The following is a 72,089-nucleotide window of genomic DNA, read 5'->3' as shown; positions in this document are numbered from 1 at the left end:
CAGTCAATGAGGGAGAAGATTAGTAGTCAGAAAATGGGAGATCTTATTTATGATTATGGTAAGGAAAGGTTTGGCGTCTTTGAGAAAAGGCAGAAACTAGAGGGTGAGGTAGTTAAATCTAGGCGCCAACAAGAGATAGATATACTTATCCAGGAGAGAAGACAGCTTAAGAGGCAGTGGAGGAAAGCTACAGAGGTTGATAAGGAAGGCATTGATTGCTTGCAGTCAGATGTGAGGGAGCGGTTCGCAGTTTTAAGAAGTGCAGAGAGCATTAGGAAAAATAGGAAAAAATGCTAGAATAGCATTCTATAAGGATCCATTTAGATTTGTGAAGTCATTGTTTAGTAAGGAGAAGAATGGTAGCCTTATGGTACCTAAGCAGAAGCTTGAGGAGTATTTGGAGGAGGTTCACAAAGATAGGGAAAGGTTTAGAGAGATGACAGTCCCAGCTGATATTCCACCTATTGGTGAAATAGAGAGCCAGGGTGATGATAGCCCACCAAGGTGGAAAGAAGTTCAAGAAGTAGTGAGACGTGCAATGGCCTCTTCAGCCCCGGGTCCTAATGGAGTCCCCTACCGGCTGTATAAGAGTGCTCCAGATGTGTTGCAGTTTCTATGGAAGCTGATGAAGGTAGTCTGGAAGAAGCAGGTTATTCCTAAGGCGTGGCGCAGAGCAGGGGGAATAAAAAGGGACTCGTTAGAGATAAGTCAGTTTAGACCTATCAGTCTACTTAATGTTGAAGGGAAGGTTTTCTTTAGTGTTGTGGCACAGAGGCTGTCTAGTTATAGAAAATAATAGGCTAATAGATACTTTGGTGCAAAAGGCTGGAATTCACGGCTTATCTGGGTGCTTAGAGCACACCAGCATGATCTGGCACCAAATCCAATCAGCTATGCGTGAGAAGAGAGACCTGCATGTAGTATTCTTGGACCTGGCTAATGCTTTCGGGTCATTGCCGCATATGTCTGTTATGGGAGGCCTTTGATTTCTTTAGAGTGCCAGGTAGTATAAAGACGTTAGTTAAAGCCTACTTCTTAGATATTCAACTCTGCTTTACCACAGCAGAGTACACTACAGCTTGGCAGCAGCTGGGGATAGGCATTATGGCAGGGTGTACACTTTCCCCATTAGCTTTTAGCATGGCAATGGAGATGATTATTAGGGCTTCAAAATGGGTAGTGGGTGGAGAAAGGCTGCAGGGAGGGCTGCGGCTGCCTCCAAATAGGGCATACATGGATGACATGACGACTATGACGTCAACCGCTCCATGTACTAGCAGATTGTTGGATAAGTTAAATAGTAATCTGCAGTGGGCTAGAATGAAAGTGAAGCCAAGTAAGTCCAGGAGTATTTCAATCAATAAAGGGGGGGTATGGTAAGAAGTTTGTTATAAATGATGAGGTGGTGCCTACAGTGTTAGATAAACCAGTCAATAAGTCTCAGTGATAAGGGCCAGTTTGAGGAGGTGAGGCAGGTAATGATTCAAGGTATTTCAAGTATAGACAAGTCAGGGCTCCCAGGAAAGTTAAAGTTGTGGTGTTTGCAGTTTGGATTGTTGCCTCGGTTGATGTGGCCACTGACAGTGTATGAGGTTTCCCTTTCAAAGGTAGAAAAGCTAGAAAGGATAATTAACTCATTCATTAGAAAAGGGCTTGGAGTCCCACACTGCCTAAGCAGTGTAGCCTTATATGGGAAAGGCATATTGGAATTGCCATTATCTAGCCTGACAGAGGAGTTCAAGTGTGCTAAGGTTAGACTGGAAATTACTCTGACTCAGTCAAAGGATCCAGTGGTTAGGAGTGTAGCGCCCACAGTTAACACATTCACTGCCAGCCGTTTTTTCAATACTGTAGGTAGGTTCTGCCAAGTTTTTTTTTTAGGATTCTGGCTCATCTTTCAAGAGCCGAGGATTCTTTTCTGCTAAGATTTTGTGAACACAAATTATCTCAAAAGAACTAATAGAATGTGTGCTTTCTCTGTCTAAAAGAGTTAGTTTGTAGAGTTAGTAGTTATGTAGGCATTAGCAGTAGAATACAGCATGGTTTCAGCGTCTGAAAATTTATTCTGAGATAAATGGCTTTTTGTGAAATTCGATAGAACAGTCACTTTAACCATTTATTTTTGGCGTAAGACGTCAGACATCTAAACAATAGTTTTGAACAGTAATTTCCTCCATAGCAGCAGGAAACCCCCCTCTCCTTCAAACTCCTCCCTCCATGGGTGTGTCTCTGGTGGCTTTGCAGCGTTTGTCACAAGCGAGGCTCTGCCTGTCTGTGCTGCCTGGCTGCTGGCGGCTGCTCTTTGGGCGAGTCTGCATGAGTCGTTTCGGTTGTGAGCTCAGCTGCAATGAAGCTGCGTGCGATTGTGGGCTTTCTGCCGGTGTTTCAAAGTGTGTTGCACGCATAATCTATTATGCAAATTTGCAATCCCCCACCACCAGCTTCCAGCGCGATAATGCGCGAAAGCGAAAGGGTTTTCGCCAATCCATTTTACAGTATGATAATGGTTTCCTCGCGCGTTCCCCTGCAGTTTTGGCTCGCCTTTTTCTAGTCTGGAGAGCACTGTCGCCACTTAGTGGGTCGGTGGAATGGGTTGTACACGTTCGGTGGCTCCAATATTTTTATAGGAGACGTGGGGGGCGTTGATCCACGTCCCACTGTCCCCTCAATCTGTTTTTTTTTTTACGTATCAACTCGTCATTGGCAGTCAACCGTTGGATTTTTTTTGACGTATCAACTCGTCATTGGCAGTGAACGTGTTAAAACAGGGAGGAAGTGGAACCCAAATGAGGCAGTACAGCAAGCTCTTAGACACAGGGATATCATAGGCCAGGTGCAGCACGGGCGTGGAAGCTTAGGGTTGTGCATAGGGAAACCTGTGTGGAACAAGGCATCAGTAATAGAAAAGAGGAAGATGGTAGTTGAAGAAGTACATAGGCAAGAGGAGGCAGTAAGATGCACTAAGGCAGTGTTGCAGGCAAAGCAAGGACAGTGCACTGGGAGAGTGTAGAGAAGAGACAGTTGAAGTGGAGAGAGTTGTGGAGCATGGAGGCCAGCAGAATTAGATTTATTCTAGGGGCTACTTATGATGTGCTGCCATCTCCCCAGACCTTAAATCAGTGGTTGGGCGAGGATGGTGCCTGCCCGTTGTGTTCTAGTGTATGTACACAGCGCATGTCACAGCGCATGCGTGAATGAGGACGTCTGTGTTTGCTCCGGCCAAAAAGCTCTGGTAGTTTTTACCTAATTTTAAGTTGAATCTCTGTCCTATACTTTTAGTCTATGACTGGTCTACCTGTCTACTTTAACATGGTGAAAGCGTTTTAACGATCAGATTTGTGGATCCTAAGTTTTAACCGTTTTAAAGTCTTCCAAGTCTCTACTGCCCACCATTTCACCGCTGCTTGCCTATAGCCTGCTAGCTGCTAACCTCACAACAAAATATCATCGATCCAGGATACCTCGACCATCTATCTTACCGGAGGCTATTCAAACGCGCAGCAGGCCCTTTCTTTGGGCCTGTGCCAGTAAGTCTCTCACCAGACCAGACCTCCTGTGTACCTACTTTCCGCTGTGGCCTCCCATTAGTGGAGGCCTCGCGGGTAAGTGCCGCTCTGTGGATGCTACCTGCCTGCTCTAACAACATCAACAACAACAACGATACCTGTCACATTGCCCTGTCACCCGCCACAGTGTGTCTTTCCTCCACAGTAAAATCACCACCAAACCTCCACAAATCATGCCACCTACCTCACCATCCAGCTGCGACAGCTGCCATCGCCTGTCCCAGAGGGTAGCGACGCTCGAGGGGAGAATCTCCATCCTGCAGCACATCGGGAACGAAGAAAAGATCATGGACTCCCTCCACGCCGGGTGCTCTGCTTTCCCCTCCGCTGTTGCTTCAGCTGACGCCTCAACAGACTCTGAGATCTTCATCGGCCGCAACACTGCTGCCCTGAACCGTCACAATCTTGACTCCACCGCCTCATCCCTGGATGCTACCAAGCGCTGGATACACCTTGGTGCCAAGCCCAGAAATCCAATACAGTCCATCCAGTCCCAGCCCCTTCCACTCCTCATGGAGAATAGATTCCTCACGTCACCACAACCCCCCCCCCTGCCCCGTGCAAGTCCACTTCACCCCCCGCCCTGCCACCCCCCTTTCTCCTGAGATGGCCGGTTCGAGTACCGTCACCTCATCTCTCACGGTCAACCGTAGCCCCCAGCCCTCCCCACCCCCTCCATCAGTCTGGCCGTCCGTCCACAGCCCCCTCTCACCTCAGGCTGCTGAGAGAGGCTGCGGCAAGATCTAAATCGGGCACCTCCTCCCGTCATCAGCCCGCAGCCAGTCCTCTCCTTATGCCCACCAGTAAGCCACAGCCATCTCTTTGTCCTCTCTTCACCCCGACCTCGTTAATCATCGGCGACTCCATCACCCGTAACATCCGTTTTTTCAACGCAGCCACTCATTGCGTTCCCGGTGCTACTGTCCATACCATCCTCAACATACTCCCAAATCTACTAAATTCTCTGCCGTCGTCCATTATCCGTATTATTGTCCACGTTGGGTCCAACAATACCTCCCGCGATCAGTCCGAGCAGACCAAGCAAGATTTCAATCACCTCCTCACATTGCTTAAGTCCTGCGGTAAATCTGTGTTCATCTCTGGCCCCACCCCCACCTTCCTCCATGGTATAGCCCGTTCCAGAAAAATCCTCAGTCTCCACACCTGGCTGCAATAATCTCAACATCCACTTCATCGACAACCTCAACCGTTCTGGGACCGCCCCTTTTTCTTCACATCAGATGGAATTCACCCAAACAAACTAGGATCTAATGCCCTCACTGCCAACATACGCCACCCCCGGGATGACTAACTACTCCACAGCCACCTTCCCTCCCCCCCCCGCTACCCCCCCTGATCTACAGTCAACAACTATCTCAACCTGATCTAAGCAAATCTCCCCTATCCTGCTCCCCTCTCCCCATTATTGCACTGTTTATCTCAACTCCGCTTTTTTCTAAAGAAGGCATCAATAACAATAACCTCATATCCATTCCAGTTAGCTCCTCCCCCTCCCCCCCTCCACTCTGTAACAACCTTTTTAACATTGATGGAGGTCTCTGGAACTGCCAGTCTGCTGTCAATAAACCGGAAATCATATCTGCCCACGCCCTTTCTCTGTCACTTCACTTTCTTGCACTCACCGAAACCTGGATCACCCCCGAAAATACTGCCACTCCTGCTGCCCTCTCATCTGCATTCTCCTTCTCCCATACCCGCAGACCCTCCAGACGCGGGGGTGGCACAGGCATTCTCATCTGCTCCAACTGGTCTTACCCTGTCTCACCTCTTTCCCACCTTTCTATTTCCTCCTTCGAATCCCACTCCGTCACTATTACCCTTCCCACCAAACTTATCATTATCGTCATCTACCGCCCACCCGGACACCTCGGCACATTCCTCGAAGATCTTCACACCCTTCTCTCTCTCTTTCCCGAAGACACCCGGCTCACCCTCATGGGAGATTTTAACATCCCCCCACTCAACTCTTCTCTCTACCCCCTTTCTCAACTTCTTTTCATCTTTAGATATGTCACTATCTACCTCCCATCCCACCCATAAAGCCGGTAACCTCCTTGATCTCATCTTCACCCGTTCCTGCTGCACCTCCAACCTCTCAGTCACCCCCTCTCCACGTTTCCGATCTCCCCTCCCACCTCTCACCCTCCCCCTTCTCTCCCCATTTCCTCCCGGCGCAACCTCAAATCTCTCTCACCCTCATCTCTATCCTCCGCTACCCTCTCCATCCTCCCCTCCACTGATCAATTATCTCTCCTATCCCCCGTTGAAGCCTCCCTCACCCTCATATCCTCTCTCTCCTTTGCCCATGACTCCCTCTGTCCACTCTCCACTAAACCTGCCCGCCCCTCTCCCCCTGCACCCTGGCTCACTGAACCCCTCCGCACCCACCGCTCCCGACTCCGCACCTCAGAAAGGACATGGAAAAAATCTTGCAACCCCAATGACCTCGCCGCTTATCGCCTCTCCCTCTCCAACTTCACCTCCTCCGTTTCTTCTGCCAAATCCTCCTTCTATATTTCCTCTATTCAATCCTCTGCTTCTAATCCCCGCAAACTATTTCAGACCTTCACATCCCTCCTCAATCCGCCTCCTCCGCCCCCTCCCTCCTCCCTTTCTGCCAACGATTTCTCCTCCTTCTTCATCAATAAGGTCGCTGCCATTAGCTCATCATTTCCCCCACCAACCCTCATCACCCCCTCTCTCACCTCCTCCTCATATTCACAACCTCCTGCCTCTATGTCGTTCTTCTCTCCCCTCTCCTCTGATGATCTCCTTAAAATCATTCTCTCAGCCCGTGCCACCTCCTGCCCCCTAGATCCTATCCCCTCATCCCACCTTCAGTCCATCTCCCCTGACATTGCTCCCTATCTCACCTCTCTCATCAACTCCTCCCTCTCCTCTGGTATTTTTCCCTCGGCCCTAAAAACAGCCATAATCAAACCACTCCTCAAGAAACCGTCCCTCGACCCCTCCGCCATCAACAACTACCGCCCCGTCTCACTCCTCTCCTTAATCTCCAAATCACTTGAATGCACAGTATCTGGTCAATTATCTTCTTATCTCTCCCTTCACAATCTCTCCGACCCCCTGCAATATGGCTCCAAACCTGCACACTCCACTGAAACAGCTCTTCTCTCTGTCACCTCCGCCCTTCACTCTGCCAAAGCTTCATCTCTTTCCTCCGTCCTCATTCTTCTTGATCTGTCCGCCGCTTTTGATACCATCAACCACCAAATTCTACTGTCCACCCTATCCGACCTTGGCATCAGCGGCTCTGCACTTTCCTGGTTCTCCTCTTGCCTGTATCTAACCGCTCTTTCCAGGTCCTCTGGAGAGGACCTGAGTGCAGGGTCTCTTTCGGACCCCTGCACTCTCACCAAGGGTGTTTCCCCAGGGTTCTGTCTTAGGTCCTTTCCTCTTTCTTCTCTACATGAAATCTTTGGGTCACGTAATTTCCTCTCACGGGTTCTCCTATCACTCCTACGCAGACGACACACAGCTCTATCTCTCCTTCCCCTCCTCGGACTCCCATATCTCTTCCCGTAGCTCTGCCTGCCTCAAAGATATTAGCAACTGGATGTCTTCTCACCATCTCAAACTCAACCCCGACAAAACCGAACTGCTCTTCTTCCCCTGCAATGACTCCCCCCTATCCGATCTGTCCCTATCCATTGACAACACCACCGTCCTCCCCTCTCAATCAGCCAAAAATCTTGGAATCACCATTGATAACCAACTATCCTTCTCTGCCCACATCACAGCGATGGCATGTTCCTGTAGATTCTCCCTCTTTAACATCCGAAAGATCCGCCCTTTTTTAACCACAGAAGCAACCCAAATTTTAGTACAGGCCATGGTTTTATCTCGTCTTGACTATTGTAATGTTATTTTAGCCGGTCTCCCCTCCTCTGCCATCCAACCCCTTCAACTCATCCAGAATTCTGCTGCCCGCCTTGTTTCTAACCAACCTAAATTATCCCATGTCACCCCTCTCCTCCACGACCTCCACTGGCTCCCCATCCTGTCACGCATCAAACCCTTGTCCTCACATACAGAGCTGTCCACTCAACTGCCCCCCAATACCTTCAATGCTTGGTCACATTCCAACCCTCCCACCGCTCCCTCCGCCCCTCCACTAGCGCATGCCGTCTCGCCCCCCCTTGCCTTGCAGGCTCAAGGGCGGCTCTCAAGCTCGCCTTTTTTCCTGTCTCGCCCCCAAATGGTGTAACAAGCTCCCCCCCATGGTCAGGACATCAGAATCTCTCCCCATCTTCCGCAATCGGCTAAAAACTCATCTCTTCTCTCTTCATTTTACCTCCCCCTAACCATACTTCTTCATCTCCCTTATATGCTGCCCACGGACATGTTTTTATCGCAAACTGTCAACTTTTTTTTTTATCTTTTTCATTATTTCTGCTTTCCACTATGTATGTTACATGATCTATGCTTGTTTTTTCTGTACGTCGCTTTGGAGAAAGGCGTCTGCCAAATGAAATAAAGTAAAGTAAAGTAAAGTAAAGTAAAGTAAAGTAAATGTACACTGATGCATATACTGTCAGGGTGTAAGGTCAGTCTCTCCCAGGGGCGATACACCTGGCGTCACAACCAGGTGTTGAAATGTTTGGCAGCTGCAGTTGAGGAAAAGCGGCTAGAAGTAAATTATCTAGTTGCTAGCAAAGAGACTAGACAGATCAAATGTGTACATGAGGGAGAAAAGATTAGACCAATTAAGGTCAGGCACAAGTTAGGGCAGCTAAGTGTAGGTGGAGCCTGGGAAATAAGGGTTGACTTGAATGAACAACTAGTCATCCCAGCATATATAGTTAGCACCTGGCTACGTCCGGACTTGTTACTGTGGTCTTAGGGAGAGAAGATAGTTTATTTTATCAAACTCACAGTCCCCTGGGAAGATCGAGTTGAGGAGGCGTATGAGCGCAAGAAAGTGCTGAAATGGCAGCAGAGGCAGAGCAGCGAGGTTGGAGGGCTCGAGTGCGGCCTGTAGAGGTGGGCTGTCGTGGTTTTGTGGCAAAGTCCGTTATTGCCCTACTAACTGAGTTGGGCATTCGGGGACGGAGCCTGAAGCTTGCGGTTAGCAACATGTCTCAGGCAGCAGAACGAGCAAGTGAATGGCTGTGGCTAAGGAGGAAACATGCTAGCTGGGGAGCTCGCTAAGGTAAGATTGATTGTTTGTTGTTGGTCATGATTGACGGTCCGCATCAACAGGGCTGAATCATTGACAGTGGTGGTGTAGTTAAGAATGTCATACCGAACCGACCTGGATAGCTAGGCTTAGATAGTGAGGTAATATGCAGTTGTGCGGTGGTAGCATGGAGGGGGGTGTTTCCAGGATGCTGGATTACACCGTTAAGCCTTCTTGAGGTGTCGTGGGCCTAACTTAACGAAACATCGGTGAAGGAAGGTGCCCACTTGAAAACCCCAATGACATACTGCTGCTGCTGTTGGCTAGGGTGGGTAACTGGTGATTTGTGTCCTGTTTATTAGTTTGTTAGCCTGTTAGCTTGTTTTATTCTGGATTGGGCTTCTAAATGTGTTTTTCCTCGGATTTTGGCACAAGGGATAGTAACATCTTGTCCTGTGTATTAATTAATACAATTGTATTTTTGTAATCAATTCTTTGTAATAAAATGTATATTTTTGTTAAAGCCTGACTTTGGCATGTTGTGTGTGTGTGTGTGTGTGTGTGTGTGCCTTTGTAGGATCAAAGAACAAGTAATTTATTAAAGGGTCATTGCCCAATGTGGGCTCTGTTCGCGACATATGTTTTTGTTTTATTGTGCATTCTTTTATTTACATATTTTGTTATTGAATGTATGTAGCATTATGTCTTTGTTAGGCATCACTGCTTATTGTCTCATGCTGCTATACCTTCAATAAAAAAAAATATTACAAAAAAAAAGAAATAACGAACTATATTGTGATGCTGTTCTCAAATACAGCTCCAGTAGTCTACATTGTCCATGTTGTACCTGACGTGAGGCGGAAGTTAAACTCACATCTGATTGTTTAGAAGAAGCTGTAGTGATGCAAGAGAGACAATGGGCCCTACTCTCCCACAGGCGTTAGGTGCAAAAACTGGCGTTAAACGCAAAAAAACGTGCCTTGCGCCTGCCTCGGGAAGATAGCAACATGGCTTTAGGCCCCGAAATGCGCTTTACGCCAAACAGGCGTGGCGCAGTGCCAGAATAGGCCAGAACGGGCGTTTCGGCCTTAAATACCGGCCTAACGATATCTTCCGCGCTGGCGTTAATTTAGCGCTTAGCGCTTTTCAAAACCAGGCCTATTCAGTGCGCCGGTTGCGCGGAGCTCTCCTCTGCCCTCTCACTCTCTGTCCCCCCTCTCTCTGTGTCACTCCCTCTCTCTTGCTCATCAGACAGGCACAATGACTGATGGAAAAAAAGTTTGCCGGTTCTATTATTGTGCGTAATTGCGCGGACTCTCCTCTGCCATCTCACTCTGTCCCCCCTCTCTCTCTCTCACTCCCTCACGCATCAGACAGCAGACAGGCACAAAGCCACACATGTGAAATCTCCCAGCATGCATTGGGCTAATACATTTCGATAATAAATAGCATCCAAATGAGCCTAAATAGATAGAAAGGTAGATATAAATCATGTGTAATGTTAACACAACATGCAATTGTAGAACATTTCAATATTGGACAAAATGAAGTTGCGAAATCAAAACACAACCCTATGTGAAACATATATGTCATCCTGGGGCTATCCCTCGCAGATTTAACGTGATTTAGATAAGTGACAGCGTAACGCGGTTCTACTGTCATGTCCTATACTGTGATGTCCGCTCCAATAAATTGGCCCTATACTTATATATACAATAAAAACACATTTCTGCAATGACTTTACATAATGTAGGCTACATTTATGTGCATCATTCTACCTGTGCAGCAGGGGAGAGAAAACGATATCATTCTGGACAAACTTTCACCAATCTAATCTCATCATGACATAGGGATAGGCTATTTTTTTCAAGCCAATGCGTTTAGAACATTCTTTTCACTTTGATCTTGCTATAGTGTAGCATATTTACATGCTTGCTGTAGCAAAGCTTGTGTGCTTGCTGGGGGCGAAGCCTTTGGGCTTGCCTCGTGAAGTGTGCTGGATCTTAGATGAGGGCTCACGGGCTGTGATCGGTCAGAATCACAGGGATGGAGATAGGGACCGAGATGTCAGTCCTTGGACGCGGTTGAATTACCACTGGTGACCTGTCTGGGTGTAAGGCAGTCGGTCACCAGGGCCTGGCTGGTTGTAAGATAGCCAGGATTCAGCTCGAGTTCGGAATTGGTTGTGATAATGGTTGACATTATGAAGGAGTAGTAGGGAGTAAGAATACCTGAAGAAGTATGGAAGGAATCTCTAGCAATCAAGCATAGCGTCACAGAACACTTTGTTTATATCCACGCTTTTGGTGTATGACATCACGTCATTGGTGATGTCACAATGTTCGAGGAAGCTATGACATCATCAGTGTTATGTCTGACATCGCCGATGACCTCACAGGTGAACTCTATGCTATGACATCATTGTCATCGTTGATGATGTCATTGTCATTACGTCGTTGGCATGCCGGTTGGTGGGCATCGACTGCCCCAAGAACAGGCCTGACGGTGGGCCATTATGGGCCCTTTTCTACAGCCGCTCCCAGATTCCTGTGGGGAATCTGTATTGGCCCTCTAGTCCCACCTGGTATAGGCAGGGCTTGGTTGATTATTCTGGGAGTGAGGGGGGCTGTGGTCCGCCTGGCCACCGGCCGGGTGTAGGCACGGGTCTGCACGCCGTTGTCTAGTCCTGTACATCACAAGAGCCAAGACTTGGTGACTGTCCTCGTTGGCCAGGATGTGTGTGGGAGCTGGGGGTCTACCCAGCAACTGCTGTAGTGAGCTGTAGTGGCCTCTGGGGGCTTGAGTTTCCAGTTGAGGAAACTCAGCGGCGTGAGGTCAGCGAGGGAGTGAGGCGCCTCTGGTGGCTTGAGTTTCCAGTTGAGGAAACTCAGCGGCGTAAGGTCGGCGAGGAAGCAGTTTGTCTGCCCTCGTTGGAGGGGGGCCTCTGCCCCTAGTGCCTCGTTGGCCGCCCCGTGGAGCGCCGGTGTGGCATAGGTCTGCTCTGGGCGAATTGCCGGCGAGACGATGAGGGAGACGGCCGCCCCGTGAAGCATCTGGGGCTCCTGCCTCGCCGTCCTCAAAGGCATGTCCACTTGCTCGGACTTCTTGGCCTCCCTAGAGGCCTTGGCTGGAGTTGCCTCCATGAGCCCGGGCAGGGCCAGGAGGTGAATTCTGGGAATAGGTAGTTGAGATGGCTGGTCCCGTCCTCTGGGGGGGTCCCAGCTGTCGTGTCCAGCTATCTTGTGGGAATGATTGACGCCGTCCGGCTGGCTGTGCCCTGTGCTGTTGGTCTCAGTGTTCGCCATGCCTCCCTGAGTCTGGTGTATCCCGGTGGCGGGCTTGGCCGCCCCGTTGCACTCTATGGTATGCTCAGGATCGGAAACCTTTGTCGGTGGACGTGTCCTAGGTGGGAGTGTTGGTGGTATTGGCACTGGAACAGTGGGTTCCGTTGTTTGGGTCGTTGGCTCTGGAGCAGTTATCTGCTCTCTAGCTTGGAGGGCCTCGGCCTGGAACCTAGCATAGACCTGCGCCATTACGGCTTCCATCCTTAGGATCTCATCATGTAATGTTGCTTGCTGTGCCTTCCTCCTAGCGCTAGCATGGCCAGAGGCCGGTAGGGCTCTGAACTTGATCAATAGGAGCTCCATAAGGTTCTCTGCAGCTTCATCTGCCTTAACCTGTTAATCCCTAAGCCTATTTTTCAGCTCACCTGCCGAAAATGACATGCCCGAACTGAATGGAGTATATCTCCACAACTACAGGGTATTTTCTGAAAATTATTTTTTTCAAAAGCTAGCCAACACCTGTGAGATTGCTGTAGAAGTGTCAGAATCAATTACAAAAGTACTGTCTCAGAGTAAAATCAGTTGGAACATGGCAAAAAATTAAAAATTCAAGCTCCGCCTAAAAAAAACAACACTATTTTGGATGAAAAGCACCTGAAAATCATGGGTTGGTAGCCAAATTATTCTATGGAGCAGTAGACTAATATCTTATGAGTGCTTGTATCAAAGGAAATCCTTAGAAAGTGAACCAGAGCAATTTTACAGATGATTTACTACATGTAGGCCCAGGCGGACCTGATCTGGGCACATTTTGGGCATCATGGTGCCATTTGAGTTTTCTATGGTAGAAGACTGAAATATCTTTTTTTTCTCCTATTTACATATCACTATAGGTACTCAGTTAATATGCGTTATGGTTTGGATAACCCTCAAGCCTTATATCTGTATTTTTACTCTGTGAAATGCATCAAAAGGGCTTCTTCAATTTGCCTGCAAAGCCTGGGGCGATACGCAGAGGGATATCTCGGGACCCCATTGGCCTATTTCGATGATTGACACCTCTATGGAAGCGTCAGAGCCAATAGAATCGACGTGAACTGAAATAATTTACGTCAGGCAGTTTTTTCAGGAAATGCTGTCGACTGAACCCAAAGCTCGTCTATTCTGTGAAAATGACCACTCCATGTAAAATCCTCCATATGGCTTTGTAAACACGATGACTGTAAAAAAACAACGCTTTAAGATGATGAAGAGGCATTAGGAGTAGCAATTAGTAGCGTTTTTATGAAGTCAAACACAACTTTTGATTGGAAAACGGCAAAGGTAAGACATAACTTGTAGTTTTATCTGTAAAACGTTAAACACTTTTTTGCTGTTCTTTGACAGCCTACTGAGTGAGTTTTCATCTCTCAGAGACGAGCTATACCTCTTTGGAAAGAGGAGACTCCGAGCTTTCGAAAGCCGCCTCGTTTGGAGAGAAAATATTCACTCACAAAAACAAATCACCACATAAACGCAGGCATGCACTGTTTTCTTGTTTTTGCTACATGGTGATATTGTTGCTTGGGGTTGGAATTATTTTTCGTTTGAATACAAATGCTTGTCAGAGTTTTGTAGCCACGTTTCTTCCCGACATTTTGGTGTGCTGTACGTCTCCCTGCCTGCTTCCTAAGCTGCTATAGAGAGTCATTTGTGAGAGATGACAAGGGCTCAGCCCGCCGGCGGGCCCGCTAGGGGGAAGAGGTTAAACTCAACCCTTATCTGGGCTAGATCTGCCCTGTGCTGGGCTTCCTGACCACGGAGTCGGTGGTGGCTGCGGATGAGTTCCTGCCCCGGTTGGATCGTCTGGTGGGAGTGTAGGGGGGGACCCCTGAGTACTACTCCCGCTGGATACTCTGCTGTATCCAGATTCGATCTGGTGGGGAAGGGATTGCTCCTCTGGTCGGCGAGGTGCCGTGACCAGAGCGAGCTCACCTGACTCCTGCTCCATCTCTGAGCGTAGCAAGTCCTCTGATCTGCTCGAAGGACCAAATTGTAGCGAAGCTTGTGGGTCAGAGGACTTGTGGATCCGGCTCTGAGGACCAAATTGTAGCAAAGCTTGTGTGCTTGCTGGGGGCGAAGCCTTTGGGCTTGCCTCGTGAAGTGTGCTGGATCTTAGATGAGGGCTCACGGGCAGTGATGGGTCAGAATCACAGGGATGGAGATAGGGACCGAGATGTCGGTCCTCGGACGCGGTTGAATTACCACTGGTGACCTGTCTGGGTGTAAGGCATGATAGAAAACATCATTTCAAATTGAGAAATATAATGTTTCTTCCTTGGAGGTCACAGTGAGGGGAGGACTTCCTCTCTGCAAGGAAAGGCCATGAAGAGGTTAATGTTCCGCCAGGATCCGCCAGGATGTCAGATAATGGGTTCAACAGATGGTTTGGTTCTGGTTATCAGTAAGACTCCTTTTAAACTGTTATCTAAGGATGGTCTGTTAACCTTTAATGGATATATGGTCTCTGCTCAGTCAATTTGGGGACAAGTCTGGAAAAGATTACAGGTTTATGGTGTTTTTCTAAGACAAATGGCTATGAGAACATTAACAAAAGTGGGGGACATTCCACAAGGACGAGTTGCCTGCAGCAGGCAGAAGCTATGTGGAAAGGAAATCAACATTATGCATTTAACAATCTAAATGAATGATGGTTTTCTCTCATGTTTGACTGTTGTTGCTTATTATTCAATCTTCTTGTTGCTTTTTGATATTACGTTCATAGTATTCACTTAATTGCAAGTATTTATCATTTAACTTGTATTAGAATACTATTCAGTTTACTTATAGAATAGTACTCATTTTTTCTATTACTTTTTATATTGTATGTGGATTGATGCATATTGTGACTATATATCTTACAGATTGACTGGGTGGATTTGATATTTTATGAAATAAAGTTGGGATTATAAACTCGATGCCCACAGAGAAGGAGAGGACTAAATCTCATTGGGCCAAGGCTTTGGTCTCGGGGAATGAACACATTAAAATTGTGATTATGAATTAACCAAATACATGTATGATTAAAAACTTCTTTTCAGGTCAGTTGAAAGGATTTCTTAGTTATTTTTCTTTTCATTTTAATTTTAAATCCAGCTATTTAATAAACTGCTATGCTTGACTGCTTGCTTATAAAAATTAAGAAACCATTTGGATTGCATCCGTGGATTTCTGATCCAAATTGGGTTTTACCTAGACGGGCCTAAATGGGGTGAGATTAGCTCATGACAGCGTTTTTACTTAACCTCTATGGTTGAGAGATTTCCGTCTGCTCACCGATTCTGTGACAATTGGATCTTTATTGCAATGTTGTAAGCTTTTGCTATGTATAACGCTGTGTATGGAATTTAAATGTATCAAAGCTGGTAAATATTAGTAAATGTATTGACAGTTGTTTTATTATCAAGGAAAGTTATTAGATGACTATTAGTGCATGCGTACTCCTGCTAAAATGCCATGACATATGAGGGTCCCAGAGGAAGAAAAAACACGCCAACCAGGGAGAGGGGGACGGCTAAGGAAGGCACGCCTACCAAGATCCTCCCAGCAGGGAAGTGGTTAAAACCTGACTGAGAGGAGAACACAGTGTGCTTTTTCCATCTTTTGATCTCTGCTCTCTACAACTGGTTCTGGTTGTGGCCCACGGGAGAAAGAAGTTTGAAACTGGACCCAGAAATTTCTGTTTGTTGGTATGCATATTGTTTATTGTTTACTTGATTCTGCTCTGTATACTGCAATTATTTCTATATAAAAGAACATTTAATTATCAGAAAATCATTTTGTCATTCTGGTTTTGTCATAAGTTGAAATCAATTGGACACGTGGGAAAAGTATTAACAACCTTTAAATCACCTTCTGATTGGAGGCCAGGTGCTGTCCTTGGGGACAGGGGCCGGACTGGAATCCAACTTTTCCCAAAACAGGCAGTCGGTCACCAGGGCCTGGCTGGTTGTAAGATAGCCAGGATTCAGCTCGAGTTCGGAATTGGTTGTGCTAATGGTTGACATTATGGAGTAGTAGGGAGTAAGAATACCTGAAGAAGTATGGAAGGAATCTCTAGGAATCAAGCATAGCGTCACAGAACACTTTGTTTATATCCCCGCTTTTTGGTGTATGACATCACGTCATTGGTGATGTCACAACGTTCGAGGGAGCTATGACATCATCTGTGTTATGTCTGACATCGCTGATGACCTCACAGGTGAACTCTATGCTATGACATCATTGTCATCGTTGATTATGTCATCGTCATTACGTCGTTGGCACGCCGGTTGGTGGGCATCGACTGCCCCAAGAACAGGCCTGACGGTGGGCCATTATGGGCCCTTTTCTACACTTGCAGTATTTAGGCTTTGAGCTAGAGGTCTTCGGGTATGCCCGACCCCCCGAATACCCGAGGTTCCGACCCGGACCCGGCCGGCTCTGGGTCCATTCAAAAGAAGTGCCAAACCGCTTGACCAAACCCTTAGAAAAGTCATAGCACACCTGTCCTCAATAAGCCGCATGTTTTGAGTTCGGGCATGTCTATGTGGCGCAGAAATTGTGGGGGTTATTACGCGCCAAAAAAGTGGCTGGGCAATGGGTCGTGGCTGGGCAAGTCTCAAGGCTTTAAGGTATTATGACATCACAATTGCTCGAGTGACATCAGTGATGGCATCACAATTGCTTGACTGACTGATGACATCACAAATACAACCTAATTGCCAAAGGTAATTAAGGTAATTAGGCTATACACGGGGCCAGAATTCAACGTTTTGAAGCACTGTGGGCTCAATTTTTGACCAATCGAAAATCTGGTTTGATACTTTTGTGTAGAACAGTCTAACGATGCAGATACTGAAGTTTGGTGTCGTTTGAAGAAAAAATGTGGGAGGAGTAGGGTTTAATTCGTTTTTGCAGTTTTTGCAGTTTTGCGGTCTTTAGACTTCATAATTGGCCATAGGTTGCATTGTACAAAAGCTTCCCCTCATTTAGGCGCACATTTTGGTGAAAGTTGCAAAGCCGTAGCACATATGCCTGATTTTTTATGAATTTTTTACGTTTTAAACTTTAGACGGTCGCTGTAGTGCCACCGTTAGGACTATTGGCCCCAAATTTGTGTCAAAGACGTTTGGCATGGGACTGGACCTTTGTGCAAAGTTTGGTTAGTTTTCATCCATGGGAAGTCAAACTTCCCGGGAGGAAGAAGAATAATAATAATTATAGCTGCTGCGCAGCAATGGGTCGTGGCCGGGCAAGTCTCAAGGCTTTGATGATAGACCATACGGTTCAGAAGTTATGGACCAGAATGTAAAGAGGGCTGTTATAGCTCCACCATCTGCTCAATTTGTGTAATTCTTTCGTGTAGAATAAAAGGCCCCTCTGTGCACCTCCCTACCAAGTTTCGTAGCTGTAGCTGTTATGGTTTCTGAATTACAGCTAATTTACTGCAAGATTTTTTGAAACCCCATGCAAGTCAATGGGGAAAAAAAATATTATGACATCACAATTGCTCGAGTGACATCAGTGATGGCATCACAATTGCTTGACTGACTGATGACATCACAAATACAACCTAATTGCCAAATGTAACAAGATTTTTCAAAACCCCATGCAAGTCAATGGGGGAAAAAAATATTATGACATCACAATTGCTCGAGTGACATTAGTGATGGCATCACAATTGCTTGACTGACTGATGACATCACAAATACAACCTAATTGCCAAAGGTAATTAAGGTAATTAGGCTATACACGGGGCCAGAATTCAACGTTTTGATGCACTGTGGGCTCAATTTTTGACCAATCGAAAATCTGGTTTGATACTTTTGTGTAGAACAGTCTAACGATGCAGATACTGAAGTTTGGTGTCGTTTGAAGAAAAAATGTGGGAGGAGTAGGGTTTCATCGTTTTTGCAGTTTTTGCAGTTTTGCGGTCTTTAAACTTCATAATTGGCCATAGGTTGCATTGTACAAAAGTTTCCCCTCATTTAGGCGCACATTTCGGTGAAAGTTGCAAAGCCGTAGCACGTATGCCTGATTTTTTATGAATTTTTTAAGTTTTAAACTTTAGACGGTCGCTGTCGTGCCACCGTTAGGACTATTCGCCCCAAATTTGTGTCAAAGACGTTTGGCATGGGACTGGACCTTTGTGCAAAGTTTGGTTAGTTTTCATCCATGGGAAGTCGAACTTCCCGGGAGGATGAAGAATACAGGCAAATACAAGAAGTGGCCTGGCGCTTCGCTGGCCCGGCCACTAATTATAGCTGCTGCGCAGCAATGGGTCGTGGCCGGGCAAGTCTCAAGGCTTTGAGCTAGAGGTCTTCGGGTATGCCCGACCCCCCGAATACCCGAGGTTCCGACCCGGACCCGGCCGGGTCTGGGTCCATTCAAAAGAAGTGCCAAACCGCTTGACCAAACCCTTAGAAAAGTCATAGCACACCTGTCCTCAATAAGCCGCATGTTTTGAGTTCGGGCATGTCTAGAGGCGCAGAAATTGTGGGGGTTATTACGCGCCAAAAAAGTGGCTGCTGCGCAGCAATGGGTCGTGGCTGGGCAAGTCTCAAGGCTTTAAGGTATTATGACATCACAATTGCTCGAGTGACATCTGTGATGGCATCACAATTGCTTGGCTGACTGATGACATCACAAATACAACCTAATTGGCAAAGGTAATTAAGGTAATTAGGCTATACACGGGGCCAGAATTCAACGTTTTGATGCACTGTGGGCTCAATTTTTGACCGATCGAAAATCTGGTTTGATACTTTTGTGTAGAACAGTCTAACGATGCAGATACTGAAGATTGGTGTCGTTTGAAGAAAAAATGTGGGAGGAGTAGGGTTTAATTCGTTTTTGCAGTTTTTGCAGTTTTGCGGTCTTTAGACTTCATAATTGGCCATAGGTTGCATTGTACAAAAGCTTCCCCTCATTTAGGCGCACATTTCGGTGAAAGTTGCAAAGCCGTATGCCTGATTTTTTATGAATTTTTTAAGTTGTCAACTTTAGACGGTCGCTGTCGTGCCACCGTTAGGACTATTGGCCCCAAATTTGTGTCAAAGATGTTTGGCATGGGACTGGACCTTTGTGCAAAGTTTGGTTAGTTTTCATCCATGGGAAGTCAAACTTCCCGGGAGGAAGAAAAAAATAATAATTATTATAGCTGCTGCGCAGCAATGGGTCGTGGCCGGGCAAGTCTCAAGGCTTTGAGCCTTGAGCCTTGAGCCTTGAAATCAGCTCAGAAGTGTCAAGTGTCAATACAAGAAGGAAGGTTGGCCATAATGACAATTAATCAGCACTTCCTGCCGCCCTTCAAAATAAAACAATTTAGAAGGTACAGGTACGGAATGCTGCTATAGCGCCCCCTAAAGGCGAAATGACACAATATTTATCCTATAGGCTCAGAGTACATCCTTCCACACCTGGACCAAGGTTGGTTAGGATCGCACGTTGTGTTCTAGAGTTATGGTGATTCTTGTGAAATTGGCCCCACCCACAGTCGGGTTTGGAAGTCGATTATATCGCAACGTGTGCTTTTTTCAAATACCACGAAACAGTGTTGTGCAGGACACTCATCACATGATGTGTGTTTTGGTTTGGTGAAGACTGGACAAAATTTCAAGGGGGAATCGCAAAAAAACTGTTTTGGACCAAATTCAAAATTGTGGAAAATCTAGTCAGACGGAAATGGGCGTGGCCTAGATGAGTAGATGCGGAAGGACCCAAGGAATCCAGGGAAAAAAGAAGTTTGATGATAGACCATACGGTTCAGAAGTTATGGACCAGAATGTAAAGAGGGCTGTTATAGCTCCACCATCTGCTCAATTTGTGTAATTCTTTCGTGTAGAATAAAAGGCCCCTCTGTGCACCTCCCTACCAAGTTTCGTAGCTGTAGCTGTTATGGTTTCTGAATTACAGCTAATTTACTGCAAGATTTTTCGAAACCCCATGCAAGTCAATGGGGAAAAAAATATTATGACATCACAATTGCTCGAGTGACATTAGTGATGGCATCACAATTGCTTGACTGACTGATGACATCACAAATACAACCTAATTGCCAAAGGTAATTAAGGTAATTAGGCTATACACAGGGCCAGAATTCAACGTTTTGATGCACTGTGGGCTCAATTTTTGACCGATCGAAAATCTGGTTTGATACTTTTGTGTAGAACAGTCTAACGATGCAGATACTGAAGTTTGGTGTCGTTTGAAGAAAAAATGTGGGAGGAGTAGGGTTTAATTCGTTTTTGCAGTTTTTGCAGTTTTGCGGTCTTTAGACTTCATAATTGGCCATAGGTTGCATTGTACAAAAGTTTCCCCTCATTTAGGCGCACATTTCGGTGAAAGTTGCAAAGCCGTAGCACGTATGCCTGATTTTTTATGAATTTTTTAAGTTTTAAACTTTAGACGGTCACTGTCGTGCCACCGTTAGGACTATTGGCCCCAAATTTGTGTCAAAGACGTTTGGCATGGGACTGGACCTGTGTGCAAAGTTTGGTTAGTTTTCATCCATGGGAAGTCAAACTTCCCGGGAGGATGAAGAATAATGGCAAATACAAGAAGTGGCCTGGCCGCTTCGCTGGCCCGGCCACTAATTATAGCTGCTGCGCAGCAATGGGTCGTGGCCGGGCAGGTCTCAAGGCTTTGAGCCTTGAGCCTTGAGCCTTGAAATCAGCTCAGAAGTGTCAAGTGTCAATACAAGAAGGAAGGTTGGCCATCATGACAATGAATCAGCACTTCCTGCCGCCCTTCAAAATAAAACAATTTAGAAGGTACAGGTACTGAATGCTGCTATAGCGCCCCCTAAAGGCGAAATTACACAATATTTATCCTATAGGCTCAGAGTACATCCTTCCACACCTGGACCAAGGTTGGTTAGGATCGCACGTTGTGTTCTAGAGTTATGGTGATTCTTGTGAAATTGGCCCCACCCACAGAAGTTTGGAAGTCGATTATATTGCAACGGTGTGCTTTTTTCAAATACCACAAAACAGTGTTGTGCAGGACACTCATCACATGATGTGTGCTTTGGTTTGTTGAAGACTGGACAAAATTTCAAGGGGGAATCGCAAAAAAACAGTTTTGGACCAAATTCAAAATGGCGGAAAATCTAGTCAGACGGAAATGGGCGTGGCCTAGATGAGTAGATGCGGAAGGACCCAAGGAATCCAGGGAAAAAAGAAGTTTGATGATAGACCATACGGTTCAGAAGTTATGGACCAGAATGTAAAGAGGGCTGTTATAGCTCCACCATCTGCTCAATTTGTGTAATTATTTCGTGTAGAATAAAAGGCCCCTCTGTGCACCTCCCTACCAAGTTTCGTAGCTGTAGCTGTTATGGTTTCTGAATTACAGCTAATTTACTGCAAGATTTTTCGAAACCCCATGCAAGTCAATGGGGAAAAAAAATATTATGACATCACAATTGCTCGAGTGACATTAGTGATGGCATCACAATTGCTTGACTGACAACAACATCACAAATACAACCTAATTGCCAACGGTAATTAAGGTAATTAAGCTATACACAGGGCCAGAATTCAACGTTTTGATGCACTGTGGGCTCAATTTTTGACCGATCGAAAATCTGGTTTGATACTTTTGTGTAGAACAGTCTAACGATGCAGATACTGAAGTTTGGTGTCGTTTGAAGAAAAAATGTGGGAGGAGTAGGGTTTAATTCGTTTTTGCAGTTTTTGCAGTTTTGCAGTCTTTAAACTTCATAATTGGCAATAGGTTGCATTGTACAAAAGTTTCCCCTCATTTAGGCGCACATTTCGGTGAAAGTTGCAAAGCCGTAGCACGTATGCCTGATTTTTTATGAATTTTTTAAGTTTTAAACTTTAGACGGTCGCTGTCGTGCCACCGTTAGGACTATTGGCCCCAAATTTGTGTCAAAGACGTTTGGCATGGGACTGGACCTTTGTGCAAAGTTTGGTTAGTTTTCATCCATGGGAAGTCAAACTTCCCGGGAGGAAGAAAAAAAAAATAATAATACAGGCAAATACAATAAGTGGCCCTGCCGCTTCGCTGGCCCGGCAGAGACTTCCCTCCTTCAACGAGTGCAGCACGACTGCTTCCTGGCCGACCTCACACAATTCCTTTTATAATGTGAAATCTGTACAGATTCAAGTGTGCGGAAATTCCTTTTATAATGTGAAATCTGTACAGATTCAAGTGTGCGGAAATTCCTTTTATATTTGTAACTCTAGTTATTTTTCCAGCACCTTGGCCGATACTTGGCTGGGTTGAGCGGTGGCCCTCCCTCAGATTTTCGACCTCACACAGTTGAAATCAAACAGGCCAGTACTGAGAGGTAGCCCGCTCCTCACTCTAATTCCAGAATATGACCATCCACAAATCCTTCTCATCAATTCCTTGCTCTTGGGTCTGTTGTTGTAATACGTGTAATGGTTTACTCATTTTCACTGGGTTTGTACCTGTTGGGATGAATTGTACTTTTCTTGAGCAATTTCAAAGTGGCATGCCAGTCAATCTGTAGACAGCTTCTTGAGAAGATATTTCTCTGTTGTGGATATAAACTGCAACAAGTTGTTTCAAAGCTTGTCTCGTATTGTTGATTTCATGTTCCCTAGCTTCTTTTTGCGCACGTTCCAGTAGCAGTCCCATTTCTCTCTCAGTCTTTGAAATGTACGATATAATATATACCACACATGAATAAGCGTCTACCACAAACTGGATATCCAAGTTTCCATTCCAGGTCTGTAGGAGGTGTTCATTATATTGGTTTATCCACCGAGCATCTGGATCTCTTTTGTGAACAATGCTGGTTTCCTCCTTCAACGAGTGCAGCACGACTGCTTCCTGGCCGACCTCACACAGTAGAAACCAAACAGGCCAGTACTGAGAGGTAGCCCCCTCCTCACTCTAATCCCAGAATACGACGAGAAGACCGAGCTCATCCGTGTGGGAGGTCACCTACGCCACACGAACCAGCTTGACCCGGAGGCCGTCCACCCAATCGTGCTCGATGCTAAGCACCCAGTCACCAAGCTGATCATAAAGGCATTCGACGAAGAGCTGCATCACCCCGGCCGCGAGCGAGTTTTTGCTGAGATATGTCGGAGATATTGCATCCCTCCGGGCGTGGAGGCTGTTCACTGGTTCCTGACGGGCTGCGCCGAATGTTAGAGGTCCATAGAATATCCTCAGCATGATCAGTCATCCTCCAAGACACCTCGTTCCCACTTACCGCTCTCGGTTCAATTCCTATCTGTCCGATCTGTCTCAAAGCCGTCAATGGATGTGTTGTTATCAGAGAAGTCCTTTACGAGTTCTGTTTCTTGACGTCATGGAAGTGTTCCCTCAGTTAGCGTAGTGACAGTTTATCTACTTAGATAGAATTATTGAAATTGCACTGTGAAAACTATAATATGTTGGTATTACACATACATCAACATCTACCACTCCTTTCATGTAAACATGGTCAATTAGAGTGCCTTCTATAGTAGTAGGTTTTGAACCATATTGTTTATATCCATATTTATTCATCATCTCCAGAATTGATGATGTAGTAAGAATATTGTCATTGAAATCTCCCATGATGATTTTACCATCTTTCTCCTTATCCAAATTTTTGATCAGACGGTTTAGATTTTGTTTAAATGTGCGTATCCCGTATGTGCTTGGTCTGTACAAAGTAACAATGATCAACTCATGATCGGGCACCCTGATAGCTAAACATTCAATGTTGCATAATGGATGATCCACTTCTGTTTTCAGATTTCCTCTGCAGTATGCACCCACACCACCTCTCGCTTCTTGTTTTAACTGTGAAAACATATTGTCACTGTTGTCGTAACTGCTGAATCTTGATCGATGCTTGAATACAAAACCAGGGATGTGTACTGGATCAGTTGTTTCACTTTCCTTCAACCATGTTTCTGTGAGAAGAATAATGTTTGCATTAATTAATCGATCATCAGCAATCAGATCTTTCATATGTGCTTTTAAATTTTGAATGTTATGCACAACCATTTTGAAAGACTGATGTATTGGTGTTGGATTAACTTCAATTTCAAGGAACTGTTGCATCTTGGTTATTGCATCCTGAGTTTTATCATTGCAATAAATTGCAGACTCCTTGAAATCTTGAATGATTAGTCCGTCGATGGAACTTACTCTGCTTAAAGCAACATAAGCTTGTCCTGGTGCAAATATCCTTTTTAGAGAAATTACTGCACTGTCCAATGTTAAACCTTGCATTTTATGCACAGTACAAGCATACGCCAAACGAAGGGGAAATTGTCTTCTTTTTCCTCCTCTGTTGTTGACTAGATCTTCCTCTGGCAGTATTGCGGTTGCATTTGCTGGTATACTTGACATCTGAATCATCTTTGATCTTTGTATCCGTCCAATTTTCCCGTTATCGAATATAATGTAAATTGCTTTTGGAAAGCATTCATTAGGATCCTTGTCAATGTGGGACACAATTCCAAAAGCTCCATTTGTCAAACCATCTGAGACGCAGATATTCTTCACCAACATCACACGAGCACCTGTGCCAAGATCAAGAGTTTTCTTTAAACATGTGTCGAATACAGTGTGGTGGTGGTCCTTTTTCTTTTCCAATCTTGCGGTTTTAGGATTTCTTTCAAAATCTTCTGCTCGAATCTCCATTATATCATTGCAGAACTTATTCTGCATTTCTACATTATATTGATCCACTTCTTTATTTGTTGGAAAAATATGCATAATGTCATTTTTTTCTTCTCCTGTTTCACGTTGCTGCAACATTCGTAGATCCGCTTCTAGCAGTGTTTCGCTCTTCTTTCGCTTCCTTAGTCTGTTCAATAATTCAGCAAATGGTACATCTTTTTGTCGGACAATTTCCTGAAATTGTGAAATTGTCCACCCATATATTGAACAGATCATGTGAACAATCGTAAAGTGGTCGACTTCTGCAAGGAGGAAGTTGGTTGAAGTCACCTACAGCAATGATTGATACATTTCCAAATAATGAATAATCTCCAGTTTGTTTGATTTGTCTGAGGCGTCCATGAATGTAAGACATAAGTATATTGTCAACCATTGAAATCTCATCAATGATCAATATTCTTAGGTTACTTAATCTCGCTCTCAGTGTGTTGATTTGTTCTTCACAAAGTTCTACGTAAGGTAGTCGACTATGCGGATGGATACGGAAAGTGTTGTGGATCGTTGTAGCTCCGATGTTATAAGCTGCTACACCAGTTGGGGCTGTTAGAAGAACAGTGACATCATCTGGATTCGTTGAAATCGCCTCCAAAATATATGTAGATTCATATTGGATTGCTTTTATCAGATGACTTTTCCCAGTCCCTGCTGAGCCTGTTATGAAAACACGCAAAGGATCTGGATTGTCTCCATTTCTTGTCGAAATACACCACTGTCTTATTTGGTAAAATATTCTCTTTTGCAGAGTATTCAGTGACATTAACAGCTTAAATGTCTCTTTTCTTGGTATCTCACATTTGTATTTTTCAATAACAACTGCTACATCACGATTGGTCATCAGATCAGGAACCATCTCAACATTGCCCTCCTCAACTTGGTTTTGGCGTTGGTTTTTCAGGATCTCTTGGCATTCCAAACGGGCACCTTCAGATTCCGGGCATATCTGTCCCCACACATCTTCCAATTCGCCAACTTGTTCAATCATGTCCTTAAGTTCATCCAGTTTATCCGATTCCTTTTTGAAGAGACATCTGTTTTCGTTAACTATTGACTTTACTAAATGTATCTTCTTATTATAATATCTATGTCCATCGTTGCAGTAGTTTTCATAAGACTCATAAGGTGGGGGTTTTAAATCGGATTCAATCCGATGTGTTAAGAAAAGCTGTAAAATACTTTGATAGTACTTTTCAGGGTCTTTAGTTGGAGACCATCTCACATACCTAACAACTGCTGGTCCGGTCATAGTTCTTCTTCTGACATAGCCAAAGTCCTCGTTCAGTTTTACAATGTTAGGATCATTGTTGGCTTTGGATGGAGTGACTTCAGATTTTGACAGCATTCTATATTCAGAACTGAAACTTGCAAGACATATGTTTTCAAAGTCTTCAGTGTTTGGTCTATTTCGATATCTGTCTGATAAGCTGACCATCCACAAATCCTTCTCATCAATTCCTTGCTCTTGGGTCTGTTGTAATACGTGTAATGGTTTATTCATTTTCACTGGGTTTGTACCTGTTGGGATGAATTGTACTTTTCTTGAGCATTTTCGAAGTGGCATGCCAGTCAATCTGTAGACAGCTTCTTGAGAACATATTTCTCTGTTGTGGATATAAACTGCACCAAGTTGTTTCAAAGCTTGTCTCGTATCGTTGTTTTCATGATTCCTAGCTTCTTTTTGCGCACGTTCCAGTAGCAGTCCCATTTCTCTCTCAGTCTTTGAAATGTACGATATAATATATACCACACATGAATAAGCGTCTACCACAAACTGGATATCCAAGTTTCCATTCCAGGTCTGTAGGAGGTGTTCATTGTATTGGTTTATCCACAGAGCATCTGGATCTCTTTTGTGAACAATGCTGGTTTTGCCACTCAGTCTGGCATGAGCTTGTTCCAAACATGCTTGAGATAGTCCATCCGTTCAAATAATTCCTCAGTTGTAAGAGAGTCAATATATTCTTCAGATAAAGCCAGTTTGAGTTTTGTCAATATATCCACAGCTTCTTCAGTTGACATTTCCCAGTCAGTCTCATTTGAAGCATCAGTGGAGTCCTTATCTTTCGCTTCATTCTTTCTACAGATAAATGTTCGGCAAGAGGGTTCTCTTGGGAAGTTGAATCGACATGTTGTATGCTTCTTCCTGCATGATTTCGAATGCTTCTTACTGTGTTTTTGAACACGTGTAACCTTCTCTTCCAAGTCTGCATTGTTTGATGGTATTTTGGTGGTGATATATTGATCAAGAAATCGTATTACATCGATGTCTTCATCTCTGTCAATCTGTGGAGCATTATGTATCCAAAATAGGCAATGAACATGAGGAGCCCCTCTTTGTTGAAACTCGATACGATAAAAGTAGTCCTTCACCTTACCAATTGGGTTTGCATCAGATAAAATTAATTTGTTTAAAAAGGTTTGAAAACGTTGATCAAAGAGTCTTGCTACCATTACTGGATTGCTTTTTATTAACTCATTCTTTTCCGGCCACTCCATTTCATCCACATTTTTCTTTATGCCTTCTTGTATCAAAATTGTTTCCAGGATTTCATTCCATCTCATTTCAGCGCAGGAAAAGGAACAGAACCAAGTTGGTAGGCCTAATTGTCTCAGCATCGCCATTATATATTTTTGTACCGATTGCCAGAAAGGAGGCGTTCCACGAATACGTTTCAAAAATTTGTATCCCTCGTCAAATTTTAATATCTTTTGAAGGGATTCTTGATTTTTCAATGTCCTTGCAGTGACATTGTTACTACTGTTGGAAGGGGCCTTTCTCAAAGCTATTGAAACCTGTGATAGAACTTGTTCAACTTCACAACTGTCCAAACCATAGAATAGAAATTCAATGTTTTTAGCAAACCTTCCATCAGCGTTTAACAGTCTGTGTTTGAAATAATTGGCAAGTGTAATTTTTACTGGCCTTTCCTCCAAGAAAGTTGGACCTCCAGTTGGATATAAACACGGAAAGCATTTTGCTTCATTCGCCAGATCCCTCAGCAACTGAACTGGTTTGTTTTCTTCAGCGGGTGCAAGGCAAAACACATTGTCAAAGTGATGATCCAAAATCTCTTGACCAATGTTAACCGGTTGCAAACATGTATCCAGAAAAACTCCTTGTTGTTCGTCAGTGTAAGTCAAATTCTCCACCACTTCATCCATTTCATTGTCATCATTGTCCAATACATCTGTTTCGGTTGGCTCCTCCTCAGCTTTAGTCTCATCTTCCACTTCTTCGATCTTCTCGAGGGGGTTGATCCATTGGTCATTGACTATTATATGTGTATACCATTTGTTGTTTTTAATTAAATAGTCTAAAGCAACTTTTACATGTTCTGTGTTCACAAACTGATATTGGTAATATCCTTTGTATGATAGTTTCTTTTTAAGCTTTATCTTAATAATTAAATTGCTTTGTTCTGCTCTGGGTAGAATGTTTGTGACATCATTAATGTTAGATGGTACACAAACCACAGGGCCATGCATGCCATTCTGTCCTCCTTTGGGCAAAGGAATCAGTTTCACGAATGGGATATGCAAACCTACTAAGTGTTGTTCAAGAGGATTCAAGCGCTTTAACACCACTGGAATTGGTTTTAGATCAAGACCATTTACCACACTTTCTTCGGGCATTTTACTCTTCTGTAGCTTTCCATGGCAAGTATGACAAATCCACAGTTTGTCTCTCTGACAGCAGCAAGTGTAGCATTGATCACTACAATCTTTCGTTGGTGTGTGCAAGTATGTAGTTGTGATACATTTGGATGCTACAGCAGCCATTTCAGTTGTCTGCCTATATGACTCCACTTTACATTAAACAACTTGGTTTTTGAACAAGAGTTTGTGACATACACAGCATACATAGGCAAGCCTGTTGTTGGCCATTATATCACTGAAGTTTTCAATTGCACGAAGAATATCCTTATTTTCAGCTTGCTTTGCGGCATACTTCTGCTTGCTGTACTGTTGAACAGATTGTTTGTGACCTATATCCGTGGCATACTTCTGCTTGCTGTACTGTTGAAGAGATTGTTTGTGACCTATATCCGTGGCATACTTCTGCTTGCTGTACTGTTGAAGAGATTGTTTGTGACCTATATCCATGGCATACTTTTGCTTGCTGTACTGTTGAACAGATTGTTTGTGACCTATATCCGTGGCATACTTCTGCTTGCTGTACTGTTGAAGAGATTGTTTGTGACCTATATCCATGGCATACTTTTGCTTGCTGTACTGTTGAAGAGATTGTTTGTGACCTATATCTGTGGCATACTTCTGTTTGCTTCTTTCAATTTTCTCTTCTTGGCATTGAGGGTTAGTCTTGTAAATGACTTTCATCTTTCCAAGTTTTTCCTTGCGGTGGTCCGGATTACTATATCTTTTTCTCATTTGGGTGAGTTTCTGTTCCCGGTGGTCAGTATTGGCACTGTACCTTTTCCTCTGTTTCGCAAGTTTTTTCACATAATCAAGGTCCACTTCAATCTGCCTTTTCGTCTTCTCAGATGGGTTGACTTGGCGCAACCGCGTTTTGTACTGAAGATCATCATCCGCTTCTTTGCAAATTTGTGTACAAGTTGCTGAATTACTTTTATGCTTTACGCAAGTAACAACTTCATAATGGTTTTGATTACAATGGTTCAAATATATTGCACCACAGTTGGAAGGTACACGTTTACCTTGTTGTTCACATCTATACTTAATCCATCGGCCTTGACTGTAAGTATAGATGACGATATTCAATAAGTCTGCTGTAACTATAATCTCTACTTCCGTAGCCCATGATCCACCATGCTCCATGCAAGAACTAACCAGATAATCATCCACTGACAAGTATTCGGTTCGTAAATATGATTTAAATTTGGAACTGTTTTGCTTCAAGTGATGTACGACTGCTTTTCTGATTGGATTATCTCGATTCTCCTGTCCAGAAATAGAAAAAGAGATGGCTCTAAAAAAGCAGTTTCCATCGCCTTCTATAGACTTTGTTTCACATGGTCTACCCATAGGACTGTATGGATTTCTATCTTCAAGGAGTATTTCATCTTTTATCTTGAATTTTGCACAGCTTTCATTTCGCTGCTGTCTGGTGATAGGAAGGAATACTAAGTCGACTTCTTTAAGACTAACAAAGGTCAGATCGTCAGAGGTTTCTTTCAGTGGTCTGATACCCTTCAGGATTTCAGCTGCATATAACATCACTTCTTCTGTCAGGCTTTGTTCCATAACCATTTCTTTGGCGTTCTCTTCATTGTGGTCAGCTTGCGTCAGATGAACATTCTGAAGTAGTGTCCTAGAACAAGTTGTTTGGTTGTTGATATACTGTTTTGGATTTGAACCCTCAGAGTCATCTATCTTTTGCACCTCCACTCTAATAACCTCAAATTGTTCTTCCTTTGGTATCCCAAGTGATCGTGCAAGAGCTTGAATATGTGTAAGAACATTACCAATGTCTCCGTGATACACAACAACAGCTTTCCCGTTAGGATCTGTTAGACCACTCTGGTTGCATGCATGAGAATCAAATGTAGCAAAGGAATTACCTCTCTTAATGACTGCAAACGTGGTACTCCTCATTGTAACAAAACACGCAATGCAATCTATGAAGATTGACTGTAATGCCTCACGCAAAGGTTTTACAGATTCAATTTCATTAGAATAGTGCGATACACCAATTTGTCCAGTTATGCCATCAAACACATTGCATGAAAATGTGTTATGCTCCAGCTTATAGAGTCCAGGTAGTTCATTTGGAAGCATGTATCCCTCTGGCTGATGTATGTTGCCTTGTTCACGCATATTCAAGTAGAGCTGATTTCCATTTTCTAAAATAAGGTCAATGTCATCAGTGTTCAATGTGAATATGCTTTTCATGCTATTCTTCACAATTGCATTGAAACTGTTGGCAACACATTGAATACCAGCATATATGCCAAATCTTTAATCAGCCTGGTGACAAGAACCTTGTACAGAAGTCCTATCCATGCGACATAATCTTGCAGGGATTTCACCAACATTATGTCTTGATCGATCAGGGGAATTGTTGATATGGATTTGTTCAGCAATTGCAGTGTTAGCACCAGCTTTTTCTGATTTCCTTGCAGCATGGAGCTTCTTGATCATCTGATGGCATTTTTTGTTGCGAGGCATCTCACCAGAATTCCCTTATTGCTGTTGTAGAATGGATGAAGTACTGCGGCGTTGATGTTAGATGGAGAAGGAGGCTGAGCGATTGATAGTCATCTGGGGAATTTGTATTTCTTGGGGGCTACGCTGCAGGTTTGACGGATGCTTACTGGAGCTCTTTAATGGGACCTGGGACCTTACACAGAAAGATACACTGTTCCCACTTATATAGCGTCAACAGGAAGCATTTGTGACATCACTTATGACATGACATCACAATAGCTCGAGTGACATCAGTGATGGCATCACAATTGCTTGACTGACTGATGACATCATAAATACAACCCAATTGCCATAGTGTGGAAGTCGATGCAAAGGAGCTGAACAAACGTGAGTGTGAGTCTTCCTTGAGCTTACTTCCAACTTTATTTTACAACAAATACAAAACACTGCATGCTTCCGGCATATATATTTCCTCCCCCCAGACCCCCAATTCTGGTGTGAGAGACTACCTTAAAGTGACACTACACAGGCCCCCCTCGAACACCCAGAATAAACACCCACACAGCAACGTACCCTGTACACCCCCAAACAGTGCCAAACCCACATGTGATGTCACTTATGACATGACATCACAATAGCTCCCCAGGGACTCTTAGCGGCTGGCCCAACACGAGCTCGGCCGAAGAGGACTGCAGATCCTCCTTAGGGGCCGAGCGCAGGCCTAACATAACCCACAGCAAATGGTCGATCCAATTCCTGCCTGTGAAAGCGGCCCGGAAAGCAGCCTTCATGGTGCGGTGAAAGCGCTCACACAGCCCATTGGCCTGCGGGTTGTATGCCATGGTGCGATGGAGTTTCACTCCCAGACCTTCGGCCACGGCGTTCCACAGCTCAGAAGTGAACTGAGAACCCCTGTCGAAAGTCAGGTCCTATGGTGTATCGAAACGGGCAACCCAGGTGGAGACGAACATCCAAGCCACCTCAGCAGACGTAGTAGAGAACAGGGGCACAGCCTCCGGCTACCTGGTGGTTCTGTCCACCATAGTAAGGAGGTGAGTGAACCCATGGGAGGGGGGTAGCGGACCCACATTGACATGGTGGAATCGCCTCTCCGGGATGAGAAACGGCTCCAGCGGGGCCTTAGTGTGCCGGTGTACTTTGGCACGCTGACACGCCACACAAGAGGCCGCCCACCCCTTGACGTCCTTCCTGAGGCCCGGCCAGACGAACTTCGCCCCCACCAGCTTAACTGACGCCTTCACCCCCGGGTGTGAAAGGGTATGAATGGCATCATAAATGCGACGGCGCGAGCCAATGGGGACCATCGGTCGGGGCTTGCCCGTGGAGACATCACAGATTTGCTTGGCCTTACCGTCCTGGAATGCTACATCCTCCAGTCTGAGTCCTATCGCAGCAGTCCTGAATGCTTGGATATCTAAGTCCGTAACCTGGTCAGCTGTCATGGCCGCGTAGTCAACGCCAAGGTGCACAGTGTTGACATGTGCCCGGGAGAGGCAGTCAGCCACCAGGTTGTCTTTGCCAGCCACATGCTGAATGTCTGTAGTGAACTCTGAAATGGCAGAGAGCTGCCGCTGCTGCCACCCTGACCATGGTTCCGTAGTCTTGGCCATGGCAAAGGTCAAAGGCTAGTGATGCACGAAAGCGGTGAAGTGACGGCCCTCCAGTAGGAACCTGAAGTGACGCGTGGCGAGGAAAAGCGCCAGGAGCTCCCTGTCGAACGTACTGTATTTCCTCTCGTTGTCGTGAAGCGTCTTGCTGAAGAAGGCGAAAGGCTGCCAAGCGCCGGCCACCCACTGTTCACACACCAACCCCACTGCATAATCTGAGGCATCGGTCGTGAAGGCTATCGGAGCAACCGGGTATGGGTGTGACAGCATGGTAGCATCAGTGAGGGCAGCCTTGGCGTCCTTAAATGACAAGACAAACGTCTTTCTCTGGTCTGCATCCCCTTGACAATTGTGTGTATTGAGCCGTACTGTATTGTACCCAATCTGCAATCTGTTAAATAAAGTTTTCATTCATTCATTTATTCAAATGCCTTGGCGTCCACCTCCTGATTCCCCTTCTTACCCCCTAAGTGCCTCGTACAGGGGGTGCATCAGGAAAGCTGCCCCGGCTATGAACCGGTTGTAAAAGTTCACCATGCCGAGGAACTCCTGTAAGGGCTTGACGGTGCAGGGGCGTGGAAAAGCAGTGATTGCCTCCACCTTAGTGGGCAGAGGAACAGCTCCCTGCGGAGAGATGTGATGGCCCAGGAAATCAATGTCTGACCGACCGAACTGAGATTTGGCCGGGTTAATGATCAGCCCATGCTTGTTAAACCGCTCAGCGGTCAGAGGTGCAACCAATGCTCCTCAGCAGATGTACTGGCCACCAGGATGTCATCCGAATACATAAACAGGAATGACAAACCTCGCAGCACAGAATCCATCAAGCGCTTGAAGGTCCCTTTAAGTCCAAATGCTCAGGAACTCGAAAAGCCCAAACGGGGTGATAACGGCGGTCTTGGGCACGTCCTGTGGATGGACTGGTACCTAGTGGTAGCCATGCACCAAATCCACCTTGGAGAACATGGCGGTCCCGGCCAGGTCATATTTGCACATGTTTTTTATGAACGTTGTAACTGCTTTTGCCTGTTTTATTGCATGTTTGTGCATTGGTATTTTGTGCATTGGTATTTGTCTGTTTTAATGTTGTAACTTTATTTATTTCATGCTGTTATCTTGGGCAGGTTTCCTTTCAAAAAGAGGTCTTTGTATCTCAATGGGACCGACCTGATTAACACATTGAGTGCCAGCGACGCCATATGGCGTCAAGAGAAATTTACCGTAGGCTGCCAGCGACGCCAAATGGCGTCAATAACTCCAAATTGTTTTTTTGACGGGGGGTGTCGATCTAAGCCTCTTACATCGCCTCTAACCTATTTTACAGAACCCTTAGGTGGCGACAGCGCTCTCCAGATGAGAGAACGTGGAGTAAAACACACAGAAGAAGTCGTTGGGGAAAAGGAAATTGCATCGCATCCGTCCGTATGCAGCTGCTTCATTGAAGCATAACGTTAGCTGTGCCTCCAGCAGCCAGTCTGCTGTCACAATTGAGCACCTCCGTGTCCGCTGCTACAGCCCATCCGCATGTGGAGTTGTTATTATTCTCAACTGGAAGCATGGGAGCTGGTGACAAATACACGCGGCTGTAAAAAAGCTGGATGTAGCAGACTTTTCAGTGCAGAGCACACGCAGAGCAAACGCACTCACAGCAGAGCCCAGAGAGACACTCCTCCCACAACGGGGGAGGAGGAGGGGGGGGGGGGGGGCACGCAGGGCACTACAGCATACAACAGACCCAGGCAGCTGCAGCAGGCTCGATGCACAGAGAGCAAACAAGCTAGAATAGGCTATCTGATGCCCACCAGCAGTAAATCAAGACCAGCAAGAAGGTGTAGGGTCTGCGCACGCAGGGGCCAGCGCTGCTGGTTGCAGCTAAAAAATATTTGGCCAAACAAAATTCCTTTGTTTTCACTCTTTTATTGAAGGAAATTATTTTTGACGTGTCATTACATCAGAAAATATTAGCAATGAGTCAATGATGTGCTTGAAATGCTTACTTTCACAAAAGGCTGAATATCTCAGGTTTCTAGAAAAAAATTGCTGTTTTTGGTAAAATCAAGCTATCTTCTCCGGCTCATAACTAAAGAACGGAAAATGGGATCAATAAACTTTTTTTTGCAGGTGATAGAAGAGAGTCTTATCGTTATTTGTGCGTGTTCAGTGTTTACATGACTTTATGACTGTTTTAAAATGCATTGGAGCCTATGTGGCACTTTATAGCAACCTTTTGGCAAACCCCGTGGCACTGAATGTGTTAAATAAAGGTTAAATAAAAATAAAATGAAAATTGACAAGATGGTGACGCTATAACAGCCCTCTTTATTTAGTTCATAACTTTTGAACCGTAGGGTCTATAATCATCAAACTTATTTTTTCCCTGGATTCCTTGGGACGTTCCACATCTACTCACATAGGCCCACCCATAACTACTTAAAGCTACATTCAGCGATGTTTTTGTGTTCAAATAAGTGCTACATGGCTCTACATTCTGACAGCAATCACTGAAATAGAGCGTTTGGTCAATGACTTGAAACCCCCAACCCTCCACTGTCCTCTATCTCTCTGTAGTCCTGCAGGCTGGACGGACGTAGATTGAAGTCAAAAATGCCATTGTGTAGGCCGCTATTGATTCCTGGTCCCAAGGAATCCAGGGAAAAAATAACTTTGATGATAGACCCTACGGGTCAAAAGTTATGGACCGAAATGTAAAGAGGGCTATTATAGCGCCACCATCTGCTCAATTTGTGTAATTATTTTGTGTATAGTATAAGGCCCCTCTGTGTAAGTTTCCCCCACCAAGTTTCGTAGCTGTAGCTGTTATGGTTTCTGAATTACAGCTAATTTACGGCAAGATTTTTCGAAACCCCATGCAAGTCAATGTGGAGAAAAATGGCGCTTAATGGCGAATAGCGCCCAAACCGCTTGACCAAACCCTTAGAAAAGTCATAGCACACCTGTCCTCAATAAGCCGCATGTTTTGATTTCACAGGAATGTCAAGATGACGTCGAAATATGACGTTACCATGAATAGGCATATTCAGTTATTCTGCTATGTACACAGTGTGTATTCAGCAGCTTTATACATAATTATATCCAGATTAACCTTTATTCTACATTTTCAAAAAATAAAACAGTTACCTGGCCGTGGTTTGAACCCAGGACCTCCAGCTTTGTTGTCTGCTACTTTACCCCTACACCATCCTTCCACAGCAATGACAAGGCACGGATGCAACCTTATTATGGCATAAACTTTTTTTTATTAAAATGTGGGTGTCAAGTCTTTGTGGATCGGGCATTACTGTGTGACATCTAAACCAACTATGTATTATGCTACAGCAGATGCAGATCCCCAAAACACATTAACCCCACCCAAAATGCTACATTACAACTTCCAGTAGTAGTAGTAGTAGTAGTAGTAGTAATAGTAGCAGAAGTAGTAATAGTAGTAGTAGTAGTGTTGGTAGTAGTGGGAGTGGTAGCAGTAGTAGCAGCAGTAGTTGTAATTGACAGGTTAATGAGTTGTGGGCAATTTAGTGTTGGCGTGTGTTTCATTAAAAGTTTCGAGATTTATCATTTCAAAACGGTTTCACGTATCCAAAATCCTTTAATAACTTCAGGTCGGGGTAGTCCATAGATGACCCAGAAAAAGTTTACGGTCTAGGAGGAGCTCGCAAAAGTAGGTTTTTGATCAAATTCAAAATGGCGGAAAATCTACCATACAGAAATGGGCGTGGCCTTGTAGGTTAGATGCATGATGCTCCAGGGAAACCAGTAGATGTGGAATTTTGATTCTACAGCTCGCGGTTCAGAAGTTATGGACTGACAAACGTGAAATAGGCTGTTATAGCGCCACCATCTGGTGGATTGGTGTAATTTTTTTACTCTGAGTAGTGGGTGATGTCGTGAACCTGTGGAAAGTTTGGGTGATGGGGGGTGTATGGTTTCTGAGATCCACACACTTTTAGGGCAGGAAAAGAACAAAAGTAAATACACAAAAGTTTAGACATTTATAATTTCAAAACGGTTATACGTATCCAAAATCCTTTAATAACTTTAGGTCGGGCTAGTCCATAGATGTCCCAGAAGAATTTCCGTGTGATTTGGCCAAACGGTCTAGGAGGAGTTCGCAAAAGTAGGTTATTGAGAAAGTCCAAGATGGCGGAAAATCTAGCAGACTTAAATGGGCGTGGTCTATATGGATAGATGCATATTGATCCAGGGAATCCAGCAGATGTGGAATTTTGAATCTACGCCTCACGGTTCAGCAGTTATGGGCCAATACGTGAAATGGCCTGTTATAGCACCACCATCTGGTCAATATGGGTATTTTTTTGTCTCTGAGTAGTGGGGCACATTTCCAACCTATGTGCAAAGTCTGGCTACTGTACCCCTTACGGTTTTTGACGTGCATACTGTTTTAGCGGAGAATAATAAAAATAAAAATAAAAATAAATATAGCCGCAAGCGGCGATGCGGGGTCCAAGCTTCCGGTGACTTGGGGGGTATATGTCAGATAGTGCACATTTATTCAGACTTGGTATGTGCACAAAAGTTTGGTTGAGATCCGGTGACCTGACGGTTTCCAAGCAGTAGTAGTAGCAGTAGTAGTAATAGTAGTAGTAGTAGTGTTGGTAGTAGTGGGAGTGGGAGTGGTAGCAGTAGTAGCAGCAGAAGTATTAAGAATAGTAGTAGTAGTAGTAGCAGCAGCAGCAGTAGTAGTGGTGGTTGGCTGTTATAGCGCCACCATCTGGTGGATTGGTGTAATTTTTTCCTCTGAGTAGTGGGTGATGTCATGAAACTATTTGGAAAGGTGGGTGATGTGGGGCGTATGGTTTCTGAGATGCACATACTTTTAGGGCAGGAAAAGAACAAAAGCAAATACACACAAGTTTAGACATTTTTCATTTCAAAACGGTTTCACGTATCCAAAATCCTTTAATAACTTTAGGTCGGGGTAGTCCATAGATAACCCAGAAAAGGTTTCGAGTGATTTGGCCAAACGGTCCAGGAGGAGTTCACAAAAGTAGGTTTTTGATCAAATTTTGAGTATAGGACAAACGGTTCAGAAGATATGGACCATAACGCGAAATGGTCTGTTATAGCGCCACCATCTGGTGGATTGGTGTATTCTTTTTTTTCTGAGTAGGGGGTGACCTCTTGAACCTATGTGGAAAGTTTAGGTGATGTGGAGGGTATGGTTTCTGAGATCCCCACACTTTTAGGGCAGAAAAAGAAGAAAAACAAATAGACAATATAGCCGCAAGCGGCGATGCGGGGTCCAAGCTTCCGGTGACTTGGGGGGTATATGTCAGATAGTGCACATTTATTCAGACTTGGTATGTGCACAAGTAAACAAAGTGTGGTTGAGATCCGGTGACCTGACGGTTTCCAAGCAGTACTAGTAGTAGTAGTAGTAGCAGTAGTAGTAATAGTAGTAGTAGTAGTGTTGGTAGTAGTGGGAGTGGTAGCAGTAGTAGCAGCAGAAGTACTAAGAATAGTAGTAGTAGTAGCAGCAGCAGCAGTAGTAGTGGTGGTTGGCTGTTATAGCGCCACCATCTGGTGGATTGGTGTAATTTTTTCCTCTGAGTAGTGGGTGATGTCTTGAAACTATGTGGAAAGGTGGGTGATGTGGGGCGTATGGTTTCTGAGATCCACACACTTTTAGGGCGGGAAAAGAACAAAAGCAAATACACACAAGTTTAGACATTTATCATTTCAAAACGGTTTCACGTATCCAAAATCCTTTAATAACTTTAGGTCGGGGTAGTCCATAGATAACCCAGAAAAAGTTTCGTGTGATTTGGCCAAACAGTCTAGGAGGAGCTCGCAAAAGTAGGTTTTTGATTAAATTCAAAATGGCGGAAAATCTAGGCACACGCAAATGGGCGTGGCCTATATGGATAGATGCATATTGATCCAAGGAATCCAGGATAAGTGAAATTTTGAGTATAGGACACACGGTTCAGAAGATATGGACCATAAGGCGAAATGGTCTTTTATAGCGCCACCATCTGGTGGATTGGTGTATTTTTTTTTCCCCGAGTAGGGGGTGACCTCTTGAACCTATGTGGAAAGTTTAGGTGATGTGGAGGGTATGGTTTCTGAGATCCACACACTTTTAGGGCAGAAAAAGGAGAAAAACAAATAGACAATATAGCCGCAAGCGGCGATGCGGGGTCCAAGCTTCCGGTGACTTGGGGCGTATATGTCAGATAGTGCACATTTATTCAGACTTGGTATGTGCACAAGTAAACAAAGTTTGGTTGAGATCCGGTGACCTGACGGTTCCAAGCAGTACTAGTAGTAGTAGTAGTAGTAGCAGTAGTAGTAATAGTAGTAGTAGTAGTGTTGGTAGTAGTGGGAGTGGTAGCAGTAGTAGCAGCAGAAGTACTAAGAATAGTAGTAGTAGTAGTCAAGTCAAGTCAAGTCAAATTTTATTTATATAGCACCTTTCATACACAAAGGCAATTCAAGGTGCTTTACAAAAAAATAATCGAAAAAACAAGCAGCAAAGCAATGCACATATAAAAAACACATAAAAAACACAGCCGACAGTTTTAGTTAAAATATATACTCAAATTAACAAACATGAAACATTATTTCTGTTTTAAATAAGTTACAAGGCATTCTTCAGTATTATTATTACATGCACAGTCCATTTGTTGGAAATGTACAGGAATCTTTTTTTTAAATTACAGGCCGAGAGAGGCAGTAGTTTAGTAGCAATTAAAAGCAAGAGTAAACATAAAGGTCTTTAGCTTGGATTTAAAAATAGGCAGAGTAGGGGCAGATCTAATGTGTTCAGGGAGTTTGTTCCAGTTATGAGAGGCATAGTGGGAGAACGCGGCTTCACCATGTTTTGATTTGGTCCTCGGGACAATTAGTAGACCAGTGCCTGAAGATCTCAGGGATCTGGATGGTTCATAGTGTAGAAGCATTTCAGAGATGTAGTGTGGGCCTGACCCGTTGAGAGATTTGTAAACTATTAGCAGCATTTTAAAGTCTATTCTAAGATTTACTGGCAGCCAATGCAGGGATTTGAGAACTGGTGTAATGTGTTCAGCTTTCTTGGTTCTTGTTAGAACTCTAGCAGCCGCATTCTGAATGAGCTGTAGTTGTTTAATAGCTTTTTTGGGAAGACCATTGAAAAGACTGTTGCAGTAGTCTAGCCTGCTAGAAATGAAAGCATGAATTAGTTTTTCAAGATCTTGTTTGGACATATAGCCTCTAATCCTTGCTATATTTTTTAGATGATAGAAGGCAGATTTTCTTATAAGCTTGATGTGGGAGTTGAAATTTAGATCAGAGTCAATAATAATGCCAAGATTTTTTACCTGGTCCTTCAAAGATAGGGATTTGAGGTGATTCGAGGTGAGCAGTAACTTTGAGCCTATCTTCTTTTTTGCCGAAGACAATTATCTCTGTTTTGTCTTTATTAAGTTGGAGAAAATTCTGGCACATCCAATCATTAATTTGTGCAAGGCACTGACACAGTGTCTCTATGGGGGCATAGTCATCCGATGACAGGGCTATGTAGAGTTGGGTGTCATCTGCATAGCTATGATAAGCTATTTTGTTTTTTTGCATAATTAGGCCCAGAGAGAGCATATAAAGGTTAAACAGGACAGGACCTAAAATTGATCCTTGGGGTACCCCACATGTCATTTTGGTTTGTTCAGATGTGTAGTTGCCAATGGAGACAAAGTAGTTCCTGTCTTGCAGATAAGATCTGAACCACTCTAGGACCGTGCCGGAAAGCCCGACCCAGTTTTCCAGTCTGTCCAATAGAATTTCGTGGTCAACCGTATCAAAGGCAGCGCTGAGGTCTAGTAACATTAAGATTGAGATTTTACCTGAATCAGTGTTCATTCGGATGTCATTTATAACTCTGATAAGCGCAGTTTCGGTGCTATGATGGGGTCGGAAGCCTGATTGGAAGGGATCTAGGAGATCATTGGAGCATAGAAAGGTATTGAGTTGTTGGTAGACAGTTTTTTCGAGTATTTTGCTAATAAAGGGAAGATTTGATATTGGTCTGTAATTGCTGATTATAGAGGGGTAGAGGCTACGCTTCTTAAGCAAGGGCTTAACAACCGCAGTTTTTAGAGATTTTGGAAAAATGCCTGTAAGAAGAGAGGTATTAATTATCTTCAGTATGTCGGTCGCCAGGCAACTGTAGACATTTTTTAGAAAGCTTGTTGGCAGGGTGTCTAGGCAACACGATGAGGATTTAAGGCCTCGTATCGTTTCTTCTAGTTTCTTATGGTCAATGACATTGAACTGAGTCATGTTAATTAAGCACCTATTCTGTGGGTGCGGCAGAGCCACATTTGTTCTTGATGTGGAAATAGTTAGTCTGATATTTATAATTTTATCCCTAAAGAAGGTCGCAAATTCATTGCATTTGACATTGGATAGAAGATCAGGGGCAATTTGTGGGGGGGGGGGGTTTGTCAGCCTGTCAACAGTGGCAAAAAGAGTGCGAGCGTCATTGGTGTTTTTGCTGATAATGTCGGAGAAGAAGAATTTTCTGGAATTTTTTAGTTCCTGGTTGTAGGAGTGAAGACTATTTTTGTAGATGTCATAATCGATGTGAAGTTTAGTTTTCCGCCATTTGCGCTCGGCTTTCCTACAATCTCTTTTTTTGTTATTTACAGAGGGAGCGTTTCTCCATGGTGCTTTTTTCTTACCGGAGATTAGTTTAGATCTAATGGGAGCTACAGCATCAATAGCCTTTAGGGTTTTAGAATTGAAGTTATCTAGGAGATCATTGACAGAGGCTGAGGAGAGGGAAGGGGCCAGCGAGAAAGCCTCCATGAACCGTGTGCTAGTGCTCTCGTTGATGTGACGCTTTTTGATGGTTTTTGACCGAGTCAGAGCGATAGGGGTGACCTTGAGTTCAAGAAAGATACAGAGATGGTCGGACAGAGCAACATCACTAGCTGAAAGAAACGATGACTCAAAGCCCTTGGTGATAAATAAATCTAGGGTATGGCCTCGATTGTGAGTGGGCCCAGAGACATGTTGTAACAGGTCAAAAGTGTCAAGGAGGTTATTCAATTATTTGGCATTATTATCATTGGGGTTGTCAATATGAATATTAAAATCTCCTGCAATAGACAATTATCTCTGTTTTGTCTTTATTAAGTTGGAGAAAATTCTGGCACATCCAATCATTAATTTGTGCAAGGCACTGACACAGTGTCTCTATGGGGGCATAGTCATCCAATGACAGGGCTATGTAGAGTTGGGTGTCATCTGCATAGCTATGATAAGCTATTTTGTTTTTTTGCATAATTAGGCCCAGAGAGAGCATATAAAGGTTAAACAGGACAGGACCTAAAATTGATCCTTGGGGTACCCCACATGTCATTTTGGTTTGTTCAGATGTGTAGTTGCCAATGGAGACAAAGTAGTTCCTGTCTTGCAGATAAGATCTGAACCACTCTAGGACCGTGCCGGAAAGCCCGACCCAGTTTTCCAGTCTGTCCAATAGAATTTCGTGGTCAACCGTATCAAAGGCAGCGCTGAGGTCTAGTAACATTAAGATTGAGATTTTACCTGAATCAGTGTTCATTCGGATGTCATTTATAACTCTGATAAGCGCAGTTTCGGTGCTATGATGGGGTCGGAAGCCTGATTGGAAGGGATCTAGGAGATCATTGGAGGATAGAAAGGTATTGAGTTGTTGGTAGACAGTTTTTTCGAGTATTTTGCTAATAAAGGGAAGATTTGATATTGGTCTGTAATTGCTGATTATAGAGGGGTCGAGGCTACGCTTCTTAAGCAAGGGCTTAACAACTGCAGTTTTTAGAGATTTTGGAAAAATGCCTGTAAGAAGAGAGGTATTAATTATCTTCAGTATGTCGGTCGCCAGGCAACTGTAGACATTTTTTAGAAAGCTTGTTGGCAGGGTGTCTAGGCAACACAATGAGGATTTAAGGCCTCGTATCGTTTCTTCTAGTTTCTTATGGTCAATGACATTGAACTGAGTCATGTTAATTAAGCACCTATTCTGTGGGTGTGGCAGAGCCACATTTGTTCTTGATGTGGAAGTAGTTAGTCTGATATTTATAATTTTATCCCTAAAGAAGGTCGCAAATTCATTGCATTTGACATTGGATAGAAGATCAGGGGCAATTTGTGGGGGGGGGGTTTGTCAGCCTGTCAACAGTGGCAAAAAGAGTGCGAGCGTCATTGGTGTTTTTGCTGATAATGTCGGAGAAGAAGAATTTTCTGGAATTTTTTAGTTCCTGGTTGTAGGAGTGAAGACTATTTTTGTAGATGTCATAATCGATGTGAAGTTTAGTTTTCCGCCATTTGCGCTCGGCTTTCCTACAATCTCTTTTTTTGTTATTTACAGAGGGAGCGTTTCTCCATGGTGCTTTTTTCTTACCGGAGATTAGTTTAGATCTAATGGGAGCTACAGCATCAATAGCCTTTAGGGTTTTAGAATTGAAGTTATCTAGGAGATCATTGACAGAGGCTGAGGAGAGGGAAGGGGCCAGCAAGAAAGCCTCCATGAACCGTGTGCTAGTGCTCTCGTTGATGTGACGCTTTTTGATGGTTTTTGACCGAGTCAGAGCGATAGGGGTGACCTTGAGTTCAAGAAAGATACAGAGATGGTCGGACAGAGCAACATCACTAGCTGAAAGAAACGATGACTCAAAGCCCTTGGTGATAAATAAATCTAGGGTATGGCCTCGATTGTGAGTGGGCCCAGAGACATGTTGTAACAGGTCAAAAGTGTCAAGGAGGTTATTCAATTATTTGGCATTATTATCATTGGGGTTGTCAATATGAATATTAAAATCTCCTGCAATAGTTAAACAGTCGTGTTCTATGGAGATTATAGAAAGGAGTTCTGAAAATTCATCAAAAAAACTACTAGAGTACTTAGGTGGTCTGTATATAATCAGTAGTAAAATAGAGGGAGAGCACTTCAGAACAGCGGCCAGATATTCAAACGATGAAAAGTCGCCAAACGATACCTGCTTACATTGAAAAACATCAGAGAAAATAATAGCTACTCCTCCCCCCTTCTTACCGACTCTGGGGGCGTCAATGTAGTTAAAGTTAGGTGGGGCTGACTCATTAAGAACATATTCCCTGTTGTTTAGATCAAGCCAGGTCTCTGTGAGGAACATGAGGTCCAGTTTATGACTCGTAATCAGATCGTTTATTAGAAGCGACTTGCTTACAAGTGACCTAATATTTAGCAGTGCAGCCTTGATACTTGCATTGCTGGGTTGATTTTGTAAATGCTTTTCAGAGTGTCCCTGGAGAACAGATACTAGGCTTGGTCCTGGAACAGGACGTGCTGAGAGATAATCTTTGTTTGTTCTGTAGCTAATCAGGGTGGGGATAGCTAGACATTTGATCGTTTCATGATGCTCTGTGACCTTGTTTTTGGGGCCGGAAATTATTTTTTCAGTTTTCCCCTTTGGGGCGGGCAGGGAGATTGAGGGAAAGGTGAGCGGGTGGGAGGGGGAGGCGGTTTTGAGGGTGGGGGGTCGGAACAAGGAGGTCTTGGGGGTGGGGAGGAGCGAGGGGGTCTTTGGGGTGGGGAGGAGCAGGGGGTGCTGGCTATGCTGGCATGAGTCTGTTTAGCCAGTGTGTTCATGGATGGAGAGGGCTGATTAGCCAGCTCATTTAAGCGAGGGGGTCTTTGGGATGGGGGGGGGGGCGAGGAGGAGGAGGTGTTGAGGGTGGGGAGGAGCAGGGGGCGCTGGCTATTCTGGCGTGAGTCTGTTCAGCCAGTGTGTTCATGACAGATGGAGAGGGCTGATTAGCCAGTTTTTTTAGGCCAGGAGTCTGTTCAGCCAGTGTGTTCATGACAGATGGAGAGGGCTGATTAGCCAGTTCTTTTAGGCCAGGCGGAGGGGTGCACTGCAGGCCAGCTAGTCCAGCATCAGCCCGCTCAAACAGTTTGTTGGAGGTGCGGAGCGGGCTAGCTAGACTAACATTAACCTCCTCAATCAGCTTGTTCATGCCAGCTGAGAATGGCAGTAGGTGGAGGGAGGGGGAAAGGGAGGAGGGCGATGAGAGGGAGGTGGAGGAGTGGAGGGGGGGGGGGATGAGGTCTCCAAGGAAACACCTGGGGGGCGTCGCTCTCCGCCGGGTCATCAGGCCGTTGAGCTGCGGTGAGGGGCGAGAAGAGGGAGGTGGGAGAGTGGAGGGGAGGGGGAAAGAGTGGGGAAGGGGGGGTGGAGGAGAAAGGGGGGTGGAAGAGAGGAGGGGAGGGGAGAAGATGAAGTTGTCGTCGTTTGGTGGAGCGTCGACCAGTTGAGCCACGGCGTCGACCTGTAGAGCCAGGACAGCTGCTGCAGGAGGCGTGGCGTCGTCCTGTTGAGCCGCGGCGTCGAAATGTAGAGCCGGGGCGGCGGCAGAAGGTGGGGCGACGACCTGTAGAGCTGGGACAGCGGCTGCCGGGACAGCGGCTGCCGGATGTGTGGCGTTGGACAGTTGGGCCGGGGCGGCGGCAGGAGGTGGGGCGTCGTTGGTCAGTTGGGCCGGGGCGGCGGCAGGAGGTGGGGCGTCGACCTGTAGAGCCGGAGGTGTGGCGACTGCCGGAGGTGTGACGTCGTTGGTCAGTTGGGCAGGGTCGGCAGCTGGGCCGGAAGCTGCGTCGATCTGAGCATGGTCGGTGACTGCAGGTGGAGCAGGGCTGGAGGAGAGCTCTGTGGCCGCTGTGTCAGGCTGTCTGCCTTGGGGAGGCTTTAGAGGGATCTTGACCTTGTAATAGTCCACCGTGTATAGTAGATTAGAACTCAGTAAAGCCTCGCCAGCACTATTGAGATAGCGCCCGTCCGCAGTGAAGAGGTGCTCACGCTGCCAGAACAAATTAAAATTCTCAATAAAGTTTACTTTATGTAGTGGGCAGGCGGTGGAAAGCCATGAACTTAGGCCTAGTAGTCTGCTGAAGCGGTTCGTGCCCTGAGATGGTAGAGGGCCACTGATGAAAGCCTCAATGTTTAGAGAGGCTAGCATATTCAGCAGATTGGCAAAGTCAGATTTAAGTTTCTCTGATTCTTGCTTATAAATAACATTTTTTCCAATGTGCAGGATCACCCTCGTCACAGCTTTCTGAGATGTTAGTAACTCTGTGATTTTTCCTGTTATGTCAGAGATTGCGTCTTGAGGGAAGCAGTATGTTTTGGAATTTCTCCAGCTCCTGATGTTTTTCACTGTATAATCTCCTACTCCTACTATCAGGGTTGTTATGGCTTGAGTGTCCTTGGGCTTTGAGGCACTGTTTCTTCCCTGAGGCCTTGTGCTAGCGCTAGCCTGATTTTCCTTCTCATGGTGTAGCTGGGCAGCTATGTCAGCTGGAGGTGATCGAAGCAGGCCAAAACGATTCTCAAGTTGCAATTCCACTAGCGGAGGAGGGGGGGCTGTTCCTCCTCTCGTGACAGTAGTCCATGACCGCTCGTTTTGGGGTTTGTGGTTAAGCAGTTGACGACCCTCCTCTCTCGTGCGGAGAGTCCGTGTTCGGTCATTAGCTTGCCGAGCCGAGCACCGCAGGCTGGAATTTAGGGAGGGCCAGCCTGTTGCTGAGCTGATTTCTGGGTTTTGTGGAGTAATTGTGGATTCGGAAATCACTAATCTCTTTGGGATATGTCTTTGTTTATGCTTCGGGCTCGCAGTTTGGTTTGCGATGTTAGCAGGGGCTTTCTCCGGAGCTGGCAGGCTAGCTGCATCAGCTAGCTCTAGGTTAGTAGCCATAGCAGTTTGACTCTGTAGCAGTGAGTCAGCATCTCTGGGAGCTAATGATAATGTACTCACGTTGCTCGTGACATTCTGTGCAATTTGACTCGATGGCAGTGAGTTCTTTGAGAGATTAAATATTGTTGTTTCCAGTACGGCAATCCTTTGAAGATGATCACAGCAGCTTATATGAGGCATATTGTCCGACAGTAGTGCTAGGCTATGCTAGGCTAAACTTAGCCTGGGTGAGCTCCGAAAGTGCTGTTAGTGGAGATTTCATAAAAATAGGATAACGATTCAAAATGAAAGATCGTTACTAGAAAGTGGCGTAGTAGTAAAATCAGGGGGATAAAAGAAAAAAGAAAGTTTCGTAGTTAAAAAGCAAAAAGCTGGCAGAGAAGCAGGAGCAAGCAGAAAGGCGACTGTTTCTCTATCGGCAGCAAGTAGTAGTAGCAGCAGCAGCAGCAGTAGTAGTGGTGGTTGGCTGTTATAGCGCCACCATCTGGTGGATTGGTGTATTTTTTTCCTCTGAGTAGTGGGTGATGTCTTGAAACTATGTGGAAAGGTGGGTGATGTGGGGCGTATGGTTTCTGAGATCCACACACTTTTAGGGTAGGAAAAGAACAAAAGCAAATACACACAAGTTTAGACATTTATCATTTCAAAACGGTTTCACGTATCCAAAATCCTTTAATAACTTTAGGTCGGGGTAGTCCATAGATAACCCAGAAAAAGTTTTGTGTGATTTGGCCAAAGAGTCTAGGAGGAGCTCGCAAAAGTAGGTTTTTGATAAAATTCAAAATGGCGGAAAATCTAGGCACACGCAAATGGGCGTGGCCTATATGGATAGATGCATATTGATCCAACGAATCCAGGATAAGTGACATTTTGAGTATAGGACACACGGTTCAGAAGATATGGACCATAAGGCGAAATGGTCTGTTATAGCGCCACCATCTGGTGGATTGGTGTATTTCTTTTTTCTCCGAGTAGGGGGTGACCTCTTGAACCTATGTGGAAAGTTTAGGTGATGTGGAGGGTATGGTTTCTGAGATCCACACACTTTTAGGGCAGAAAAAGAAGAAAAACAAATAGACAATATAGCCGCAAGCGGCGATGACGGGGTCCAAGCATGGTCAGTAAGGGTGTAGTGGTCAGTAAGGGTGATGGGGTCAGTCAGGGTGTTGTGGTCACGTAAGTACTTGTGACTTGAAGTAGTACTTGGATAGAAAGCAGTTTTTGTGTACAATATCCCTTTAAGTATCTGGACAGAAAGTGGTATTTGGGTTGAACATACTGTCAATACGACAAGTACTTCTCTGGCTCTGCAGATACATATAATATGGTCTACAAAATTAAATGCAACAGTCTGGATAGCTCACTTGGTAAAGCTCATGTCTTATGCTAACTAAAGACCATTGCGGCTCAAAGTTCAAACCCCACGTGGGATGAACAACTTTCAACTTCAGACAGTTAAGTCAGTAACAGTAATTAAAACCCCACATGTTGCCTCCTTATTTTGCGGTGTTTCATGAACTTTTTCAATATCTTGGAAATGTTAGCTGGAGATTGCGTGGCTGTGTTCAAGAACGTGTTTTGCAACAAGAGAGGTTAGTTCTTGTCTCATGATGGAGCTTTTGTGTTCTGAAATCAGAATTTTCAGTTGTCATTGTGTCTTTCCCACACACACATCAAACCATAGGGCGTAGTGGCGTCCACTACAGAAGGTTGATGGGTTTTATCCCTGAAATTGCTTTTGGTGACTATAGCCAGCAGCTTGGCAGCTTGTTACCATTTACCATTAAGGACATTTTTGTATTACACACATAATGCACCACTTTACATTAAAAGTCTGCCCTGAATGGAGGTGTTTGAACTAATTGGTGTGGGTTGTGCTGTTACAATGAGCACATGAGTGACAAGGATAATTCAGATTGAATTCTCTTTTTGGACCTTTCACATCTGAAGACACAATAATGTATTGGAATGTTTTTCCTCTCATATATCTGAAAGAAGGCTCCCAGCAAACACAATTACATCATGATGATGTTCTGATATCATCTTTCAGTGACGTCCAGGACTAGGCCAAATCACAGCCGATTTGGGGATCATTTAGACATCTACACAGGAATGTCAAGATGACGTCGAAATATGACGTTACCATGAATAGGCATATTCAGTTATTCTGCTATGTACACAGTGTGTATTCAGCAGCGTTATACATAATTATATCCAGATTAACCTTTATTCTACATTTTCAAAAAATAAAACAGTTACCTGGCCGTGGTTTGAACCCAGGACCTCCAGCTTTGGTGTCTGCTACCCTACCCCTAAACCATCCTTCTACAGCAATGACAAGGCACGGATGTAACCTTAGTATGGCATGAACTAGTTTTTATTCAAACGTGGGTGTCAAGTCTTTGTGGATCGGGCATTACTGTGTGACATCTAAACGAACTATGTATTATGCTACAGCAGATGCAGAACCCCAAAACACATTAACCCCACCCAAAATGCTACATTCCAACTTCCAGTAGTTGTAGTAGTAGTAGTAGTAGTAGTAGTAATAGTAGCAGAAGTAGTAATAGTAGTAGTAGTAGTGTTGGTAGTAGTGGGAGTGGTAGCAGTAGTAGCAGCAGTAGTTGTAATTGACCGGTTAATTAGTTGTGGGCAATTTAGTGTTGGCGTGTGTTTCATTAAAAGTTTCGAGATTTATCATTTCAAAACAGTTTCACGTATCCAAAATCCTTTAATAACCTTAGGTCGGGGTAGTCCATAGATGACCCAGAAAAAGTTTTGTGTGATTTGGCCAAACGGTCTAGGAGGAGCTCGCAAAAGTAGGTTTTTGATCAAATTCAAAATGGCGGAAAATCTACCACACAGAAATGGGCGTGGCCTAGTGGGTTAGATACATGATGCTCCAGGGAAACCAGTAGATGTGGAATTTTGATTCTACAGCTCGCAGTTCAGAAGTTATGGACCGACAAACGTGAAATTGGCTGTTATAGCGCCACCGTCTGGTGGATTGGTGTAATTTTTTTACTCTGAGTAGTGGGTGATGTCGTGAACCTGTGTGGAAAGTTTGGGTGATGGGGGGTGTATGGTTTCTGAGATCCACACACTTTTAGGGTAGGAAAAGAACAAAAGCAAATACACAAAAGTTTAGACATTTATCATTTCAAAACGGTTTCACGTATCCAAAATCCTTTAATAACTTTAGGTCGGGGTAGTCCATAGATGTCCCAGAAAAATTCCCGTGTGATTTGGCCAAACGGTCTAGGAGAAGTTCGCAAAAGTAGGTTTTTGATAAAATTCAAAATGGCGGAAAATCTAGGCACACGGAAATGGGCGGGACCTATATGGATAGATGCGTATTGATCCAAGGAATCCAGGAGAAGTGAAATTTTGAGTATAGGACACACGGTTCAGAAGATATGGACCATAACGCGAAATGGTCTGTTATAGCGCCACCATCTGGCCGATATGGGTAATCTTTTGTTTCTGAGTAGTGAGGCACATTTCCAATCTATGTGCCCAGTCTGGCTACGCTGAGCATTACAGTTTCTGCTGTACATACAGTTTTACCGGAGAAGAAAAAAAAAAAAATCAGAACAGATGCAATAGGGATCCACGCACTTCGTGCTTGGACCCCTAAATATAGCCGCAAGTGGCGATGACGGGGTCCAAGCATGGTCAGTAAGGGTGTAGTGGGCAGTAAGGGTGATGGGGTCAGTCAGGGTGTTGTGGTCACATAAGTAGGCTACTTGTGACTTGAAGTAGTACTTGGATAGAAAGCAGTTTTTGTATACAATATCCCTTTAAGTATCTGGACAGAAAGTGGTATTTGGGTAGAACATACTGTCAATACGACAAGTACTTATCTGGCTCTGCAGATACATATAATATGGTCTACAAAGTTAAATACAACAGTCTGGATAGCTCACTTGGTAAAGCTCATGACTTATGCTAACTAAAGACCGTTGCGGCTCAAAGTTCAAACCCCATGTGGGATGAACAACTTTCAACTTCAGACAGGTAAGTCAGTAACAGTAATTAAAACCCCACATGTTGCCTCCTTATTTTGCGGTGTTTCATGAACTTTTTCAATATCTTGGAAATGTTAGCTGGAGATTGTGTGGCTGTGTTCAAGAACGTGTTTTACAACAGGAGAGGTTAGTTCTTGTCTCATGATGGAGCTTTTGTGTTCTGAAATCAGAATTTTCAGTTGTCATTGTGTCTTTCCCACCATAGGGCGTAGTGGCGTCCACTACAGAAGGTTGATGGGTTTTATCCCTGAAATTGCTTTTGGTGACTATAGCCAGCACCCTGCATGGCAGCTTGTTATGCAGTCCATTTACCATTAAGGACATTTTTGTATTACACACATAATGCACCACTTTACATTAAAAGCCTGCCCTGAATGGAGGTGTTTGAACTAATTGGTGTGGGTTGTGCTGTTACAATGAGCACATGAATGACAAGGATAATTCAGATTTAATTATCTTTTTGGACCTTTCACATTTGAAGACACAATAATGTATTGGAATGTTTTTCCTCTTATATATCTGAAAGAAGGCTCCCATCAAACACAATTACATCATGATGATGTTCTGATATCATCTTTCAGGGACGTCCAGGACTAGGCCAAATCACAGCCGATTTGGGGATCATTTAGACATCTACACAGGAATGTCAAGATGACGTCAAAATATGACGTTACCCATGAATAGGCATATTCAGTTATTCTGCTATGTACACAGTGTGTATTCAGCAGCGTTATACATAATTATATCCAGATTAACCTTTATTCTACATTTTCAAAAAATAAAACAGTTACCTGGCCGTGGTTTGAACCCAGAACCTCCAGCTTTGGTGTCTGCTACTCTACCCCTACACCATCCTTCCACAGCAATGACAAGGCACGGATGTAACCTTATTATGGCATGAACTTGTTTTTATTCAAATGTGGGTGTCAGTCTTTGTGGATCGGGCATTACTGTGTGACATCTAAAACAACTATGTATTATGCTACGGCAGATGCAGAACCCCAAAACACATTGACCCCACCCAAAATGCTACATTCCAACTTCCAGTAAAGGTAGTAGTAGTAGTAGTAGTAATAGTAGCAGAAGTAGTAATAGTAGTAGTAGTGTTGGTAGTAGTGGGAGTGGTAGCAGTAGTAGCAGCAGTAGTTGTAATTGACCGGTTAATGAGTTGTGGGCAATTTAGTGTTGGCGTGTGTTTCATTAAAAGTTTCGAGATTTATAATTTCAAAACGGTTTCACGTATCCAAAATCCTTTAATAACTTTAGGTCGGGGTAGTCTATAGATGACCCAGAAAAAGTTTTGTGTGATTTGGCCAAACGGTCTAGGAGGAGCTAGCAAAAGTATGTTTTTGATCAAATTCAAAATGGCGGAAAATCTAACAGACAGAAATGGGCGTGGCCTAGTAGGTTAGATGCACGATGCTCCAGGGAAACCGGTAGATGTGGAATTTTTATTCTACGGCTCGTGGTTCAGAAGTTATTGACCGACAAACGTGAAATTGGCTGTTATAGCGCCACCGTCTGGTGGATTGGTGTAATTTTTTTACTCTGAGTAGTGGGTGATGTCCTGAACCTGTGTGGAAAGTTTGGGTGATGGGGGGTGTATGGTTTCTGACATCCACACACTTTTAGGGCAGGAAAAGAACAAAAGCAAATACACAAAAGTTTAGACATTTATAATTTCAAAACGGTTTCACGTATCCAAAATCCTTGAATAACTTTGGGTCGGGGTAGTCCATAGATGACCCAGAATAATTTGCGTGTGATTTGGCCAAACGGTCTAGGAGGAGTTCGCAAAAGTAGGTTTTTGATAAAATTCAAAATGGCGGGAAATCTAGGCACACGCAAATGGGCGGGGCCTAGATGGATAGATGCGTATTCATCCAAGGAATCCCTGAGAAGTGAAATTTTTAGTATAGGACACACGGTTCAGAAGATATGGACCATAACGCGAAATGGTCTGTTATAGCGCCACCATCTGGCCAATATGGGTCATTTTTTGTTTCTGAGTAGTAAGCCACATTTACAATCTATGTGCCCAGTCTGGCTACGCTGAGCATTACAGTTTCTGCTGTACATACAGTTTTACCGGAGAAGAAGAATAAAAATAAAATATAGCCGCAAGCGGCGATGCGGGGTCCAAGCTTCCGGTGACTTGGGGGGTATATGTCAGATAGTGCACATTTATTCAGACTTGGTATGTGCACAAGTAAACAAAGTTTGGTTGAGATCCGGTGACCTGACGGTTTCCAAGCAGTACTAGTAGTAGTAGTAGTAGCAGTAGTAGTAATAGTGTTGGTAGTAGAGGGAGTGGTAGCAGTAGTAGCAGCAGAAGTACTAAGAATAGTAAATGGTAAATGGACTGCATTTATATAGCGCTTTTATCCAAAGCGCTTTACAATGTGCCTACATTCACCCATTCACACACCGAAGGCGGCCAGCTGCCACGCAGGGTGCTGGCACAGCCATCGGGAGCAATTTGGGGTTCAGTGTCTTGCCCAAGGACACTTCGACGTGCGGACTGGAGGAGCCGGGGAACGAACCACCAACCTTCTAATTAGTGGACAACCCGCTCTACCTCCTGAGCCACAGCCGCCACTAGTAGCCAATAGTAGTAGTAGTAGTAGCAGCAGCAGCAGTAGTAGTGGTGGTTGGCTGTTATAGCGCCACCATCTGGTGGATTGGTGTATTTTTTTCCTTTGAGTAGTGGGTGATGTCTTGAAACTTGAAGTAGTACTTGGATAGAAAGCAGTTTTTGTGTACAATATCCCTTTAAGTATCTGGACAGAAAGTGGTATTTGGGTAGAACATACTGTCAATACGACAAGTACTTCTCTGGCTCTGCAGATACATATAATATGGTCTACAAAGTTAAATACAACAGTCTGGATAGCTCACTTGGTAAAGCTCATGACTTATGCTAACTAAAGACTATTGTGGCTCAAAGTTCAAACCCCATGTGGGATGAACAATTTTCAACTTCAGACAGTTAAGTCAGTAATAGTAATTAAAACCCCACATGTTGCCTCCTTATTTTGCGGTGTTTCATGAACTTTTTCAATATCTTGGAAATGTTAGCTGGAGATTGCGTGGCTGTGTTCAAGAACGTGTTTTGCAACAGGAGAGGTTAGTTCTTGTCTCATGATGGAGCTTTTGTGTTCGGAAATCAGAATTTTCAGTTGTCATTGAGTCTTTCCCACACACACATCAAACCATAGGGCATAGTGGCGTCCACTACAGAACGTTGATGGTTTTATCCCTGAAATTGCTTTTGATGACTATAGCCAGCACCCTGCATTGCAGCTTGTCATGCAGTCCATTTACCATTAAGGACATGTCTGTATTACACACATAATCCACCACTTTACATTAAAAGTCTGCCCTGAATGGAGGTGTTTGAACTAATTGGTGTGGGTTGTGCTGTTACAATGGAACTAAAGTAAAGGTAAAGTCCCACTGATTGTCACACAATGTGTGAAATTTGTTCTCCGCATTTGACCCATCCCCTGGGAGAGCGGTGAGCGGCAGCGTGCGCCGCGCTCGGGAATCATATGGTGATCTAACCCCCCAATTCCAACCCTTTGATGCTGAGTGCCAAGCAGGGAGGCAAATAGGTCTCATTTTTATAGTCTTTGCTATGACTCGGCCGGGGATCGAACTCACGACCTCCCAGTCTCAGGGCAGACATTCAGACCACAAGGCCACTGAGCTGGACACATGAGTGACAAGGATAATTCAGATTTAATTCTCTTTTTGGACCTTTCACATCTGAAGACACAATAATGTATTTATTTAAATCAATTTTTATTATTTTTTTCAGCCAGACAAGCAAGAGATCTCAGACAACAGTAAATAGCAGGTTATACCTAAAAGACATAAAGGAAATTATACAACAAAATCCCTTCCCCCCACCCACAACCCTGACAGCAATTAACGAAGGAGAAGGAAAAAAAACAAGAAAAAAAAAAAAAAAACAAGAAAAAAAAAAAAATACCATAACATACCTCTAAGACAAAAACAAACAAACAAAAACAAACATAGAGGTTATCTCTGGTAGTACGATAGAAGATTTGTAAGAATATTTACTATGACTATTGACTAGGAACTTAGACTTAAACTAGGGAAGCCACTACGGGGGTGAGGTCACTAGCAGGGAGAGAGGAAAAAAGAGAAATAAATGGGTTCCAAAGAGAAGTAAATGTATCTGCCTTGTTTTGTCTAGTATATCTGATCTTTTCAAGATGTAAGCAGCTTATTAGGTCTCTCATCCACTGTACATGAGAGGGTGGTTGAGTGGATTTCCATCCCATAAGAATCAGCCGCTTGGCTATTAACATCGAAAAGGCCAGAGCATCTTTCTGGGGCTTGGGAAGGGAGATGTTTTTAGGTGGAAGGCCGAAAAGTGCAATACACGGGGAAGGGTCAATGGTTATTTTTAATACTGTAGAAATAGAATCAAAAATTGATTTCCAAAATGAAAATAAATTGGGGCAGAACCAGAACATGTGCGTCAAAGTGGCTGGAGCCTGCTTACATCTATCACAAAGGGGGTCAAGGGCGGGATTGAGTTTAGACAGTCTAACTTTAGTCCAATATATTCGATGAATGAGCTTAAGTTGAATAAGGCTGTGACGGGCACAGATAGAGGAAGAATGGATTCTGCGCAGGATTTGGTCCCACTCGTCATCCTGAAACTCATAATTCAAATCCCTTTCCCACTGTTGTTTTACAGGCAAATCTTGAGACGAGTAAGAATTTGTGATAAGATTGTACAGGTGAGAAACAACCCGTTTGCTATGAATACTGGTCTCTAAAATACTGTCAAACAAAGTGTTAGGGGGTAGCAGTGGGAAGTTTATAAAGTTTTTCTTTACAAAGTTACGAATCTGGAAAAATCTGAACAGGTGAGTATTGGGCAGATCGAATTTCGAAGACAGTTGAGAGAAGGAAGGGAAGATGTTGTCGATATATAGATCCTTGAATGTTTTAATGCCTCTCCCATGCCAGAACCTAAAAGCATTGTTCAAAGACGAAAGAAAAACAGGATTGTTGTTGCAAGGGGAGAGTATTGGGATAGCTTGCGCACCACAGTGACGTTTAAACTGTTTCAAAATTTGCAGTGATTGACTCACTACAGGGTATTGATTTAGTCTGGATATAGACATGGATAATGGAGCACAGGCTAGTGCAGTAAGGGACTTTGGACTACATGAAGCTTCCTCCATTTGTACCCAAGTGGGGACCCAGTCGCTGAGGCCGTAGTGGCAATGTGGCCAGTGTAAGATACTGTGGATGTTTGCCGCCCAGTAATATGCTTGAAAGTTTGGAAGGGCAAGCCCGCCGGATTCCTTAGGCATTTGTAAAATACTCTTTCGAATTCTAACAGGGCCTTTATTCCATATAAAAAAGGTAATGGCTTGATCTAAAGTTTTAAAAAAAGATTTGGGAATAAAGATTGGAACCGCTCGAAAAAGGTAAAGGAACTTGGGCAAGACATTCATTTTTACAGAGTTTACACGGCCTGTAAGAGATAAGGGGAGGGAGGACCAGCGGGAGAAATCGCGTTTGGTACGCTCAAGAGTAGAGATGAAGTTCTTTTTAAATAAATCTGCATATTTCCGTGTTATTATAACACCAAGATATTTAAACTCATTTTGAACCACTTTGAAAGGGGCAGCCGAAGGGGGAAGGTCTTCAACCGCAACATTCAAAGGGAACAATTCACTCTTGCTAATATTTAATTTGTAACCAGAAACGGCACCAAATTGTTCGATGTGGTGAAGGACTCGAGGGAGTGATGTGGCAGGATCTGATATGAAAAGTACGATATCGTCAGCATATAATGAATTTTTTTGCTCCAGTCCACCTCTAGTGATACCCGTGATCATACGATCTGCTCGAATAGCAATGGCCAAAGGCTCAATAGCGAGAGCGAAGAGGAGAGGGGATAATGGACATCCCTGTCTAGTCCCCCTTTGAAGTACAAAATATAAAGAAGATTCATCATTAGTACGAACAGAAGCGAGGGGTGATGTGTACAGTAGCTTAATCCAGGCGATAAAACTCTCACCGAAACCAAATCTATGCAGAGTGGCAAAAAGGTAGTCCCACTCGACGCGGTCGAATGCTTTTTCCGCGTCGAGGAGGGCCAGAATCTCCTTAGATCGAGAAGTGGAAGGTGAGTGAATGATATTTAAAACCCGTCTGATGTTGAAAAAGGACATTCTGTTTTTTATAAAACCTGTCTGGTCTTTATGAATGAGTTTAGGTAAGATTGATTCGAGCCTCCGAGCTAAGATCTTAGCTAGAACTTTGGCATCGGCTGGACACAGGCTAATAGGCCGATAGCTACCACATTCGAGCGGGTCTTTGTCCTTCTTCAGTATCAAGGAAATGGTGGCTTGACGAAGAGAGGGAGGCAAAATACCAATTTTGAGAGATGCATTAAACATATCTAGCATGGGTATCGTCAAACTATCCGAAAAAGTTTTCAAAAATTCAATGGGGAACCCATCAGGTCCTGGAGACTTGCCACTCTGCATGGACATAATAGCCTGAGTGACTTCTTCAGGGGAAAGAGGTTGATCGAGTTGGGCTTTAGTGTCTTGGCTGATGGATGGGATGGGCAGATTGACAAGAAACGCATCAAGCAAAGATTGATCTGCTGGTGCTTCTGACTGATACAGTTTTGTATAAAATTCTTTGAAACAAATATTAATATCAGAGGTTTGGGAGAGAACTACTTGCTGAGGGGATCTAATCTGCGAGATTAAATTGTGAGAATATCGTTGTCTTAATTGAAGAGCCAATAATTTGCTAGGTTTATCTCCAAATTCAAAATATGTTTGCCGAGTTTTATGTAGTAGTATAACTGCTTGGTTGGTAGAAAGAAGGTTAAACTCAGTCTGTAAGGTCAATCTTTTCTTATACAGTTCAGAATTAGCGGAAATAGCGTATTGTTTGTCAAGATTGAGAATTTCAGTGGATAGCTCCAGAAGTCTGAATTTGCGCCTCTTACTAGTGAATGCCGTATAAGAGATTATCCGGCCTCGGACAAATGCCTTCATTGACTCCCAGATGGAACATGGGGACATACCAGGAGTAGAGTTGATCTCCAAAAAGGAGCTGATCTGTTCGGAGAGAGAATGAATATAGCCACCGTCCGAGAACAGGAGGGGGTTCAGTCGCCAGATCCTTTGAGACACTGGCTTCTCTGAAAAATAAAGGCTTAACAGTAATGGAGCATGATCAGATATAATAATACTTTCATATGAGCAGGCCTTAATGCTAGACAATAATTTCTGATCGATAAAAAAGTAATCAATTCTCGAGTATGAATGGTGGACTGGAGAAAAAAAAGAATACTGACGAAGAGTGGGGTAGGAAAAGCGCCATGCATCCACGATGCCAAAGTCCTGGAGGAAAGTTTGAATAGCTCTAGCAGTGAGAGAGCTATGGGCAGGCTTAAGGGAGGAGCGGTCTAATGCACTATTTAAGACACAATTAAAGTCCCCGCCGAGAATCAGTGCATAAGAATTGAGGTCAGGAAGAAGGGAAATAATTTTAGAAATAAACTGATGGTCATCCCAGTTTGGTCCGTAAATATTAGCAAGAGTGACTTTTGTCGAGTATAGGACACCAGATACAATCACATATCTGCCGAGAGGGTCCTCAAGTACCGACGATGGAGTGAATTGAACAGTATTACGTATCAGGATTGCTACGCCCCTGGCTTTACTCTGAAACTTTGAGTGATACATCTGACTTATCCAATTCCTATTAATTCGATGGTGATCCGAAACCCTCAGATGTGTTTCTTGAAGGAAAATTATATCAGATTTAAGCTGATGAATATGACTAAATACTTTATTACGTTTAATTGGAGAGTTAAGACCTTTAGTGTTCCAGCTCAGGAAGTTCACTGATCCACCTTTAGTGGGGCCCCCTATGTTCACTAGATTAATTGACATTTAAAAAATCTTGAATAATGTAATCTATACCAGCGATAACAAACAAAACTATTACAAAAATAACAATAACATAAAAAAGAGAGAGGTCAAAGTCGGCCTCTCTGCTGGCAGGAAAAATTTCCTGACAGTGCTGCCGCCCCGAATGAAAAACACACATTCTCAAGGGAACACCAATCCTTGAGGGAGCTATGAACATTACTTATCTGGAAAAGTTTGAAGCAAGTCTGCCATAGAGAAAGAGAAACGAAAAAGTCCCTTCCCTCTCCTCCCCGTATTCACAGAAGTTGAAATAAACCAAATGAAGGGGACCCACAATAAATGTTAAGCAGCATGTACAAAATTAAGCAAAATATATGCAATGTATTCATATTCTACCTCCTACACATCTTCGCTAAGTATAGGAAAGTTCGGTTTGCACTCCTAATGTGATCCATAAAACTGTGGGCAATGTTGAGAAACAGTGAGATGATGGCAAGCTTATACTGCCCTCAAGTGGTGAAAAAATGTGCCTGTTTTAGGTAGATTGCCAATGTGAGGAGGGAGTGAATATAATACATGCTGCTTAAAAACAGGAAGAAGAGGGGGAAAAAAAATGCAAACTTATTAAGCTCGGCTACTGTTAGCCATTATAGTAAGGAGGGGAGAAACAAACAAACAAACAAAAAGGAGGAAAACCCCAAATAGACACAATAATGTATTGGAATGTTTTTCCTTTCATATATCTGAAAGAAGGCTCCCAGCAAACACAATTACATCATGATGATGTTCTGATATCATCTTTCAGTGACGTCCAGGACTAGGCCAAATCACAGCCGATTTGGGGATCATTTAGACATCTACACAGGAATGTCAAGAGGACGTCGAAATATGACGTTACCATAAATAGGCATATTCAGTTATTCTGCTATGTACACAGTGTGTATTCAGCAGTGTTATACATAATTATATTCAGATTAACCTTTATTCTACATTTTCAAAAAATAAAACAGTTACCTGGCCGTGGTTTGAACCCAGGACCTCCAGCTTTGGTGTCTGCTACTTTACCCCTACACCATCCTTCCACAGCAATGACAAGGCACGGATATAACCTTATTATGGCATAAACTTGTTTTTATTCAAACGTGGGTGTCAAGTCTTTGTGGATCGGGCATTACTGTGTGACATCTAAACCAACTATGTATTATGCTACAGCAGATGCAGAACCCCAAAACACATTAACCCCACCCAAAATGCTACATTCCAACTTCCAGTAGTAGTAGTAGTAGTAGTAGTAGTGGTAGTAGTAGTAGTAGTAATAGTAGCAGAAGTAGTAATAGTAGTAGTAGTAGTGTTGGTAGTAGTGGGAGTGGTAGCAGTAGTAGCAGCAGTAGTTGTAATTGACCGGTTAATGAGTTGTGGGCAATTTAGTGTTGGCGTGTGTTTCATTAAAAGTTTCGAGATTTAGCATTTCAAAACGGTTTCACGTATCCAAAATCCTTTACTAACCTTAGGTCGGGGTAGTCCATAGATGGCCCAGAAAAAGTTTTGTGTGATTTGGCCAAACGGTCTAGGAGGAGCTCGCAAAAGTAGGTTTTTGATCAAATTCAAAATGGCGGAAAATCTACCACGCAGAAATGGGCGTGGCCTAGTGGGTTAGATACATGATGCTCCAGGGAAACCAGTAGATGTGGAATTTTGATTCTACAGCTCGCAGTTCAGAAGTTATGGACCGACAAACGTGAAATTGGCTGTTATAGCGCCACCATTTGGTGGATTGGTGTAATTTTTTTACTCTGAGTAGTGGGTGATGTCGTGAACCTGTGTGGAAAGTTTGGGTGATGGGGGGCGTATGGTTTCTGAGATCCACACACTTTTAGGGCAGGAAAAGAACAAAAGTAAATACACAAAAGTTTAAACATTTATCATTTCAAGACGGTTTCACGTATCCAAAATCCTTTAATAACTTTGAGTCAGGTAAGTCCAGAGATGCCACAGAAAAAGTTTAGGCTCATTCAGGCAAATGGCCTGGGAGGAGATAGCAAAAGTAGGTTTTAGATAAAATTCAAAATGGCGGAAAATCTAGGCACACGCAAATGGGCGTGGCCTATATGGATAGATGCGTATTGATCCAGGGAATACAGCCGAAGTGGAATTTTGATTCTACGCCTCACGGTTCAGAAGATATGGACCATAACGCGAAATGGTCTGTTATAGCGCCACCATCTGGCCGATATGGGTAATTTTTTGTTTCTGAGTAGTGAGGCACATTTACAATCTATGTGCCCAGTCTGGCTATGCTGAGCCTTACAGTTTCTGCTGTACATACAGTTTTACCGGAGAAGAAGAATAAAAATAAAATATAGCCGCAAGCGGCGATGCGGGGTCCAAGCTTCCGGTGACTTGGGGGGTATATGTCAGATAGTGCACATTTATTCAGACTTGGTATATGCACAAGTAAACAAAGTTTGGTTGAGATCCGGTGACCTGACGGTTTCCAAGCAGTACTAGTAGTAGTAGTAGTAGCAGTAGTAGTAATAGTGTTGGTAGTAGTGGGAGTGGTAGCAGTAGTAGCAGCAGAAGTACTAAGAATAGTAAATGGTAAATGGTAAATGGACTGCATTTATATAGCGCTTTTATCCAAAGCGCTTTACAATGTGCCTACATTCACCCATTCACACACCGAAGGCGGCCAGCTGCCACGCAGGGTGCTGGCACAGCCATCGGGAGCAATTTGGGGTTCAGTGTCTTGCCCAAGGACACTTCGACGTGCGGACTGGAAGAGCCGGGGAACGAACCACCAACCTTCTAATTAGTGGACAACCCACTCTACCTCCTGAGCCACAGCCGCCACTAGTAGCCAATAGTAGTAGTAGTAGCAGCAGCAGCAGTAGTAGTGGTGGTTGGCTGTTATAGCGCCACCATCTGGTAGATTGGTGTAATTTTTTCCTCTGAGTAGTGGGTGATGTCTTGAAACTTGAAGTAGTACTTGGATAGAAAGCAGTTTTTGTGTACAATATCCCTTTAAGTATCTGGACAGAAAGTGGTATTTGGGTAGAACATACTGTCAATACGACAAGTACTTCTCTGGCTCTGCAGATACATATAATATGGTCTACAAAGTTAAATACAACAGTCTGGATAGCTCACTTGGTAAAGCACATGACTTATGCTAACTAAAGACCATTGCCGCTCAAAGTTCAAACCCCACGTGGGATGAAAAACTTTCAACTTCAGACAGGTAAGTCAGTAACAGTAACAGTAATTAACCCCACATGCTGCCTCCTTATTTTGCGGTGTTTTATGAACTTTTTCAATATCTTGGAAATGTTAGCTGGAGATTGCGTGGCTGTGTTCAAGAACGTGTTTTGCAACAGGAGAGGTTAGTTCTTGTCTCATGATGGAGCTTTTGTGTTCTGAAATCAGAATTTTCAGTTGTCATTGTGTCTTTCCCACACACACATCAAACCATAGGGCGTAGTGGCGTCCACTACAGAAGGTTGATGGGGTTTATCCCTGAAATTGCTTTTGGTGACTATAGCCAGCACCCTGCATGGCAGCTTGTCATGCAGTCCATTTACCATTAAGGACATTTTTGTATTACACACATAATGCACCACTTTACATTAAAAGTATGCCCTGAATGGAGGTGTTTGAACTAATTGGTGTGGGTTGTGCTGTTACAATGAGCACATGAGTGACAAGGATAATTCAGATTGAATTCTCTTTTTGGACCTTTCACATGTGAAGACACAATAATGTATTGGAATGTTTTTCCTCTCTCATCTGAAAGAAGGCTCCCAGCAAACACAATTACATCATGATGATGTTCTGATATCATCTTTCAGTGACGTCCAGGACTAGGCCAAATCACAGCCGATTTGAGGATCATTTAGACATCTACACAGGAATGTCAAGATGACGTCGAAATATGACATTACCATGAATAGGCATATTCAGTTATTCTGCTATGTACACAGTGTGTATTCAGCAGCGTTATACATAATTATATCCAGATTAACCTTTATTCTACATTTTCAAAAAATAAAACAGTTACCTGGCCGTGGTTTGAACCCAGGACCTCCAGCTTTGGGGTCTGCTACTTTACCCCTACACCGTCCTTCCACAGCAATGACGAGGCACGGATGTAACCTTATTATGGCATAAACTTGTTTTTATTCAAACGTGGGTGTCAAGTCTTTGTGGATCGGGCATTACTGTGTGACATCTAAACCAACTGTGTATTATGTTACAGCAGATGCAGAACCCCAAAACACATTAACCCCACCCAAAATGCTACATTCCAACTTCCAGTAGTAGTAGTAGTAGTAGTAGTAGTAGTAATAGTAGCAGAAGTAGTAATAGTAGTAGTAGTAGTGTTGGTAGTAGTGGGAGTGGTAGCAGTAGTAGCAGCAGTAGTTGTAATTGACCGGTTAATGAGTTGTCGGCAATTTAGTGTTGGCGTGTGTTTCATTAAAAGTTTCGAGATTTATCATTTCAAAACGGTTTCACGTATCCAAAACCCTTTAATAACCTTCGGTCGGGGTAGTCCATAGATGACCCAGAAAAAGTTTTGTGTGATTTGGCCAAACGGTCTAGGAGGAGCTCGCAAAAGTAGGTTTTTGATCAAATTCAAAATGGCGGAAAATCTACCACACAGAAATGGGCGTGGCCTAGTGGGTTAGATACATGATGCTCCAGGGAAACCAGTAGATGTGGAATTTTGATTCTACAGCTCGCAGTTCAGAAGTTATGGACCGACAAACGTGAAATTGGCTGTTATAGCGCCACCGTCTGGTGGATTGGTGCAATTTTTTTACTCTGAGTAGTGGGTGATGTCGTGAACCTGTGTGGAAAGTTTGGGTGATGGGGGGTGTATGGTTTCTGAGATCCACACACTTTTAGGGTAGGAAAAGAACAAAAGCAAATACACAAAAGTTTAGACATTTATCATTTCAAAACGGTTTCACGCATCCAAAATCCTTTAATAACTTTAGGTCGGGGTAGTCCATAGATGTCCCAGAAAAATTCCCGTGTGATTTGGCCAAACGGTCTAGGAGGAGTTCGCAAAAGTAGGTTTTTGATAAAATTCAAAATGGCGGAAAATCTACACACGCAAATGGGCGGGGCCTATATGGATAGATGCGTATTGATCCAGGGAATCCAGCAGATGTGGAATTTTGATTCTACGCCTCACGGTTCAGCAGTTATGGGCCAATACGTGCACTCGGCTGTTATAGCGCCACCATCTGGCCAATATGGCTAATTTTTTGTCTCTGAGTAGTGGGGCACATTTCCAACCTATGTGCAAAGTCTGGCTACTGTACCCCTTACGGTTTTTGCCGTGCATACTGTTTTAGCGGAGAATAAAAAAAAGAATAATAAATATAGCCGCAAGCGGCGATGCGGGGTCCAAGCTTCCGGTGACTTGGGGGGTATATGTCAGATAGTGCACATTTATTCAGACTAATATGCACAAGTAAACAAAGTTTGGTTGAGATCCGGTGACCTGACGGTTTCCAAGCAGTAGTAGTAGCAGTAGTAGTAATAGTGTTGGTAGTAGAGGGAGTGGTAGCAGTAGTAGCAGCAGAAGTACTAAGAATAGTAAATGGTAAATGGACTGCATTTATATAGCGCTTTTATCCAAAGCGCTTTACAATGTGCCTACATTCACCCATTCACACACCGAAGGCAGCCAGCTGCCACGCAGGGTGCTGGCACAGCCATCGGGAGCAATTTGGGGTTCAGTGTCTTGCCCAAGGACACTTCGACGTGCGGACTGGAGGAGCCGGGGAACGAACCACCAACCTTCTAATTAGTGGACAACCCACTCTACCTCCTGAGCCACAGCTGCCACTAGTAGCCAATAGTAGTAGTAGTAGTAGCAGCAGCAGCAGTAGTAGTAGTGGTGGTTGGCTGTTATAGCGCCACCATCTGGTAGATTGGTGTAATTTTTTCCTCTGAGTAGTGGGTGATGTCTTGAAACTTGAAGTAGTACTTGGATAGAAAGCAGTTTTTGTGTACAATATCCCTTTAAGTATCTGGACAGAAAGTGGTATTTGGGTAGAACATACTGTCAATACGACAAGTACTTCTCTGGCTCTGCAGATACATATAATATGGTCTACAAAGTTAAATACAACAGTCTGGATAGCTCACTTGGTAAAGCACATGACTTATGCTAACTAAAGACCATTGCCGCTCAAAGTTCAAACCCCATGTGGGATGAAAAACTTTCAACTTCAGACAGTTAAGTCAGTGACATTAATTAAAACCCCACATGCTGCCTCCTTATTTTGCGGTGTTTCATGAACTTTTTCAATATCTTGGAAATGTTAGCTGGAGATTGCGTGGCTGTGTTCAAGAACGTGTTTTGCAACAGGAGAGGTTAGTTCTTGTCTCATGATGGAGCTTTTGTGTTCTGAAATCAGAATTTTCAGTTGTCATTGTGTCTTTCCCACACACACATCAAACCATAGGGCGTAGTGGCGTCCACTACAGAAGGTTGATGGGGTTTATCCCTGAAATTGCTTTTGGTGACTATAGCCAGCACCCTGCATGGCAGCTTGTCATGCAGTCCATTTACCATTAAGGACATTTTTGTATTACACACATAATGCACCACTTTACATTAAAAGTATGCCCTGAATGGAGGTGTTTGAACTAATTGGTGTGGGTTGTGCTGTTACAATGAGCACATGAGTGACAAGGATAATTCAGATTGAATTCTCTTTTTGGACCTTTCACATGTGAAGACACAATAATGTATTGGAATGTTTTTCCTCTCTCATCTGAAAGAAGGCTCCCAGCAAACACAATTACATCATGATGATGTTCTGATATCATCTTTCAGTGACGTCCAGGACTAGGCCAAATCACAGCCGATTTGAGGATCATTTAGACATCTACACAGGAATGTCAAGATGACGTCGAAATATGACATTACCATGAATAGGCATATTCAGTTATTCTGCTATGTACACAGTGTGTATTCAGCAGCGTTATACATAATTATATCCAGATTAACCTTTATTCTACATTTTCAAAAAATAAAACAGTTACCTGGCCGTGGTTTGAACCCAGGACCTCCAGCTTTGGGGTCTGCTACTTTACCCCTACACCATCCTTCCACAGCAATGACGAGGCACGGATGTAACCTTATTATGGCATAAACTTGTTTTTATTCAAACGTGGGTGTCAAGTCTTTGTGGATCGGGCATTACTGTGTGACATCTAAACCAACTGTGTATTATGTTACAGCAGATGCAGAACCCCAAAACACATTAACCCCACCCGAAATGCTACATTCCAACTTCCAGTAGTAGTAGTAGTAGTAGTAGTAGTAGTAATAGTAGCAGAAGTAGTAATAGTAGTAGTAGTAGTGTTGGTAGTAGTGGGAGTGGTAGCAGTAGTAGCAGCAGTAGTTGTAATTGACCGGTTAATGAGTTGTGGGCAATTTAGTGTTGGCGTGTGTTTCATTAAAAGTTTCGAGATTTAGCATTTCAAAACGGTTTCACGTATCCAAAATCCTTTACTAACCTTAGGTCGGGGTAGTCCATAGATGGCCCAGAAAAAGTTTTGTGTGATTTGGCCAAACGGTCTAGGAGGAGCTCGCAAAAGTAGGTTTTTGATCAAATTCAAAATGGCGGAAAATCTACCACGCAGAAATGGGCGTGGCCTAGTGGGTTAGATACATGATGCTCCAGGGAAACCAGTAGATGTGGAATTTTGATTCTACAGCTCGCAGTTCAGAAGTCATGGACCGACAAACGTGAAATTGGCTGTTATAGCGCCACCATCTGGTGGATTGGTGTAATTTTTTTACTCTGAGTAGTGGGTGATGTCGTGAACCTGTGTGGAAAGTTTGGGTGATGGGGGGTGTATGGTTTCTGAGATCCACACACTTTTAGGGCAGGAAAAGAACAAAAGTAAATACACAAAAGTTTAAACATTTATCATTTCAAGACGGTTTCAGGTATCCAAAATCCTTTAATAACTTTGAGTCAGGTAAGTCCAGAGATGCCACAGAAAAAGTTTAGGCTCATTCAGGCAAATGGCCTGGGAGGAGATAGCAAAAGTAGGTTTTTGATAAAATTCAAAATGGCGGAAAATCTAGGAACACGCAAATGGGCGTGGCCTATATGGATAGATGCGTATTGATCCAGGGAATACAGCCGAAGTGGAATTTTGATTCTACGCCTCACGGTTCAGAAGATATGGACCATAACGCGAAATGGTCTGTTATAGCGCCACCATCTGGCCGATATGGGTAATTTTTTGTTTTTGAGTAGTGAGGCACATTTACAATCTATGTGCCCAGTCTGGCTACGCTGAGCATTACAGTTTCTGCTGTACATACAGTTTTACCGGAGAAGAAGAAAAAAAATAATAAATATAGCCGCAAGCGGCGATGCGGGGTCCAAGCTTCCGGTGACTTGGGGGGTATATGTCAAATAATATAGACACTGAGTAGTGCACATTTATTCAGAGTTGGTATGTGCAAGTAAACAAAGTTTGGTTGAGATCCGGTGACCTGATGGTTTCCAAGCAGTAGTAGTAGTAGTATTAGTAGTAGCAGTAGTAGTAGTAGTGTTGGTAGTAGTTAGAGTGGTAGCAGTAGTAGCAGCACTAGTTGTAATTGACTGGTTAATGAGTTGTGGGCAATTTAGTGTCGGGGTGTGTTTCATTAAAAGTTTAGAGATTTATCATTTCAAAACGGATTCAAGTATCCAAAATCCTTTAATAACTTTAGGTCGGGTTAGTCCATAGATGACCCCGAAAAGTTTCCGTGTGATTTGGCCAAACGGTCTAGGAGGAGTTCACAAAAGTAGGTTTTTGATCAAATTCAAAATGGCGGAAAATCTAGGCACACCAAATGGGCGTGGCCTATATGGATAGATGCGTCTTGATCCAAGGAATCCCTGAGAAGTGAAATTTTGAGTATAGGACAAACGGTTCAGAAGATATGGACCATAACGCAAAATGGTCTGTTATAGCGCCACCATCTGGTGGATTGGTGTATTCTTTTTTTTCTGAGTAGGGGGTGACCTCTTGAACCTATGTGGAAAGTTTAGGTGATGTGGAGGGTATGGTTTCTGAGATCCACACACTTTTAGGGCAGAAAAAGAAGAAAAACAAATAGACAATATAGCCGCAAGCGGCGATGCGGGGTCCAAGCTTCCGGTGACTTGGGGGGTATATGTCAGATAGTGCACATTTATTCAGACTTGGTATATGCACAAGTAAACAAAGTTTGGTTGAGATCCGGTGACCTGACGGTTTCCAAGCAGTACTAGTAGTAGTAGTAGTAGCAGTAGTAGTAATAGTGTTGGTAGTAGTGGGAGTGGTAGCAGTAGTAGCAGCAGAAGTACTAAGAATAGTAAATGGTAAATGGTAAATGGACTGCATTTATATAGCGCTTTTATCCAAAGCGCTTTACAATGTGCCTACATTCACCCATTCACACACCGAAGGCGGCCAGCTGCCACGCAGGGTGCTGGCACAGCCATCGGGCGCAATTTGGGATTCAGTGTCTTGCCCAAGGACACTTCGACGTGCGGACTGGAGGAGCCGGGGAACGAACCACCAACCTTCTAATTAGTGGACAACCCACTCTACCTCCTGAGCCACAGCCGCCACTAGTAGCCAATAGTAGTAGTAGTAGTAGCAGCAGCAGCAGTAGTAGTGGTGGTTGGCTGTTATAGCGCCACCATCTGGTAGATTGGTGTAATTTTTTCCTCTGAGTAGTGGGTGATGTCTTGAAACTTGAAGTAGTACTTGGATAGAAAGCAGTTTTTGTGTACAATATCCCTTTAAGTATCTGGACAGAAAGTGGTATTTGGGTAGAACATACTGTCAATACGACAAGTACTTCTCTGGCTCTGCAGATACATATAATATGGTCTACAAAGTTAAATACAACAGTCTGGATAGTTCACTTGGTAAAGCACATGACTTATGCTAACTAAAGACCATTGCTGCTCAAAGTTCAAACCCCACGTGGGATGAAAAACTTTCAACTTCAGACAGGTAAGTCAGTAACAGTAATTAAAACCCCACATGCTGCCTCCTTATTTTGCGGTGTTTCATGAACTTTTTCAATATCTTGGAAATGTTAGCTGGAGATTGCGTGGCTGTGTTCAAGAACGTGTTTTGCAACAGGAGAGGTTAGTTCTTGTCTCATGATGGAGCTTTTGTGTTCTGAAATCAGAATTTTCAGTTGTCATTGTGTCTTTCCCACACACACATCAAACCATAGGGCGTAGTGGCGTCCACTACAGAAGGTTGATGGGGTTTATCCCTGAAATTGCTTTTGGTGACTATAGCCAGCACCCTGCATGGCAGCTTGTCATGCAGTCCATTTACCATTAAGGACATTTTTGTATTACACACATAATGCACCACTTTACATTAAAAGTATGCCCTGAATGGAGGTGTTTGAACTAATTGTTGTGGGTTGTGCTGTTACAATGAGCACATGAGTGACAAGGATAATTCAGATTGAATTCTCTTTTTGGACCTTTCACATGTGAAGACACAATAATGTATTGGAATGTTTTTCCTCTCTCATCTGAAAGAAGGCTCCCAGCAAACACAATTACATCATGATGATGTTCTGATATCATCTTTCAGTGACGTCCAGGACTAGGCCAAATCACAGCCGATTTGAGGATCATTTAGACATCTACACAGGAATGTCAAGATGACGTCGAAATATGACATTACCATGAATAGGCATATTCAGTTATTCTGCTATGTACACAGTGTGTATTCAGCAGCGTTATACATAATTATATCCAGATTAACCTTTATTCTACATTTTCAAAAAATAAAACAGTTACCTGGCCGTGGTTTGAACCCAGGACCTCCAGCTTTGGGGTCTGCTACTTTACCCCTACACCATCCTTCCACAGCAATGACGAGGCACGGATGTAACCTTATTATGGCATAAACTTGTTTTTATTCAAACGTGGGTGTCAAGTCTTTGTGGATCGGGCATTACTGTGTGACATCTAAACCAACTGTGTATTATGTTACAGCAGATGCAGAACCCCAAAACACATTAACCCCACCCAAAATGCTACATTCCAACTTCCAGTAGTAGTAGTAGTAGTAGTAGTAGTAGTAGTAGTAGTAATAGTAGCAGAAGTAGTAATAGTAGTAGTAGTAGTGTTGGTAGTAGTGGGAGTGGTAGCAGTAGTAGCAGCAGTAGTTGTAATTGACCGGTTAATGAGTTGTGGGCAATTTAGTGTTGGCGTGTGTTTCATTAAAAGTTTTGAGATTTATCATTTCAAAACGGTTTCACGTATCCAAAACCCTTTAATAACCTTAGGTCGGGGTAGTCCATAGATGACCCAGAAAAAGTTTTGTGTGATTTGGCCAAACGGTCTAGGAGGAGCTCGCAAAAGTAGGTTTTTGATCAAATTCAAAATGGCGGAAAATCAACCACACAGAAATGGGCGTGGCCTAGTGGGTTAGATACATGATGCTCCAGGGAAACCAGTAGATGTGGAATTTTGATTCTACAGCTCGCAGTTCAGAAGTTATGGACCGACAAACGTGAAATTGGCTGTTATAGCGCCACCGTCTGGTGGATTGGTGTAATTTTTTTACTCTGAGTAGTGGGTGATGTCGTGAACCTGTGTGGAAAGTTTGGGTGATGGGGGGTGTATGGTTTCTGAGATCCACACACTTTTAGGGTAGGAAAAGAACAAAAGCAAATATACAAAAGTTTAGACATTTATCATTTCAAAACGGTTTCACGTATCCAAAATCCTTTAATAACTTTAGGTCGGGGTAGTCCATAGAAGTCCCAGAAAAATCCCCTTGTGATTTGGCCAAACGGTCTAGGAGGAGTTCGCAAAAGTAGGTTTTTGATAAAATTCAAAATGGCGGAAAATCTAGGCACACGCAAATGGGCGGGGCCTATATGGATAGATGCGTATTGATCCAAGGAATCCCTGAGAAGTGAAATTTTGAGTATAGGACACACGGTTCAGAAGATATGGACCATAACGCGAAATGGTCTGTTATAGCGCCACCATCTGGCCGATATGGGTAATTTTTTGTTTCTGAGTAGTGAGGCACATTTACAATCTATGTGCCCAGTCTGGCTACGCTGAGCATTACAGTTTCTGCTGTACATACAGTTTTACCGGAGAAGAAGAAAAAAAAAAATAATCGGAACAGATACAATAGGGATCCACGCACTTCGTGCTTGGACCCCTAATAATCGGAACAGATACAATAGGGATCCACGCACTTCGTGCTTGGACCCCTAATAATCGGAACAGATACAATAGGGATCCACGCACTTCGTGCTTGGACCCCTAATAATCGGAACAGATACAATAGGGATCCACGCACTTCGTGCTTGGACCCCTAAATATAGCCGCAAGCGGCGATGACGGGGTCCAAGCATGGTCAGTAAGGGTGTAGTGGTCAGTAAGGGTGATGGGGTCAGTCAGGGTGTTGTGGTCACATAAGTACTTGTGACTTGAAGTAGTACTTGGATAGAAAGCAGTTTTTGTGTACAATATCCCTTTAAGTATCTGGACAGAAAGTGGTATTTGGGTAGAACATACTGTCAATGCGACAAGTACTTCTCTGGCTCTGCAGATACATATAATATGGTCTACAAAGTTAAATACAACAGTCTGGATAGCTCACTTGGTAAAGCTCATGACTTATGCTAACTAAAGACCATTGCGGCTCAAAGTTCAAACCCCACGTGGGATGAACAACTTTCAACTTCAGACAGCTAAGTCAGTAACAGTAATTACAACCCCACATGTTGCCTCCTTATTTTGCGGTGTTTCATGAACTTTTTCAATATCTTGGAAATGTGAGCTGGAGATTGCGTGGCTGTGTTCAAGAACGTGTTTTGCAACAGGAGAGGTTAGTTCTTGTCTCATGATGGAGCTTTTGTGTTCTGAAATCAGAATTTTCAGTTGTCATTGTGTCTTTCCCACACACACATCAAACCATAGGGCATAGTGGCGTCCACTACAGAAGGTTGATGGGTTCTATCCCTGAAATTGATTTTGGTGACTATAGCCAGCACCCTGCATGGCAGCTTGTTATGCAGTCCATTTACCATTAAGGACATTTTTGTATTACACACATAATGCACCACTTTACATTAAAAGTCTGCCCTGAATGGAGGTGTTTGAACTAATTGGTGTGGGTTGTGCTGTTACAATGAGCACATGAGTGACAAGGATAATTCAGATTGAATTCTCTTTTTGGACCTTTCACATCTGAAGATACAATAATGTATTGGAATGTTTTTCCTCTCATATATCTGAAAGAAGGCTCCCAGCAAACACAATTACATCATGATGATGTTCTGATATCATCTTTCAGTGACGTCCAGGACTAGGCCAAATCACAGCCGATTTGGGGATCATTTAGACATCTACACAGGAATGTTAAGATGACGTCGAAATATGACGTTACCATGAATAGGCATATTCAGTTATTCTGCTATGTACACAGTGTGTATTCAGCAGCGTTATACATAATTATATCCAGATTAACCTTTATTCTACATTTTCAAAAAATAAAACAGTTACCTGACCGTGGTTTGAACCCAGTACCTCCAGCTTTGGTGTCTGCTACTCTATCCCTACACCATCCTTCCACAGCAATGACAAGGCATGGATGTAACCTTATTATGGCATAAACTTGTTTTTATTAAAACGTGGGTGTCAAGTCTTTGTGGATCGGGCATTACTGTGTGACATCTAAATCAACTACGTATTATGCTACAGCAGATGCAGAACCCCAAAACACATTAACCCCACCCAAAATGCTACATTCCAACTTCCAGTAGTAGTAGTAGTAGTAGTAGTAGTAGTAGTAGTAATAGTAGCAGAAGTAGTAATAGTAGTAGTAGTAGTGTTGGTAGTAGTGGGAGTGGTAGCAGTA

This window comes from Poromitra crassiceps (assembly GCF_964638095.1).
Source record: "Poromitra crassiceps genome assembly, contig: HAP1_SCAFFOLD_69, whole genome shotgun sequence".
Taxonomy (NCBI): domain Eukaryota; kingdom Metazoa; phylum Chordata; class Actinopteri; order Beryciformes; family Melamphaidae; genus Poromitra; species Poromitra crassiceps.
This window is presented reverse-complemented; position numbering follows the sequence as displayed.